General features: G+C 41.5%; 1 protein-coding gene across 1 annotated transcript; it reads right to left on the minus strand.

The window, feature by feature from the left end:
* Positions 1–485: 485 nt before the first annotated feature.
* Positions 486–25,945, minus strand: LOC133128750 (BMP/retinoic acid-inducible neural-specific protein 3-like). The gene is made up of 8 exons (XM_061242504.1): positions 25,438–25,945; positions 16,221–16,503; positions 13,746–13,936; positions 9,004–9,194; positions 5,672–5,777; positions 4,043–4,279; positions 2,689–2,911; positions 486–2,446 (listed from the first exon to the last, which is right to left on the minus strand). The coding sequence occupies exons 2-8, from the start codon at positions 16,454–16,456 to the stop codon at positions 1,333–1,335; spliced, it is 2,298 nt and encodes a 765-aa protein (XP_061098488.1). The 5' UTR covers positions 16,457–16,503; positions 25,438–25,945; the 3' UTR covers positions 486–1,332.
* Positions 25,946–72,089: the final 46,144 nt, after the last annotated feature.

The following is a 72,089-nucleotide window of genomic DNA, read 5'->3' on the forward strand; positions in this document are numbered from 1 at the left end:
TTGATTAGACTAAGCAGGAGACAATCCCCCTGGAGCAATGCAGGGTTAAGTGCCTTGATCAACAGCTGTGCAGATCTTATCGTGGCTACACTGGGGCTTGAACCATCTTCTGGGTCCCAGTCATGTACCTGAGCCACTAGGTTACAGGCTGCCCCTGTATATTCGCATTATATGTGTACGATGAATACTTCTTCACATATTTTATAGGTTTTGATACATTATATTGATCTTACCCATGTGTCCTTCAAATACTGCCATCAACGACTGTGCAACACATAGCGATTCTCTGTTGTGCCTTGCAAACCCCCACCCCCCAAAAAAACACAAAGGTACCTATCTAATTTATTAAAAACAAGGCATTGCAAGTGGTGCCACGATGAGATAAGTTGAATAGTTCACATGATGTCATCATGAAAAATCCACATACTGTGCTTGGTTTCATGTATGTCAGGTCTGCAGATGTGTGAAAAAGCAGAACAAACACATTTTGTAAGAATGTACTTTTATTGAATTAGTTCTCTCCATAAACAATATAAATCAAGTCAAAAGTCCCAGGGCTGATAAACTGCTCCTATTGAAAGGAAGCAACAGCGTTCACACAGAACAATTAGCATGACGGCTATTCAAAGCTGGAGCAACTCTGTCCTGGAACAGCATCTGATGAGCAGCAGATCATAACTCTTGCATCAACACAGACAACATGACTTCTAAAGGTTTTGCACATTTTATTTAGAATGCCTAACAAGCTTAAAATGAATGCATTAGCATAGCATTACTGTGTGTGGTACCTTTGTTTCTAATGGGTGATCTTGTAGAGAAAAAATCCAGACTGAGGCAATGCACTTTGAATGAAGACAACACAAAGAAATTGACAATTTTCCAAACTCAATGACTCTGCTGGAAAGCTGCCTTCAACATAAAACACCACTGTAATACCTTTAAAAGACTGTTAGGACATTAAACCCACTGAATGGTGTGCCAGATGACACTATTGCGTACGCATTGCAGTAGAAGTTCTTTATATTCTGTTTTTCTGAACCATACAGCACCTTCACTGTGCAATGGTCAAATCTGCCCAGTGTTAAATAGAATCGTTTTCATCGTACGACATCCATGAAGTCTTTTCCAAATATAACCAAAAGTAAGAGTGCCCACAGAAAACCCCCTACTTAACATGGAAATCAAAGGATGGTTTCCATATATTCCATAGAAGGTCAACTCTGAAAATGTTTTATTCCCGTTCACACTGTAACAGCCACTTGCAGGAGTCCTCCAGCCCCCCCGGTCTGCATCCCTGCGGGCAGTCTGCCGCGCGGCTCGGCGGTCTCACAGCTAGCTGCACAGCTTGGCGGTCTCGTAGTCCACGCCGTGGGGTAGCTGCTTGGCGTAGCTGCGCAGGGCGTCGCGGATGCGCGTCACTTCGCTGGCGGACAGCTTTAGCCGGTGGCGGAGCAGACACGAGAAGAGGTCGAGGCGCAGCGGGCCGGGGGGCGACAGCATGTTGACACGGTCGCGCATGTCCAGCAGCTGCAGCAGGGCAGAGTGCTGGGAGCCCTGGGTGTACGGGTAGTCCAGCTGCAGGATGAGCTCGTGGATGGCCTCGGGGTCGAAGGGCATGCTGTAGCCTAGCGACTGCACTCCGCTGATTCTCATGTAGCCCAGGTTGCGCGACGGGTCCGTGAACTCCAGCGGCTCGTAGTACACCGTCTCGTTGCCCAGGGCGTTGGTGGACTTGATGCGACTGCGCAGGTAGATGTGCACCGTCTCAAAGAAGCTTTTCCACTGGTTGCCCAGGGTCAGGGTCCAGTTGGTGCACTGGGGGGCCCCCTCCAGGTTAGTCCTCTCCCAGTCCGGAAAAGAGCCCTGGCCCACAGGGACCAGCCAGCTCTCCGAGTGGCTTCCCCCGAACGGGTTGATGTAGATGGACAACAGGGGCTCCAGGGTGCTGTTTCGGGTCAGGCACACCTGCACGGTCAGGCCCAGCAGCATGTGCACCAGGCTGGTACGGTACTTATTGCTCTTCAGCGTCAGGAGCATGCGCTTCCTCCAGGACGGGTCGAACCAGCTGCCCAGGCGCATGTCGTTGCTGATGAATATGGCCCGAACCTCCAGCCGGCTGTCGTGCTTCTGCAGCAGGTACCTGAGCTCCAGGTCCTGGAAGTCCGTCTCCAGGCCCAGGTAGAGCTCCGGGGACTGGGACACCTGGGGCCGGCAGGCCCCGGAGACCAGCACGTAGCCGGGGTTGCAGCTGCTGCAGGTGGCCGGACTGTCCAGGGTGCACGCCGCGCAGCTGGGGCCCTCGCCCACCTGACAGGGCAGCAGTCCCTGGCACTCCTGCTCCAACGGGCAGGCACACGTCTGCAGCTCCTCGTTAAACGTGCCCAACAGGCCGTTCTTATTACAATACAGCAGGGACTGAACCAGCTTCAGCCAGTGAGCCAGAGGCCTGTGAAAACCAGAGACCAGCTGAGTGTATACATATGCTACAACTGCTACTACTAATACTACTGCCACTACCTCAGCTACTGTTGCTACTGTTAAAATTATTACTGGTGCTACTGCTATGAATATTACACACACACACACGACAGATATGTCTCATAGGGTACTACAGCCATGTCACATAGATTGGGTAACAGGCAGTAGTGTTCACTGCAGCAGTACTGAGAAGCTGTTGGTTTCACCCACCTTTCTCTGGGTAGCCGGTACTGGGGCTGCTTGTCACAGCGTTTGCTCATGCTGAAGAGTTTCTGGATCATGCTCTGAGTCTTGCTGTAGACCTGCTGCAGGTTGCCCTCTAGCTGTTTGTGGAGACGTTGCAGATGGATGTCTTTGTTCCACGACTGGAAGATGGCAGACATGTTGAGCAGGTGGTCCTGGGGCAGCCTCTTCACAAAGGACCGGAACTCATCTGGGGAAGAAATAACAGGCATGGTACCCAAGAACAAGTAATTTTTTTCCGCAAATAAGTTGGTCTCATTGTTGTAACCTCTTCAGTCTATATATAGGGCATAGAGAAACACATGCTGTCCTTCAAAACATGCTGCTTTGGAGGATGCTTCTTTTCACAATAACTGCTTTGGTTGAATGTTCTGCTTGTCTCTGTCAAAATCCAGGTTCAGAAAGTAAAAGTCCTCCCCAGTGATTTTGTTCCAATCGCCTGGAGTTGCTAATTAGCACAATTCTTCAGCCAGGAGATTAAAAAGTAAACTAATTAGTAAGTTAATGGGTGGAAGAAACACATGGCTGGATTTTTACTTTCTGACCCCATAACTTTTGAGCTTTGCTGCTTATGCAGGCATGTTGTGCACACCCGAAGAACCACAAGGGGTCCCTAGTGTGCAAGGAGACACAGTTTATTCATGGACTGAATCCCGTGCTCCCAGGTCAATTATAATAGCAATAATTGTTTGGCACATTATGCCATATAGTCAGGATTGGTTCCCTAACTGGGGGCACGGTCATGTCCTAGAACAGCGCTGGCTGGCTGAGACACAGAGATAAAATATTATATCATCAAACAAAAGAATGAGAATAGAAACCTTCTCAACAATCTCTTTTCCCCATAGACAGCCGTATACTGTTGGCAGTTAATCTTACCTCTGCAATTAGGTTTATAACATGATATATTGAAATGTAATTTTAATAAGTAAAGGGAATGTGCAGACAATAAAATGTCTTTATGTGATTAAGTTTAAATGTGCAATTCTTTAAAATGTCAGGCAATATTGATAGGCTTAATACTGCAAATCTTGGATGTTAAAGACTCCGGTACATCATTATACAGATGCCAAACAATCTCTGAGATTCAGGTGAGGGATCTGTTGTAGGCTGTCATTCACAAAAGAGATAAACATTGGCCTGATCTGTATCCATTTACAAACAGTGGGTATAGGAGAGAAATGTATATACACAGTATATACACATGGGTTAGGGGAGTCAGACAAGTTACACGAATTAGGCAGTTTTAATGTCGTAAGATAACATGTGCCTTAAGTCATATAAACCTAAAAAAAAGGTCTGAGCACAGCTACAACCTCACCTGAGCCCTCAAACTCTGTGTTGTGACTTTCCCACATCTCTCTCAGCTGGGACAGCTTATACTCTATGGTCTGGATGTCGGTGTAAGGACAGTTGCATTCTGGGAAGTTGGGGGAGCAGTGGCACCAGCAGTCATTGTCCTTGCACACAAAGTCCCCAGCAGAGTTGCAGGTGATGTAGCTGAGAGCGGCTTTGATGAAGCTGTCCCGCAGGTAAAGGGGGAGAATCAGCTGCAGACCTACACAAACAAAAGCAAACATTACATAAAATGGCACTACGATACAATTCAGAAGCCTAAACTACCTGGTTACTTTATGTTTACTTTTTAGTTGAAAAAAGCTAAAACAGAACTTAGGGAAGCACTAGCTTCTGTGATATGACGTATAGACAAGTGAACAGATCTTTCGCGAGTATTTTTGAAGGGTGGGGAATCTATTTGACTGACATCAAATGAGGAGGGGGATGTCAAATTAGGACACACAGCACTGTGTGAAAAGGATATTGATTGGACGGGAGCAGAAAATTGGCAGACATTTATCTGGCGGTGTGAAATCTCATAAAATCTTGTTTTCCAGGAAGTGGATGGAAGAAAACTTCTGTGTGAAAATATACGAGCATTACATTATGGAAAGTCTGGAAACCCATTACATCCCACGCACGCTGCTTTTAAAGGTGGTAATATGTTGCATGTACTGAGCAGCGTGACAGGACCGTACGATTAACACTGGCCATAGTGCGATGTGTGATGGCTTCTAGCGATAATGGAATCCAATGTCAGGAAGATGCCATTGCGAGATTTAATGCCTGCTTGTGAACCTCTCCAGTGAATCTAATGAATGAGGATAAATTTACAGCCACAGTCCTCCCACACAATATGCCCACCCCTGTGATAAAAATACAGCCCAGAGATTTACAACTGCCATTCTGTTAACAAATTAGCCCACATTTTATTCCGGAATGGCTACCATGATGTTGGCCGTGATGCAGATTGTGTCATGTTTCTAGATTAACTGACACCCAATTCCCAAATAGACACAGAACAACATGAGCATGAATACTACGCACACTACACTGAGGATGCATTAGTGATCGTTAATCACTCCAACTCAAAGCCTGCTTCCCTCCTGTCACTGTTACAAGCAAGTGTGCATGTGTGTGTGCTCATGTGTATGTGTGTCTGTGTGAGAGAGAGAGAGCTGTGCACATGAAGATGAGATGTGTATTTAGATTTTCTATGGTTTTTCAGTTGCTTTATTAACAAGCTGAGAAATGCCTTACTGTTGCTTATTAGTGAGAGAATTATGACATTTGAAAAACATTCAAGTGTCAATCGGAATTTTATTGTGATATTTTATGAACATACAAAAACACCAAAAAAGCTGTCAAATCATATTCTCTGGTAAACATCCTGTTATTGCCACATTATCGTGCATACTGCAGTAACAGTAAACATGAGTGTTTAATTCTTAAGTTATTCAGTGGGAATGATCCAGGTAAGGATCAAGTGGTGACTTTTGTGATCCCACAGAGGGTGGTTTGAGGAGGAGGCTGTTGTGCTGTCTTGCACCTTGATGAATTGCAGGCCATAAAACCCAGCCGCAGAAAACACAGCAGCTTAAACTACACATACCTTGTAAATGGACTTTGTTTTCAGGACTCTGTACAAGGACGGAACTGACAGAGTCAAGGTTGTCGTAGTTACTGCATCCAAGAGGCCCAGTCCTTGTTTCTGTTACCTGGCCAACAAGAACATCAAATCAATTAGAGGTATCGAAACACATATTTACATTCTGCTTGGGGCAGTTTTATTTTATCTAGAAAATATTTATATTTATGGGTGTATTTCTGTGGCGATTAACGTTTAAACACCAAGCCTTTTCTCAAAGCATAAGTGAAATGCACACTCAATGACCACTGTATACCGACTTGTTAATGCAAATTTTTATTGAGCTAATCATGTGGTAGCAAGTAAATAAAAGCATGCAGACATGATCAAGAGGTTTGCTTGTTGTTCAGACCAAATTTCAGAATGGGAAAGAATTCCTGAGATTTCTAAGTGACTTCGTTGGTCCCAGATGGGGTGGTTTGAGTATCTCAGAAACTACTGATCTCCTGGATTTTCATGCACTACAGACTCTAAAGTTCACTCAGAATGGTAAACATCCAGTGAGCGGCTGTTCTGTGTGCGAAAATGCCTTGATAGAGGTCAGAGGAGAAGGGCCAGACCGGTTCAAAGTGACAGGAAGCTGACTCACATAACCACACATTACAACAGTGGTATGCAGAAGAGCATCTTTGAACACACAAGACACCAAACCTTCCACTGGATGGGCTACAGCAGCAGACCAATACCTCTAAAAAAGAAGTATACCTAATAAAGCGGAGTGTATGGTGGCAGTAATACGTCTTGAAAGAAATGGGAACCCTGTGTTGAGCTGATGGGTGGCGGCGATGAGACCCCTGTGTTGAGCTGATTGATCTCAGTTATAGGAACCCTGTGCTGTGCTGATGAATGGCAGGTACTGTATGGGAACCCTGTGCTGAGCTTATGAATGGCAGGTACTGTATGGGAACCCTGTGTTGAGCTTATGAATGGCAGGTACTGTATGGGAACCCTGTGTTGAGCTTATGAATGGCAGGTACTGTATGGGAACCCTGTGCTGAGCTTATGAATGGCAGGTACTGTATGGGAACCCTGTGTTGAGCTTATGAATGGCAGGTACTGTATGGGAACCCTGTGCTGAGCTGATGGATGGTGGTTATAGGAACCCTGTGTTGAGTTATTTGATGGCGGTTATGGGAATCTCATGTTGAACTGAAGAATGGCGATCATAGGGGCACTGTGTTGAGCTATGGTGGTGCAGACCTTTTTATCAGACGTAATTCTAATCACATTACTGCACTGAGGTCACAGCCTTTTTAAACTCAATCTCACCACCCGCTAAAATTAATCAGGGAGCTGGGATCATTTCACTGATGGCACGGGGCACAAAAGCCTCCCATATAAAATGCTATTTAACCTCCTGCTTTAAACCTGCACGTAGTGTTTGCCTGGAGTTCTGACCTTTGCCCAAAATCCATTTTCATTCAGCCCGTGATCAACGGTCTGTAACCGGCAGCCTCGGGCTGGTCGCCGGGACCCTGCTCCAACCCCTGCTCTCTCTGCTATCATGAACCCTTCATCTTCAAGGACCCTGTGTTCCTATCTTAAGCCATAACAGCAGTCAGAGGCAGACAACACCAGCAGGGCTGAGTGCGTTCGGCCATTCTGGGGGAAATCATCCTTTTACAGAACTGGTAATACGCTTGTAGAAGATGGATATAAAATGAGACTGCCACCCGGGCATAAGTGATAGGTATCAGAACAAGAGCAGCATGCGTCCCCCGGATTAGCATCAGTATAAGTGATGTGCTCATGATGGATCTCCAAGCCACAGGCTTGCACCGTGAGCGGTATCAATCATAGCGGGACAGCCAATACAGTACAGACATGGTATTCTTTTATTCTTCTGCTTTTAGCCAAGTTCTTTTTACTGGACATTTTCCAAATGTACAAATTGGATATTTTTGAAAGCGAAGAGATTTGATCCAGGACCTTTCTCCATTGCTGTCCTTTTAGATCACCCAGCAATCACTCAGATATAACTCTGTCTCTGACATGCACACACAACCACACACATATACATTCAATGATCACTTCATTAGGCAGACCTGTACACCAGCTTGTTAATGCAAATATTTAATCAGCCAATCATGTGGCAGCAACTAAATGCATAAAAGCATGCAGATGTGGTCAAGAGGTTCAGCTGTTTGTGATTTATGTGACTTTGACCGTGGAATGATTGTTGGTGCCAGACAGGATAGATTGAGTATCTCAGAAATGAATTATCTCCTAGGATTTTCACACACAACAGTCTCTAGAGTTTGCAGAGAATGATGCAAAAAACAAAAAACATCCAATGAGCAGCAGTTCTGCGGGCAGATACGCCTTGTTAATGAGAGAGGTCCAAGGAGAATGGCCAGAATGGTTGAGCTGACAGGAAGGTGACACTAACATAAAAAACCACACAGTGGTAAGCAGAAGAACATCTGAACACACAACGTGTCAAACCTCTAAGTGGATACGCTACAGCAGAAGACTTAATGAGTCTAAAAAAGAAGCATAATAAATACATAATAAAGTGCTCACTGAGTGTATATATATCTGTCTCTCTCTCACACACAAACGCACACAAACGCTCTGACACACACCTTTTCTCTCTTTTTCTTTCTCTCCCTGCTCCTCAAAAACACAAACGCACAGAAACACACTCACACGCATGCACACACACACACAGACAGGCACACACACGTAGTTGCTATAGAGACAGAAGATAGAAAAGTGTTGATGCAGTAAATGTGCAGGGGCCAGACCCTGACAAATGGATGCGTGTAAGCTGGAGTTTGGCGGGGGTGGGTGGCTGGGTGCTGAGGGGGAGGGGTAGTGAACAGGAAGCAGGAGTACACCTCAGCACTTCTTCCAGTGCACCCTTCATTCATGGAGATGAATTTTTTTAGACAAGCTGCTTATCAGACATGACTGGTCTCACAATCCCCCTGACAGGACACTTCGTCTCTGTGCGTATGAGTGAAAAATGCTGCATGTTCTTGATTGGGAGGGCCTGCTTTATCTGCTTTGGCATTCACAAGGGAGAAATGATGGTCTTAGACACAAAACTGCATGGAGGCATGTTATAATTTACCAAAAACATTTATTCCTGACAGCAAGCACTGGCCTGAATATGAGACACAGGGACGGCACACAAATTATCACCCGTGCACAGCAGTTGGATGGCGAAAGCTCAACCTTTGTGTAGTGAGTAACAAGAAGAATGCAGCAGTGTGAAATGGAACAGGACTGGATGAGGAGGGGGCAGTGTGAAATGGAACAGAACTGACTGAGGAGAGGGGCAGGCTGTTTACCTTGATAGCAGAGGTGGTTATCTGCAGGTGGTGCAGTTTTCTGAGGGTGGTCTCCCGGTCTATGAAGTAGGAAGCGGCGAGCTGGTGGAGGGTCTCCAGTGTGGTCACAGTGCGGTTGCCATCCCCTTCTGTCACCACCCCGTCCCGGCTCAGCTTCCTCTTATTCACAAAGATGGTGAGAGACTCCTCCCCTGGTGGAGGAAGTGACAGCAGGTGTCAGTTTTTGTTCTGACACATAGCTGGGTGTAATGTTTGTTCTGATACACAGATGGCTGTAGTGTTTGTTATGACATATGGGTTTACTGTTTGTCTGGTGCATAGCTGGGTGTAGTGTCTGTTCTGATGCATAGCTGGTTGTAGTGTGTCTTCTGATGCATAGTTGGCCACAATAATTGCAGTGACTCACAGTAAGCCTTCATGTTGCCAGTGGCAGTTTAAAGCCTCATCACTGCAGTCCACAGTCTGTCTAAGCTACAGTATGGCTAGTTGGCTATATTTGTTTCACAGGATGTGTGTGCTAGTAAGCACCCTCCCAAACTGACAGGACACAAGCATTCACAGCAAAGATTTACAACTACAAATGAACATTGTGACTAGGGGAGAAAAATATTGAATGCAGAAATGCATTAATAAGCACATTTGTATAAATATAGAATACAGAGTTCTGGAAAATCTAGGGGAAATATTTGATGAACAATTTTGAATTCCATGGCAGTAAAATCTTACCCAACAAAGTTTTAGCAAAATGCATTATTTACAGCAAATTTTGGAAATATGAATAAAATGAATATATGAATTATATGATTAATAATTGCCACTGGCCTAAAAGGTCTCTGTTGTGAACTACCATTCCCATGACCCCACAAGCAGGGTTTCAGTGTCCTTGGCTATCAGAACGGAGGCCGTGGCTGTGATGTGCACATTGTTTTACACGGAGCAGAGGAGAAGCAGATGGATAGGATTGATGTGCGGCGACACGCCAGGCACGGGCAGCCTGGATTGATGGCTGCGAAGCGATAGCTGGAGGATAGGCGTTTTTTTAATTTCAGAAAAATAGAATGAAATGATTGATTACCTCAGCAAGTTTACACGCAGCGGTATACTGGCAGAGATGAATGCAGCAAACTGTGTATCCGGCCATATGCTGCTCATTTTAAAGTTTGTTAATACATGTAACAGCATTTCAAGAACAACAACTGCGATTACATTCCGGATGTAACATGTGATTTGATAAATCTGCAGCTGGCAAGTACTTGAGTCCATTGGAATTGGGTTAAGGTAAGAGGAAGAGGAAGTTATTGTTGAGACTAACGCACCAGATAAATGAAGGTTAAAAATAAACGTGATAAAATAAAGTCTTGTTTACTTTCCTAATATAGAAATTATAAGACAACGCAAGCATATTTATTGAAGGTATATTTATGCAAGAATATTCATGTAAATATTTATCAATATGAATAATAACATATGTTCATGATTTATGTGTATACATAAATAGACTGTGTATAAACATTTTCTACATCATCTATTAAAGTTGGATCAAAACCCTATTAATATATAACCAGTGTTCCTGTGCAAAGGTACCTTTAAATTATTTTAAAAAGCGAATGAATTGTGTGTAAACCGCAGTTAATAAATTGTTTGCATTAATTAATAAGAATATTTACATTAATTAGGCAATGTATTATTGACGTAATAATTCTAATAAAGGATCAAAAGGATGAATTTACCCACAATAGGTGCAGCCTGTGTATATTAGTCAATTACCTAATTATAAACTGTTTGTCATTTTTGAATCCTTACTGTTGATATTGGGAAAACATTCCAAGATAAAGACACAGTTTAAAGACACCCTTGTAAAGGGAGTAACTAGCATTTGTAATATAATAATGGTGTTTTGATCCGACTTTAACACATGTGTAAACAGTTTACTAGGAGGATCTGTCATTACATACATCAGGCCTCAGAAGGTATTTACACTTACAAAAACAAAAGATATATACTGATTTTATGAAGAAGTTACTAATGATTAAACAAATTTAAAAAGGCTATTATGATGATATCAGTTTATTTTACAGCCTTCTACCTGATATGAGTCAGTTATGAGCCAAATATCAGTCAGTGTGAGGTGGTCTCCCAGAAAATGTCCAGATATATGTATATTAGAGTTCCAGATAAAGCATATTAGTAAGTGTAAGAGGTATCATTAAACATGATATAGCCAAACAGGAACAATACAATTATACAGTGTGGTTAGATCATTCCAACATTATCGTGGCATGTGCATTCATGTAAAATGTAATAAGGAAACACCCGTGACCACTTGCTCCATTCGTCTCTGCCACCATAATATTGCCAGAGCTTACTGTGGTAATAAATCATTTCATTCTATTTTTCTGGAATTAAAAAATGGCCTATCCTCCAGCTATTGCTTCAAAACCATCAATCCAAGCTGTCCAGCCTGGCATACAGCTGCACATCAATCTTATCTATCTGTTTCTCCTTCACTCCGTGTAAAATAATGTGCACATCACAGTAATGGCCCCTTTTCTGATAGCTATGCCGTGTTGCACCAGGCTGAAAGTTTAAAACTCATTCAAGCTTGAAGTTTTATTTTTTAAATTATGCATATTAATTTCTTCCACAACCTTGAGATGAGAGATGGTCAGTAAACAGGTGGATGTACTGTAGGAGATGCACAGAAAACAAAGAGCACTAACCGTCTTGAGCCTGTTTTGATTCATACAGGTGAAACCGAGCGGTCACCCTCTGCCTACCACTAAATTACACCTAGCCCACGCCTGCCACTGACACATACCTGTCAGCATATTTCTCCCAGAGCGCTTTGCTCCTGGTTCCTGGGGGGCCTGCATGGACTGACTGGATTCCCCATTAATCCTGAACTTCCTGAAGCTCCAACTATACCCACAACTCACCCTTACTCATCTACCTCAATCATCCAGTTCCACTTGAACCTGACAGCTGAACTATGACCTGTGTAGCGCTATTATACCAATAGCCAGCAGCTAGGTTACAATCAGGACGTAGATCAACCTATAGGCCAGTGGAGGATGGGCACTACCCCCCCCCCCCCCATAGCCAGGTTCCTCTTGAGTTTTTCTCTTCACTAGAGAGTTTTATTACCTCTTGCTGTCTGGGGGCTTAGGGCTGATAATTCCCTTCTGTTACTCTAGAAAGCATTTTTGTGACAGTACTCTGTAAAAAGCATTATACAAATAAAATTGAAAAATGTACACTCAGTGAGCACTTTATTAGGTATTTATTATACTTATTTTTTTAGACTTCTACTGCTGTAGCCTATCCACTTAAGAGTTATGATGCGTTGTGTGTTCAGAGATACTCTTCTGCATACCAGTGTTGTAATGTGTGGTTATTTGCCGTACTGTCACCTTCCTGTCAGCTTTGATCAGTCAGGCCATTCTCCTCTGACGCCACTCATTAACAAGGTGTTTCTATCTGCATAACTGCTGCACACTGGATTTTTTGTTGGTTTTTTTGCACAATTCTTTGCAAACTCTAGAGACTAGTGTTCATGAAAATCCCTGGAGATCAGCAGTTTCTGAGATACTCAAACCACCCTGTCTGCCGTCTGCCACCAACAATCATTACACGGTCAATGTCAATTAGATCACATTTTCCCCATCCTGATGGTTGATGTGAACATTAACTGAAGCTCCTGACCCGTATCTACATAATTGAATGCATTGCACTGCTGCCACACAATTGGCTGATTAGATAATCGCATAAATAAGTAGGTGTAATAAAGTAAAAATGTTCCTAATAAAGTGCTCGGTGAATGTATATCAGTTAAATGCACGGAAGTCATTTTGCAAAATTACTCAATGTTATCTTTATTTCAGTTCCATTTAATATAAACAATATATATGGTATTCTTACAATTTACCCGTGCTCGATCACATTTAACATTTCTCATTATATTTACAGAATTATATAGATAAAATAAAATATAGTTAAAGCAAATACAGATGAACAACAAATAAAAATACAAAACAAAATTACACGGGTTTTGCCACTGGTTATGAAAAAAATCTCTCAAAAGCCTCATTACTCATTTCTCAAAGTTTAAAATGGGGTCAATGTCACCAAAACTGAACACAGGGGTTAAAAGAATAAAAGCTAAGTGTCATCATTATGAAGAATTGCTGTGATAAACATACTGTCACACACAAGTGCCACTGAATAGGGAAGAGCTAAAAGAAGCCAGCAGTTAAAGTGCTATTACAGCAATCAAAAAGTGCATCAGTAAGCAGCAGCGGCTGCAGTTTATTAGTTAGTGCTACAGGGATGAGCACGGTCGGGGCACAGGGACCAAGACACAGTCTGAAACATTGGGTATTTGAGCGGCTCAGCTGGTCCAAAATTCGCCAGGAACTTGTTCCACCAGCAGGGGGGATTCAAAGGCGTGGCTCCTGAATCTTCAAATTTGCCCTCAATCAATCCTAATGAATGCTGTCTTGGTCCTGGAGAGCTAGTGGGTCCGCTGGTTTTCGTTGTTACTCTGCACTAAATCAATTTGAGCAGTTGATTACACAGTTAACTCACCTCACCCGGTTACCTGGCTCTCAACAGGGTGCTGCTTTTAGGGTGAAAACCAGCAGACCCAGTAGCTTTACAGAACTTTGGTATTATGTGTTTACTGTTCCATAAGTATATCGCAGTAGTGATCTCAACACATTGTGAAAGTGTGAGAAAGCCCTTACCCCCCAGGGTGGCCGACAGCAGGAAGTGCGTCCCAAACTTCTTGATGATGTTCTCGGTGATCTGCTGCATGGTGGGCCGACGGCCCAGGAGACGCACGCTGCTCACGAACTCCGGGGCGAGAGGGAGGGGCGCGTCCAGGAAGTCCTGCCTCTCCACCGCCAAACTGTTCACCTTCCATCGCCCAAACTCCCTGCAAAACACACACAGGCACACACACAAGTTCATCGCACACCGTTGACCTGCCAAGACAAAGGGAAGCTGTGCTTTTGACCGACCGGCTTTTGTTTAACACATATGATGCATAGAACACTACTTATTGAAAGCATGTCATAGAACAGGCTATATAGAACATAATTCAAATAACACATTTCATTACTTTTAGCTCCTATCTTCTTTGAGAATCAGTCTAACCACACTGCTTCAGCCATAATTTTCAAGATATTTTTATGAATCATTTTAAACACATGCATCAGCAAATTACTGCAAAGTGAATTAAAGTGATAACAGTACAGATCAGATTGCCAGAGAACCAAACACTGACATACTGTAACTCTTCCTATATCATACGTACTGGCTCCTGCAGCAGGCTGCATCCAGTGAGATATACTACAAATAAAAAGCTCCAAGTACTTGACACATACACAACTCATCTATCTATCTTTGCTTTGAGCATCTGCAACCTTCACAACAAAGGGATAATTGATCAACACTCCACCTTTCAGAGTGCAATCTAATTGGATAAACATCTTAATGGTTCTGCCAAGATTCAATCTCGACCTGATGCACGCTTATGGCATCAGTCTAGAGTGGCAAGTGTAAAGAAGAGATAAGTGAACCTTTTAAGCCGCGCATGGAGTAGAAGCCAAATCTATCTAACCTTCTGCAGCACTGACACACTGTGGCTGAGTGGCCCAAAAATCTATTTTGAACAATTTTATTAAACTGCCCCAAGGCAAATGCGATTTTTTCCACACAAGGATAAAATGGGATTATTTCAGATCATACAACTGTACCGAAATACATAAGATACAGAACATATAGATCATGTAGTGTAGTTGACATAGGCAGTGAGTACCCACCTGTAGATCTTTGTAGCATGTAGTTGACATAGGTGGTGAGTAGCCACCCATAGATTTTGTAGCGTGTATTTGATATGGGCAGGCAGTACCTAACTGTAGATCATGTCGGTTTTGTAGACGACACTCACTCTTAAAAAAAGAGTCCTTTGGCTTGATTACATAGAGGCACCCTTTTTAGTTCTTTACGGAAGCCTCTATCAAATGTGTGAGGTGAGAAAGCTCCCAGGCAAAGAACAATTTTGCCAGACAAAGAACCCTTTAACTAGATAGGGTTCCATTATGGAATTAGCCTTGTGCACCCAACTACCTGTCGCCAGTTTGTGGTTTGTCCCTCCTCTGACCACTGTTGGTAGGTACTCACCACTGCTGACTGGGAGCACCCTACAAGCCTTGATGTTCTGGCTGAGCCGTCTGGCTATAATGATTAGGTCTTTACACCTGCCCATTTCTCCTGCATCCAACACATCGACTACGAGAGCCAACTGTTCGCTTACCGTCTAATATATCCCAGACCTTCACATTGTTGTGAGATAATCAACATAATACGCTTCATCTGTTAGTAGTCATAATGTTTTTGCTCATCAGTGTAGTTGATGCTGAATGAGTAGGCAGTACCCACCTGTAGATCTAGTGGCGTGTAGTTGATACTGTTTGAGTAGGCAGTACCCACCTGTAGATCTTGTAGCGTGTAGTTGATACTGTTTGAGTAGGCAGTACCCACCTGTAGATCTTGTAGCGTGTAATTGATACTGTTTGAGTAGGCAGTACCCACCTGTAGATCTTGTACCGTGTAGTTGATACTGTTTGAGTAGGCAGTACCCACCTGTAGATCTTGTAGCGTGTAGTTGATACTGTTTGAGTAGGCAGTACCCACCTGTAGATCTTGTAGCGTGTAGTTGATACTGTTTGAGTAGGCAGTACCCACCTGTAGATCTTGTAGCGTGTAGTTGATACTGTTTGAGTAGGCAGTACCCACCTGCAGATCTTGTAGCGTGTAGTTGGTACTGTTTGAGTAGGCAGTACCCACCTCACCTGTAGATCTTGTAGCGTGTAGTTGATACTGTTTGAGTAGGCAGTACCCACCTGTAGATCTTGTAGCGTGTGGTGAAGCCCTGTTTGAGTAGGCAGTACCCACCTGTAGATCTTGTAGCGTGTGGTGAAGCCCTGTTTGAGTAGGCAGTACCCACCTGTAGATCTTGTAGCGTGTGGTGAAGCCCTGTTTGAGTAGGCAGTACCCACCTGTAGATCTTGTAGTGTGTGGTTAAGCCCTGTTTGAGTAGGCAGTACCCACCTGTAGATCTTGTAGCGTGTGGTGAAGCCCTGTTTGAGTAGGCAGTACCCACCTGTAGATCTTGTAGTGTGTGGTTAAGCCCTGTTTGAGTAAGCAGTACTCACCTGTAGATCTTGTAGCGTGTAGTGAAGCCCTGTTGGTGGCGCTGGACGAACTCGGTGTACTCCTGGGACTGATGGAAGGGGCCTCTCTCGGACAGGAGCCAGTCCAGGGGCTCATGCGGGCCTGCCGAGCCGTGGACGGCCAGGACCCAGCAGTGCAGGCTCAGGGTGGCCCATTCGGACAGCACCATGAGGGCCAGCCATCTAGGAGCAGGAGGGCCTCTCCGCAACCAGGACATGCTTCAGCTCAGGCCCCAACACCTTCATTCTCCTGACAATCCTGCACCTAAGGAGGGGGAGAAACATCTTCAATCACACTGCAGGGCACTACCGGCAATGAAGGGGGAAATCCGTTCATAGCAAGGGCACTGCCAAGAATGAAGGGAACTATCCTTCATAACCCTGCAGGGCACTACCAGTGATCCCGCGAAAATGACATTTTCCGAAATAAATGTGTGTTTGTTCACAAATCTGTTTTGCACAGATGCATATGCTATGACTGATCGAGTTTATCTGTCCGCATACAGTACCAGTGAAAGGTTTGGACGCACTTTGCCTATTTCTAGCTTTTTTGATTAATGTTTTATTTCCACCGTTTTTATTAAACCACCTTTTTTATACATTTTGGTTTCACCATGTAGTAAATACAGCATTTTATATACTTAAAATCCCCCCCCCCCCCTTTAAATGTTCGAGGCAAATTAACATAATGCCAAATAAAATAGTCATGTTTTGTATTTGGTCGCATATCCATTGCATACCATGACTTCCTGATGTCTGTGACCTATCAACATCACCAGAGTCTGGATATCATATTTTCAGGTTGTCCTACAAGCGATACTAAAACTCTTTGCATTTAATTGGATCTCAATGGGAATTGGGGGATGAGACTAGCTTCAGCTGTAAATTATGCTGATACAATATGGAACACATTTCTTGACTAAATGGCTTTAAATCATTAAGGGTCCGAGGTATCAAACCATCCTCAAACAACTGTGCTGGTACTAGATATACAGTAGATACTTAAAGGGTTGTTTCTCCTGAATAATTCTTCCAATGAGTTCAACAGGAAAATTAGTGAGGAAAAATGTCCCTTTTAGTATCCGGCAGCAGCACGATGGTTTGAGACTCTTGGACCTTGGACCCTAGATGATAAAGCCAATTTATTCTGTACTGTTTTGGCATAATTTACAGCTGAATCTACTGCCCCCTAATATGATATCCAGACCCTGGTGATGTTGATAGGTCACAGACTTCAGGAAGTCTTGGCATGCAAACAATATGCTATTTTATAGTTCTGTATTATAAACTATAGACTATTTTACTTGACATTATATTAATCTGTCTTAAACACTGAAATGTGGGGCTATGTATAAAAAGTATTGTAATTAATACATGGTGAAACCAATATGTACAATACCCTTTAATAAAAGCTGAGAATCTGGCTTTTTCATACTTTCATAGCACGTATGATTTGTTTGATTACAAACAGAGATATAAAAATATTCATAGGAAAAGGGCAAAAAAGGCAAGGTGTGTCCAAACCTTTGACTGGTACTGCAGGTAAATGCCGGGTCTAGATGGGTAGAATGGCCGACTGGCCAGTTTATTAAGTATTCTGACAATCTTTCGTTAGAATGTTTGAATACACAAAAAAACATTCTGTGGTGCTTCCAAAAGCACATCGTACCAGGATGGTGGTTAGACAGCAAATGTTCAGGATTAAATATATCTGATAGAAAAAATTTAATTCTCTCAGAGTACATTTGGTCCCTGTTGGATCACATGATATGAACTCTTTGAGCTGATGCAGAATTGAGAATGTGGCTGTGTAAGATCCATCCAGCAGTAGGCGTATTCACATGAATGAGTCCTCAAACATGAATTCACATGAATGCATAAACATGTGGACACATGAGGATGAGCAGAACACGTCATTCAGGTGTACCTCCCAGGTGGAAGCTCACAGTGAGAAAAATTGGCTTCTGCCGATTCTGGAGGACTGAACCCAGGAAAGTCTGACAAGCCCAAACTCTATAGCAGCCATCATCAAATCTGAACCTGATTTTCTTTTTTCTCCAAGGTAATTAACTGAACAATTAGTGCTACTGATTGGCCAGACTGTCTTCAGACCTGACTCCCAGATAAAGGGAGGATGAAAAACTAGCAGTTCCCGGACCTTGAGGACCATGATTTGATTATCCCTGCTCTGTAGCCTTGTGCTACCGCACCATCAGCCTCTTGAAAACAGAAATATCAAGGACATAAGAAAAGCACTTTTTAAATGAATGGCTGCACAGCCCTTTGGTATGGATTTTGTGGAAGTAAAGTCGCCAAATAAAAGGTCTCTTACAAAATCTATGTGGCACCTCATAAAAGGAGCACTTGGGGACATCTTCAGATAGCAACTGGAAAAGTACAGCAAATATTACATAAATGATATAGATACACATAGTAAGAGGGCATTCCCAGAACACATGCATACAGAGAATGATTATGATTCAAAATGAGAAATGTTCATTTTGGAGCATGGGTAATTTAATTTCCTAATATGCTATGAATAGGAATGATATCCAGTCAATTGAGCAATTTCCATTGCTGAAGGAGTCCGTACCAGCCCTATGCCCTAACCATCATCTCCACCTGACTCCTAATCCAAGGCTTTGTGCTCTGCCTCCTGGACTACTGCAGCTCACTGGAGGGTCTCGGAGCATGAACCAGGAAACTTCCTGCTCGTCCAGAATGAGGCAGCTCCTCTGCTTCTCAGTCTCTCGGGACTGCCTGACGGTCTGCCGGTGTGGGCTAAAGCACACCTCCGCAGACGGTTCCTAACCTCTGTTATTCACGGCAGCCCTGGAAATCAAGTCTCCAACTACAGCTACAATTGTATCACTTTATCTATCCGACTTAAGCTCCTTCCGTTTTTATGGCAATATTGATTAGCACTAAGAGCATCGTGACACATACTTCTGCTTAATATCTCATTTCATTCCCCTAAAGTAGGGGTTGGGGATAATCTGCTTTGCACTAAATGCCTATTGTGTTACTGCCCACTCTGTTCCGGTGCCTGTGTTTACCCACGTTGTTTGCACTTGCCCTTTGCTATATTTCCTCCTCAAGCACTTTGGACAAAATGGTCTGCCAAATACAAAAATGTAAGTATGTGCCTTTAATAGGCTTCTTTCAGCACAATGATTACTCAAATTCAAATGTTAGGATTCTGATATTTTTGCATGATAACATATAATCCTTAAAATATCTCTTGAAAACACAGCAAAAGACAACACAACAAAACAATGATAGAAACGTAAATTTCTTGATATGAACACTGATATCATTCTAATGTTTTGACTGCAACATTATTGAATGTGATAACTGTGTAATTGCCCAGCTAAATACTTAATCCAGTACTTTGGAGTGTGCCTGAAATGTTAGACGTTGGAAATTAGCTACGTTTCTGAAGAGCTACTTTGCTTGTCCCATCTGAATTTCAGTTGCATACACCCACGTTGTAACCTCAGTCTCTTCGAGCTCTCTAGTAAAATAAATACTGATAATGTGGCTGCATTTTAACGTTCTTCAAAAAACATTCTACAAAACCAAACACTGACTCATCAGATCTTCTCAAATATTCAAGCAGAACAAAGTTTCCAAGCAACCAGATAGAAGGCATCTGTGTGGCATGACTTCTGATTATGACTATAGGCGCAGAGATATCAGAAACCAGGCTAGTTTGGTGGTAACCTCTCTAATTGGGTGGGGTTCCGACAATTAATATGAAGGTCCTTGCCTGCCCCCCAGGCTACCCAATGTCATACTTCACTTCTGTCGTTGTTCAGCTGCTGTTAGAAGACTGCAGATTCAAAGCCATTTTTGCCTTTTGAATGAAGAAATGCAGGGAGTGACTCCCACTTTTATAGGTGACCTAGCCTGTTGCATCATTGAAATGCCTCCTCAAAAATCCAAAAGATGAATAAAGCCTATGGCAGCATTCAAAGTGTCCAACTCAAAGGAGCATTTGGCTTAACATATCCTGCCTGTACTGAAAATATACACACTCACTGAGCATTTTATTAGGAACTTGTACACCTACTTATTCATGTGATTATCTAATCAGCCAATTGTGTGGCAGCAGTGCAATACATAAAATCATGCAGATACGGGTCAGCTTCAGCTGATGATCACATCAACTATCAGAATGGGGAAAAAATTTGATTTAAGTGACTTTGACCATCAAATGATTTTTGGTGTCAGGGTGGTTTGAGTAGAATGGTGCGAAAAACAAAAAACATCCAGTGAGCAGCAGTTCTGTGGGCAGAAACACCTTGTTAATGTGAGTGGTCAAAGTAGAAGGACCAGACTGGTCAAAGCTGACAGGAAGGTGACAGTAACACAAATAACCACACATTACAACAGTGGTAGGTAGAAGAGCATCTCTGAACACACAACGCATCATAAATCTAAGGGGATAGGCTACAGCAGCACTACACTAAGTCAGAAAAATAAGTCTAATAAATATCTAATGAAGTGATCACTGAGTGTATATCCTGTAATTTTCTTTCTTAAGTACTTAAAACAATGAAGTGAAGGTTCTTCTTAACCTTGTTAAGCCCTTTCAGGAGTGGGAAATGTTACAGAGGGTAAAAAAAAGGAAAGGAAAATACAGTTTGAACGAAACACACAATAAGACAGATGCAGATTTTGTCAAATTAAAAAAAAACAGTCGGAACACCACAAAAAAAAACTGTCATGACATACAAGCCACTGAGAACTGAAGAACTAAAGCTGTTTCACTTCCAGTTAATGCATGTTAATGTTAATTCATATGACCCTGGGTCTCATCCTCTGGTTTCACTTCAGTTATCTCTGCCCTGCATCCGCCATTAGGTCATATTACATGATAATCACTTGTTTGCTGTTAAGCACACCATGTACACCTGCAAACTGTCTGCTACACCTGAGTCATTATAGGTTATGATAGCCAGGACCAATCATAACCAGTACAACAAGTAATCTACACCAGATACCAGCACATCGAGAAATATGCCTCAAACACATAGCACATAGAGAAACCTACTCTGGTTATCAACATAGAGACAAATCTATGCCAGCCATTATCAACACAGAGAAATCTATGCCAGCCATTATAGGCACAGAGAAATATATGCCAGCCATTATCAACAGCGAGAAATTTAGGCCAGCCATTATGAGCACAGCGAAAGCTAAGCCAGCAGCCATTTTGAGCACAGGGAAATCTAAGACAACAAGCATCATTTGCACAATGCACATATAATGAGCCCAAACAATGACCAAAACCAACAGAAATCACCAGAAAATTCAGTAAAGATAATTTACAATGCAATTTATTCTGTGTATACATGCATACAGACATACTGTATTGACCAGTTAACTCACAAAATCATTTGGTCCTATAAATGCAAAGTTCACAAGCAATATTTTTTTTAAACAGCTTACAGATGAGCTTGAATTAGTTAGGCTACTCAACAGTGCCCATCCTAAACTATTTTAATAAAAAGTATCTAAATGTCATCATAATACAATCTCTCTTTTCATGTGAGCATCCCCAACCCCCTACCAACCTTCCTACTGACTTCCCAGCCAAGCTCGTCACTACAGGCTCTTTAGAGTCGGCATGCACACTCTAATACAAAAACTTAATTAAAAATCATGTACAAGAAAACCAGCGAAGGGCAACCCTGGTTCTGAAGAGACAGGCATGTTCCTGGTGTTCATTCCATCCAAGCGTGACTGTACAGTTTTATCTATTATTCCAAGTTTTTTTCCCATAATGTTTTTTATTCAACAGAACATTCAACTGTCTTCTCCCCCCTTAAAGCAGTCTATTATTCTAAGTTTAAAACAGACTGTTCACACTAGTTTGAATGTGCTGAGTACCTATAACACATGCTCACCTCTGTTCATTAAAGCCCATAAGTAATGATGTTTTGGAGTTAGAGAGTTCTGACGGAACAAAAGGCAGAACCAGCTCTGCAACTTCAGGACAGGGTTGACTATATAATTTCTATAATGCACAGATTGCTCTTCCTATAAAGCATTTCACACAGTACATCAAAAATGATCCTCCCATAAGGCCATATGCAAGTGAAGCCATAAATCATCCAGGCATTAGGCTTTTAATGCCTTATAATCACCATTAAACATATTAGCTGAAGACATTGCAAATCAAGCACTTTTCAAGATATGTTTCTTAACCCAGAAAGTGCTCATTAATTTCTGACAAATCCATGATACAAGGACATTTGCTTAAATAAATAAAAAATTAACTAGACTCCACAAGGTCTTAAACACCGATACCTAGCTCCTACAATGTGTCCAACAAAACCATTCAACATTTCCTTAAATCTTGTAAAATGTGTGTAAGTGTAAAATGTAGTATTCATTTAGAGTATGAAATTCAGTCACATAATACTGGTAAATCCTTGAGATATTGCAACTACAGCTGCACACTGTAGTGGACTATTCATCCTCACAATACTGCCTTGAACAGCCTCGATCTTTGTGTCCATTGTTATTTATTTTGACAGGACCATCTACAATACCAATGTCAAACAAAATAACAAGGAAAATCCCATTTGTACCAATGTTAAAAAAAATATTCACTGATCCTTAACAGATGATGGAGTTGAACTCCTGATAAATAACAGAACACAAAGATTGAAAAGAAGAATAGAATGTTAATAAACACAACACATAAAAGAATACATGAGGCCCATACACGTGAATAAAAATACGTACAAGGGGGTGTTTCACAGAGCAGCATTACTGGATTAGCTGAATAACTGCTCTGAGTAAAACCTGGAACATCTTTTTTTTACTTCAGTCTATGTTCCAGATTTGGGGGGGGGTTCCGGGTTTTACCCAGTTCATTTATCCAACAAACTCAGTAATCCTGCTTTATGAAACAGGATTCAGGCCACTCAGCCCAGGTAAATTTGCCAGTGCCAGTCAGTTTATAGGGTATCCCTCATTGTGTAAAGCCTGGACTTGTACATGCCAAGGCTCTCTGTCTCTATTAAATCACCTAGCAAGCTGTTGTACATATTGACAATGATCTGTGTCAATAAATGCTTCCTGATACTGCATCTGAGTGGAATTAACTAATAAGGGTCTTTGGTCTTAATCCTTTTAGGTCTTAAACCTTTCATGCCAGGACTCAATTTAGTTGCCCTTCTTTGTACTTTCAGCACGGGGCCCAGAATAACCCTAATCTAAATGAGGTCCTACAAAGGTACAGTATCATGTAATATCAATATTTCATTGATTTATGTGCAACTCTGTTCTATGTCATGTTACATCATCCTTTTCACCTGTTTTTACTGCCACAGCACATTGTCTGGATCCTGAGAAACTACTACTACATATAACCATATTTTTCAACATTGAACAAATTCTAATTTCTTTCCAAAATAATCCTGTCTTAATATTTATCTCCCAAATGCAGAACTTCTTTTTTACATTTATCTTCGAAATGTTATTGGCCTGGTTTCCACCCTCTTCTGAATGTAATTTGGTAGCTTTCTGCTAACTTCTGGATTTTGATTGAACAAATTTAAGTTTAAGTAATGATTTTTAGATATGATTCCAATTGAGGCTATGAAAATGCAGCCTACTTAGAAAAAATCACATGAAAATATACGGACTATAAAAGTATGGTGTACATTTAATTGCAATACTTAGCCAAACTGAATTCACTGTTTGAATGGTATGCCGTGGCTTTGCATGTAATGTACATAAAATGTGCTGTAACAATAGAAAGTTGTTCCTGCTTAATGTTATTTTTCTTATTTTTCCCGTTGGAATTATATATTCTTATATGCTTCTGTTTTAGCTTTTCTTTTCAGTGAACATTCAGTCATTCTTTTTATGTGGCAATTGTGTTTTTAATAATTACTACATTTATCTGCCTGATGACATGTTTAATTTAGTTATTGTGATTTTTCACATTTATATTTATAATTCTGTATATGATTGCACATTTTGTATTCCAGGTCAAAGCTTGTATACATGCATATAGATACATTAATCATGTTTAGAAATGGCACTTTCCTGGAATAACATTTAACAGATTTATTTTGACAAATGAAAGAGATGCGAGAAATCTGACTGAAACAGTCACCTCATACATTGAAGTACATTTTCATATTCGCACATTAATATGATAATTGTATTAATATGCATGTATTTCAACATGTATTAGATACAATATGTCTTATGTTGCAGTCATATACAAGAGAAATATGGTAATTATGGCTACCCACAGCATGAGAAAATGGTGAATTTACAGTTAACAATCAACATTACTGGAAATAACACTGATAATTAGTGTCGGATATCATTCCCAAAGAGAGCATCGGACAGATAGCTACATATTTGGGTGTAGTTTGCGTTTCACTCTCAATTTCAGGTTGGTCATCTCAGACAAGACATGCACTTTTCCAGTTCGCAATTCAGACGGCTACTTGTCCTTATTTTGACTTCAGAATCAGAGTTGAAAATGAAATGAATCTCTGTTTTTTTTCCCAGGTCACCCGACCTAACAGACGTCTCGCATCATTTCACTCACGTGGAAGCCTCCTGAACAGAAAGTCGTCATCACCTGATACATTCTAACGGCACAATTCATTACAGGAGCACTTTCAATCGTGTATCATCTGCAAACATTCGCCACTTTTACCGCAATGAAATAATGCGTGCAAGTAAAAACCCGTTTTGCATTAATATACTAAAATGCTGCTTTTCAATTAAAATAACATTAAACCCAATAATCACATGCATCACATAATCTAGTAAATAAAAGTATTGTGAATTGCGTGAACTTCAAAGAAGGACAGAATTATTGGCTATGGGCAGTTATCAGATAAACTACATAAAGGTAACGGGTACAGAAAAATAATACACTTGAAAATTGTTTAAGTGAAGTCAGAAATGTTCCATGTGAAGTCAGCCCCGTCCCGATTCATACACTAGCCTATGGAATGGACATTTCAAGAGCAAATCCTTTTTACTGCGCTATGGACCAATGTGCATTTCACCGATTTAAATGTAGCCTACAAAGCGACAAGAAGAAGTCCTGAAAAACTGAGCACCTACATTAAAACAGAGAAACGTTGAAATTATTTAACTCATTTCACCTGTGTTGAACAAATAATTTACAAGAGATGGTAATTAGCGATATTACCTGAGTGTTGGCAGAATGCGTCGATGCCTACAAGTTCATTTAAATGTAGAGGATCAAACAATCTCCTTTCGACGAGACTTATTTCTCAGCGCAACGTCAATCGACTCTTCGGGGGCGAATGCGGACTGTTGAGGGGCGAGCCCCGAATCCCACCGCACAAATTCTGAAGTAGGCTACTTGCAATGTTTCACTTGGGAAATATATCGCCCATAACGCCGTGGAAGGGATCATAGCGACAGCAGAATCATAGCGCAGGTTGCTCCCGTGTATCAAACATTTCGTTTGAATTGAAAGAAATGCTGCTCTTCATTGGCAAGTTTTCAGATGTGAAACTTTGCACCGCGACAATGCATTTCGCTAAACCGATGCAGGCAACATCTCGAGGAAAGGCGCAAAAACGCGCCCCCACCTTCCTTCCCCGCCTGTCACCGATGCTGCTCTTGGCGAAATATTTGGATGCAAGCCTCGCGCAGCAAAGACCCCACTTTCGGAGCTAACAGAGCGTGACAGTCACGATGGTCCTTTAAAGCAGCACTTCTACTCAAACTACACTTTTAACCCGCTCTATCCACAACAAATCATTTAAATTTAATCCTGAGTCTCAGCCTTTTCTTGTTCAGTAAACTAGACAGGGGGTGTAGTTTACTGTGAACAGCAAGCTGTCCTTAGGCTATGTTCTTACACTGTCAATTATGCTATTGTGCAAAGCAATACAATATTAATAACGCAATGTTCTTTAGATTTCTATTCGTCTGATTAAACAAATAAACAGGAAAGCACGTACTCCTGTTTCATTGTGCTTTTCGCATGGCTCCCCGCGAAACGCACTGTCTTATCAACCGCCTCTGACAAGCTCAGAGAGCAGCGGTGGCTCGTGTGCTGGCTCACCTCCAGACTTAAGAATTTACCTAGCTTTGCTAGTGATAATAACGCGGAGACGGAGCTCAATTCTGGACGGGCTTAAATTATAGATGGTAACAGGAATACAACAGCATGATGCACATACTATAAGCATATAACAATGCAATGAAAAGATCTCAAAGTAGCCTCATTTTGAAGCTGTTATCAAATGTGTCAAAATATAATCGTGAGGAAAAAGTGTAACGGTTAGTGGTCAGGTTCATTTACGAGCCATATTTAAATGGCAAACGCGTTGTAAATTTGAGTTGTAATTCGATATATTACTGGATTTAAAGAAAGATTGGTTTCGCATGATGGAGACCATAAAAATTGACAAAGCCAGTGAGAGTTGAGATGTTCCGGTCTACGACACCCTGTGTGGCATTTGACCACCCAGATTATAGAAAATTAAAATTCAGATCAAGCCAAAGGACCTCCTTCAACAGCTCACTTCTTATTAAGGAGTATGTGTAGAAAAAAAACATGACACTTCATGCCTCTTAATTATAGCTGTGTTTTACAGGCTCAGTAGCCTGATATAACCCCACTCCCCTCTACCATGCTTCGTCAAGGCATTGCTTAAATTTCCCTTAAAAGTGCATGGGAGGGAGTCTCATTATCTCTGGTAAGAGGACGGCCTGTGGCCCTGTTTTTAAAAGAGTGAAAATATGTATTAGTGCCATATACTGCTAGACCCGAGAAGCATGATAAACAGCCTTCTTTGCTGTTTGGCCATTTGGCGCAGTGGCCTGCTGTTTGACCAATCAGCTTTCCTGGAATAAAGTAAATGCAAAAAAGGCATGAAATTAAATTCATTTGCAGGGTAGGGTCTGGCTCAATATTTAAGGGAAAATAGACCTCATAACTTTTTGTAATGACCAGAAAACACTTTGAAAATAGTACAAATTAAATAACATTTCATTCAGACACCAGTCAAGAATCATTTTTAAAATGCCTGGGGTTTCGAAGAAAACTGTTCCTAACCCAAGCCAAAACTATCTCTCTATCTCTAGTCAAGGCTATCCTCGATTCATGCTTGTGAGAATTAATGTCATAGGTGTTTTGAATTGTTAAAGCCTGTCACTGTCAATATATAAATATTTTCTCAGATGGGCATACAGTATACAGCATACTGCATTATAAAGATGATTAATTGACTGGCCTCCAATTTGGAAGGTTATCTTTTAGCACCTGATTGATACGTACAGTTTTAAGGGACATGCATCTTTATTAGAGTCTTACAAATTCAAAGTTTTGTCTCTTGGCAGCTGTGACTGTCTGGTCGTTGTTACCTGGTAGGTAGTAATTAATTTCTCCTTGCTTCATTAAGCTGGCTAGTGGGCGTTTAGTACTTTCAAACCAGTGAGCTACCTTTAAACTATAGCAATTGGACATTTTTTCAATCTGTACTACAAGCTGCAATGCAGTGGCTATTCAGCACACTCTTATGGGGAAGCATGTCTAAATTGTGATGTCATTATATCATGAATTTATACAAGACTATCACACTCCATGCTCCCCAGTCCTTTGCCCTAGTGTGTCCTGTAAGGGAGTGGGGTCGGAGGACCAAACATGACTAGTTGGGTTCTAAAAGTTACCCACAAGACGTGACATAACCACAAATATTTTCTGGGGGCATCCCTAGAGACAAGCGATACACCCTAGTGGAGGAAGGGGTAAACAATAAAGGGAATAAGTAACTCCCAATAACTACCAATAAAACAAACCAATGAATCTGAATCGAGCGAGAAAATAACAAACGACAGGGAAACTCAACCTCACATCCTACTGATTACGGTGGTCGTAAAACGAGGCGAGTAGGAAGTAGGTATGCCCATAGTGCAAGGGAGACAACTACCCAGGCTCCCAACTGCATTATAGCCTACCTAGGACCAGGACAGCAAAGTGATAACGAAAGATACACAAGGCATCCCGTCTCTAAATCCACCGAGGAAGCAGTATTACTGACCCTAACACTAGAATACACAAAAAAAAAAAAGAACAATCTAATTCAACTGACGAAGCAGGATTACATTAAAAAGAGAAAGGAATAAATGAAACACATTAACCCTCTAATTCAACTGATGCAGCAGGAATACTACAGAGGTAGGAAGGGTACACAAACAGCGATGGGGGTCTCAGTCACTGAACCCCAAGCTTATCGGTGAGTTCGCAAGGCTCTCAGCTGAGCGGGGCGATACTCCAACAACCATGTACACCACTTGACTTTAAGGAAAAGTCAACCACAGATATTCACCAGACGCACATCAAGGCTCAACTGACCGTGCAGGAGACCTACAAGAAAGCGAGCTAAAAACACAAGCATCACCAAGGGTCTCCCGCCGGAGCCCTGGGCTATCTGAGGTTTGCACAGCTCTCTGCCAAGAGGGGCGACAACTCCAAAACATGTGTAGTTAACCTTAGGGTAATACATAAAACAGATCTGCACTAAGAAGGAAACGAAAAGCATAAGCCTCTTGAAAAATAAATGAGGTGGACGAACAGGATATAAAAGTGAACGTACAGCAAAGGGTGCAATAAACTCAAAGCCTTGACCTAGACTGAAGGAAGCTGCTAACAGGGTCCCAATTCCCATAGGAATCCCATCTTCCAACCATAGTGTGTCTGACATTTGTACACAAAATAAAATGTGCAGGTGAAAGTGTGACAGACTGTCCTCACTATCCTAAGGTCAAGAAGAGTCGCTGCATGTTCAGCTCCCACACCCTATCAACATGATTCTCCAGTGTTGTGAGAGATTAATTTCTCTACAGGGTACCAGACAACATAAATGTTCTGTATTTAATATTTCTTAATCCATTGTATTTAATATGTCAAATACATTTTGCTGTATGTATTGGACAAGAGTGACGAGAACGGTGGAACAGTGAAGGACAAAGAAGGTGACGTTCTCCTTTTGATACCCAGAGAGGACAGGGGGCTGTTCATTGTGAGTCCTACAGTTTCGAACATTCACCAAGTTTTACTGCAACTTTTAAATATCAAAAGCAGACATTTATTGCACAACAACACATTTATTGGACAACAAACTTTTCTCAATAATGGTTCGTTGAGCAAAAACATTGTCTTATTTCCCTGTCCATCACACAGCAGCAAAAACAAGTACATTTATTATGGAACCTGTCAAATGGATACACGGTTTTCCGTCCAGGCTAACATCTGTTCTTCCTCATAGTGCAGCCTAAAATCTGCGTCCTCAGTAAGAGTGGGAAACATTTGCCGTGATCCAGTGCGTCTTCCAGAGACTTTGATTACTTTGTACTTTATTTCCATGTTGTGGAAAGTTTCAGTTGAATGGCTGAATGCAGTAATGGATAAATTGCCCCTTTTTCTAGCTGAGGTGAATTTGATGCTGATTGATGACAGAGCCTCCCTTGTTAGTGAGGGAGAAAATTAGCAAAGTCAGGTTAGATGTTCGGCGGCGTATAAGCCTGCTCTTATTTACATTCATAGGTGTCCCCAGGGTCCTTCAGTTAAGACTTTACATTATTTTGATAAAAGCTCCTTCAATCTTCATATGGACTGACACAACATTGATTATTCTCCTCCTCCCCCACCCTGTGTAGCCCTCTTTATCTCTAAAGGCTTTCATTTCACAAATGTGAGTGTGCGTGCCTGAATGTGTGTGTGTGTCCGGGTGGGCGCAAGCATGTTCTTGTGCAGGTATAGTGCACGTGTGTGTTTTCATACGCACATACACGTAGGTGCAAGTATGTGTTGCACATTTGCACATGCGTACATTATACGATAGGGTCATTTTACATATGCTGACTTCATATGTGGGCCATAGAAAACCTATAGGAATCAAAATTTAGTTGTAGCTGACAAAATCTGGATATTTCTTTTGCCAACTGAGTTCAGTATTTTCGGATCCCAACACAGTATTTCTAACACAGACAGCACTCATACTTTTGACTGATAATTCATATACTCTCCATACATCTCGAAAAAAACACAACTAAAATATTTTTGCAGAATAGTTTTGAAATTAAACATTCACCACAGAAAATAACCAAGCACTATTCTGAAAGAATGACACAAACATTTTCCCATATTTGGCCATTTGTTTCTTCATCTTTCCATTTATACATAAGGAATGTCTTTTGTTTGCTTCTCAGGTGTTTAAATGTCCTATCCTTACATGGGCAGGAAAGATCGTAGAGATGATGGTGTTTATTGCCGTCTTTACAGGATCATCACAGGCTTGTTTCAGTGACTGGGAATTGCACTCTAACTGAAACAGCCAGCTTAGCAGCACCATTAACACCTTTGTAAAATAAAGAAATGAAATGCTTTTAGCAGTATTTCTGAATTCTTATATTTGTGTATTTATGCTTGTCTACTTTCTGAGCAGCCAGTACATTTAGTTATGGACCCTCTCCAATCATTTTCTGCTCCAGGGCTTATTTGTAGAAAAAAGTTTAAGGAGAAATATTAAGAAGCACTGTGAATGATGGGAAAGCATGAAGGTTGTAATGAAGGAACAAGCAGTTTAAGGTTTTAGAGATTTTCTCTTTTTTAAGAACTAAGCAAACTTTTTGTGCTATCTTGACATTTCGAAAGTTTAGAATAGTTCAATTAAATACCATTTACTCATTATTTATAGCCATTTTAATGAATAAGTAATCTTGTTTAATATTTAAACATGTCAATGGGCATCCTGATTCAGGAATTCTGTTCTCTTAATACTGCAATAAAAAGTCTAAATAATCATGAATTAAGTATGACATTATTAGGGGTCTATTCTGATTACATTAACATAAATGATATTATTATGCATTATTGTTTTTCTTGAGTGCCTTAAATACCGTTCAAGAGATATGAGTGTACTTTAAGCTGCCACCACAGATATTTTATCAGATGTTTTTGCCAAAAAAGCTCAGTGCACTTTATAACCATAGTTAGTCCAGTTCATTTAGTTCAGTTTTAGTGAAATATTAAGTAGTAAATATTACATTCAAGGAAACATTCCATAACATCCTTATTCTATAACATTGCTTGGCTAGTGCTTTAGAATGTTTGTGATTCTTCTTACACACACCTGCAAGCTTTCTCTTGCATTTATGTTTCTTATCACTTCTGGATTCTTATCAGTCTGGTTTACCTGACCAGAGTTGTTTTTATTGCCACATCCCAACTAATTTGCGCCCACCCAAAAGAGCTAAGTGTCTACTTCAGTTTAGTACCAACGCTTCCAAGTTGGTTTCCACTCTGTCACTATTATTTTGCTGACTACAGAATTAACAAGGCATGTATTTTTAATAGGGATATACTGTTTTGCAATTGGGTGTGGGTGGGGTTTATTGTTTAATGGTGCCGCAGCATTTAATGTGCAGGCTGTTATATAGGAAGCTTTTTAAATATGTATGCTGCCCTTGTGAGTCATAGTTCATGCTGAAAATTTCAAACTCTTTATATGTGTTGTCCTATTTTCAGTGATAATTGACAGATAATTATTATTTTTTGTCTCTCAATGTAGCTTTCCCTTGCTCTAAAATCAATGCAATCTTCACAAAGAGAACACTTTTAATCTGAATCTGTCACACAATTAGTCTGAATATGCACATCCTGAAAAGAAGCACTTAAGTAATTCTACATCTGATGTCAAGCCTGTACATCAAGTCAGACCACTAATGGAATAAGTGGGTACACGTAGATTCAGACATTGCAATGGGAATACCGTCAGTGATTACTAAGTAGTTAGCCTGACAATCAACGTAGCGCTAATTGTTGACATACGGAAAAGTACCATTATAAAGCTCAATGTGGTCTGCCATCTTAAACACTGTTGGGTCATATTACATAATCTAAAAGAAGACCAATATTGTCTGAGGAAATTGACTGATCGGTTGGCAAATACAGGGTTCCAACGCTGCCAGGCAAATGAGAACTATTATCACCCGACATCAGTTAACCACAATGGGAGGGGAGGGGGTTGACAGCGCCATGATGTTTTTTTGCGACCACTTAAATGACTTGAGACTGTGATGCTTATGACTGACTGGATGACTGACTGACTGCTGAGAGAGATATTGTTCAGGAGCTGGAGAGAGCAGTAGGAGGCTTATGAAGAAACATTAGACTCATAGAGAGCAAGACACTATTGATATATTTGGATTTTTAAAAACAAATCCCCACTTTTTCTCGATTTTAGTTTGGAAGCGCCAAGTTGGCCTTTCTAGCGACTGCTGTGGCACCCACCCCCGCACAGGCAGTGCTGCCTTTGAAGTGCACACTCTCAACTGAAAACTTGAGCGAGTCAGTATATATGTCTCCCGTACAGTTTCATTTGATGACAATCATCAAAGAAGATTTGCATTTTACTGAAGCATTTACCTGTCTGGTTGCTGTTGGGAAACCTCGAAATATTTAAACCAGTAATATTTATATATATCGTACGTGCTTGTATTATTTATACATAAAAAGTATCATTTCTTATTTCAGCCGGTATAAATCGCTAAGTAGCTGATAAATGCACTGCAGCATGGTTAGGTCTCTCCCCTTCAGGAAGCAGAGGGCCAAAATTAATTTAACGAGTGAAAGGTTTCATACAAGCCCAGTGCTTTATTCAGATTTCACCAGCTGAACTGCAGATCCGTTTCAATAGCCATCTAATGAAAATCTACAATACTTCCCCTATTCTCACTTTTCCTAGCAGAATGATGAAAGTAATTAAAGTTGTGAACCAGAATCAACCTGGGAAGACATGACTAACTTTTATGTGCTGTTTTTAGACTACCGATCGTTACAGAGTATTAGAGATGCGCCAGGATTTTTCAGTGCGCTGTGAAAATCAAGGGAGTCGTCCAACATTGCCGAATATATCCATCCATGAACCAGCTTGCCAAATCTGAACTTTTTCAGTGAACAGATCATTGAACAGATCAGTTAAATCTGTATGAGTACCATAAAAAATAGTTTTGTTTTCAGAATCTTTCTATGGAGAGGCTCAATCTTACACAAGAATCCAGATAAATAGGCTGAATTATTTCCTCAAATGCCTAATTTGAGTTAATTTCATTTATGAAGAAGCACAAGGAACACACAAGACAAAATATTGTACAAAAAAACTAAAGTGGGTGGTACGGTTGGTGCAGTGGGTAGCACTGCCGCCTCACAGCAAGGAGGTCCTGGGCTTGAATCCCGGTCGGCCGGGGCCTCTCTGTGTGGAGTTTGCACGTTCTCCCCGTGTTTGTGTGGGTTTTTACTCTGGTTTCCTCCCACAGTCCAAAGACATGCAGGTTAGGCTGATTGGAAAGTCTAAATTGCCCGTAGGTATAAGTGTGTGAGTGAATGGTGTGTGTGCCCTGCGATGGACTGGCGACCCGTCCAGGGTGTATTCCTGCCTTTCGCCCAATGTATGCTGAGATAGGCTCCAGCCCACCTGCGACCCTGTTCAGGATAAGCAGGTTAGGATAATGAATGAATGAATTAATGAATGAAAAAAACAAAAGCTCAAGAGGACTGATAGCTGATTGAATGTCAAAGAATATCACTTTTCTGTACATGTTAAATATGTTTTATGTTTTTAAAGAGATTCAATCAGTCATCTGTTAATTTCAGTTAAAACTATGGAAAATAACAACTCAAACATATAATTTAAATCTCTTGTCAGCTGTAAAAAATGCTGAAATTGAATAGCATTTTTCAAAGTACCAGATAAATGTACTGTATATGTAAATAATAATTTCCTCTAGCATTTCTTCTTGTGGTCACATAAATCAACCTTGACTGTTTTTTACCCACAGACAAAATAATCAACATTTCTGGGAGACTTTATTTTTCATTTTTCTTGATTTCCCTTACTGGCCATGTGGGTGTGTTTTAGTTAACTGAACTTATGAAACTGTAACAAGAGTAATACAGATTCATTTTCCCCTTTAGTTTGGAGGGAAGCCGTGGCATTTGTCCAAATCTTCACTCTGTTTATGCCATTTCTCAGTATGAGCTTCTATACAGCTGCAGGCTTGATTTAAGGGCTATAGCTGTTGATTTTTTACTTCTCTCATGCACATTAAAATACATCATTTTTGTGGCTCACCTGGTATTAAGTTAGTGGTGTTGGTTTTCAGTTTGTTGTGCGTATTTTATACATATTTTTGTCATGTATTTTGGTCTTTAATATTATCTTGTCTGTCTATTTTGTTATTTTATTTCCCCTTGTTTAAATTCATTTCACCATTTTACATATTCTATTGTGAATGTATTTGAAGGCTATATATAAATCACATTAGTGGTTTGCTGCAATGGTTTTGGGAGAGTTTTCACACAGAAACAAAAATCGGGCTTGTACACGCACGCACGCACGGCCATATTGCCTCACCTGGGAATGAATGTGACCATACAAATCACCACCTGCATCCCTCCGCTTGCCTTATCGCACAAAGACACAGCACTGAATCCCCATCGTTATTCAAACTCATTTCGCCCTAAATGATCAGTCCGCTCACAATCCACCTGTCCTCACTCTCCTGGGAATGGCAGTGGGAGAATGGGCAGGTGCACGCTTTTTCATCCTTTACTTCGGGATGGAGGAACACTGTTATAATGGTGCTGTGGAGAGCCTTTTGGTATGAGAAAATAATGCCTATAGCTTCCATTACTCTGTGTGTGTGTGTGTGCGTGTGTGTGTCAGTGGTAGTGTGCAACAGTGGACCACATCCTGTCCACTGTTAGGTGCTCTCTTGAACCTGAGCTATTTAATCCAGAAGTGTTTTTTTAGTCCAAAATAAAACTACTTTGTGTATAAACAATTCTGAAAATGATATAAAATGTTTCAACAATAATCTTTGTTAATTAAGTCCCAAGAATCACTAAAGTTGGAAGATTACAATAATACATAGTAATTCCAAAATAATTATCCCAAAAATAGTAGTACCAGTTAAACTTGTACATTCTGCGGCCATATGGAGGTCCTTTCTGTAAGTCTGGGGACCTCAGTAAAACTCTTTAACTGTACCATAAAGGCAGAACACCCTTCAGTACAAAATGCAAACAAGTGTAGATCCAGAGACATGTAATGTTAGCTAGCTGGACTTAATGTTCGACATCATCAAAGTATGCAGGTAGCTACTGTGTTATTCCTTTTGTATAACGTACCTATCTAGTTTAATTTATCACCACATTTCGGCCACTAAATATCCAAAGATTTCAGAAGTTTTAATTTGTGATTGGCAAAGACAGCAGCACAGATTTTGCGCGCTTACCAAGGCGGCTTTAGAAAAGCCACGGCTGGTCATTCAGCGAAGCAGGCCAGGCCGACCCCCAGTGTTTCGCTAACTTGGCAGCACTGGCGACAGGCCTACACTCGCCTCATCTCTGTCGGATGCCTCCTCCTCCGCACCGCCAGTGCCAACACACTCTTCAACAGCAGGGTTATTAATTAAAGAAAGACCATATCTTCCCCTGTGCTAATGCACCTCATTTTACGGAGGGCATCTTTCATTTTGAGCAGTTTGACTATCACGCTCCCGTGAGCCCTACGACAGTGGCTTGTTTGAAAATGGAAAACAAACCGACAAGGCTAGACATCCGATTCAGCTCCCGCTCTGCAGTAATAATGCTAATGAAGCTACTCACTGAGTGCCTTGCCAACACACTCTTATTATGGCTTTTAGTAAAAACAAAGCATGTTAAAGTATGTTATTTTCATTTGTAATTATGGCTATACATACCTAGTTTACTCGGACAAATGTTTCATTGTTTTGAATTTCCAAAATTTCTGGCCCTATCTAGCTCCATAGACAACAACTTTTTCACACAAAGACAGCTCATGCATGCTGTATGCTATTGTACATATGCGGACATACAGTAGCATCCAAAGCTGCGTATCTTCTCACATGCAGAAAGAGTAGGATTTCAGGTGATTTTGATTTTGAGGTGAGAAAATTGTGAGTGATGTTTAATAGCCTACATACATTTATTTTGTGCATCTGTGTAAGATAATTGTTGCAAAATAGCATGTTCTGGGTTTACAACAAATCAGGATAGATTTTTAGTGTATTAAATGTCATCCAAAAAGATTTGTTGTGTGCCATTTTAGTGATCATCTCTTTGTATTAAGGTAAGGAAACAGTTTTCCTTGCCCTGATGAAGGAGAAAAGCATCTTGTCTCTCCTTGCTGGAAAGATTTTTTTGTCTGCACAGAAATAGGAGGAAACCAGCAGAACGGCGAGAAGCTGAAAGTAGCCTGAAGGCCAGGCTCGGATAGGCATGAAAACTGTTTCCTATGGCTGAAGGGAGTCCATCTTTCCCTGTCCAGGATTGTAGAAATATGTGAAGATATACTTTGTGGTTTCTAACCATTTATCTGGTATACTCTTATACACTTCTTCAAAGGGATAACACCATATCCCTTTGCCAACTATGATCATCCATACACTTACAGTACATTAGTGTGTATGTGTGTGTGTGTGTGCGAATTTATGCAGCTACGTATGTATGCATGTATGAATGTACAGTATGTGTGTACATTATGCATATAAAGATATAGTAGCCACAAATTACATAAATTACAGTCGATCCTTTCTGAAGGACTGCTGAATGAGGAATAAAGGCAGAAAGCTGGGAGCTGGAAGCTGCCCCTTCCCACCCTGCTATATGTGGAAAATCACCTTTGAGCCGAAGGCTGCATTACAGCAGTAGAGCCCCTGTAGCAGAATTCCTTTATGACTTCCATCAGTTCCATCTTCCCCCTCTGACGCGGTGCTTGAGTGCACACCGAGCCGAATGGATCTGATTCATATTCACACTCCTGACAGCGGGGCTGAGAGACAGAGGGCCGGGGCGCGTGTCAGGAAAGGTAGTTTATCGAAATGAGAATTGGAACTACTCAGCGGGAGTCCTGACCCACTTCATTTTATCAGCTTTAATATCAGCTCCAGGCTCCGCCGGCTCCGAGTCATTATCTGTGAAAAAGTCGGCTGATTAAATACGCGGAGTCCGCTGTCACGGGGTAGGTGTGCGTGCCGGCCACGGCCGCTGATAGCGAACAACAGGCGGATCAATAAAATCAGACGGATTTAGGGAGCTCTTCTTGCCCAGGAAAAGTGCCACGCGTTTAAGTGAATTTGAGACGTACTCTCAGTGAGCAATTTATTAGGTATTTATTACTTGTTTTTTACACTTCTGCTGCTGTAGCCTATCCACTTAACCCTTGTGTAGTTTTAACATTCTGTATACTCCCCTTGTCCTAAGTCTTCACTAAACCCCTAAAATAAAGCAGATTAATTGAATTTTAAACCCCAAATCTATTTTGCATGAAGAAACACCCTGTCACTCATCACAAACTTTGTCATGAAATTTCAAGTGGAAAAAAGATCATTCAGGGGGTTTTCTCTGCTGTTAAACATAGTAGCGTGTCATTTTTGACCCTTAAGACAAGGGTTAAGAGGTTTGATGTGTTGTGTGTTCAGACATGCTCTTCTGCATACCACTGTTGTCATGTGTGGTTATTTGTGTTATTGTCACCTTCCTGTCAGCTTTGCCCACTCTGGCCCTTCTCCTCTGACCTCTCTCATTAACAAGGCGTTTTTGCCCGCAGAACTGCTACTCACTGTATGTTTTTTGTTTTTCGCACCATTGTCTGCAAACTCTAGAAACTGTAGTGAAAATCCCAGGAAATGAGCAGTTTCTGAGATGCTCAAACCACCCTGTCTGGCACCAACAATCATTCCACAGTCAAAGTCACTTACATAACATTTCATTCCCATTCTGACATTTGGTCTGAAAGGCAGCTGGATCTCTTGACCACGTCTGCGTGCATTTATGCCTTTAGTTGCTGCCACATGATTGGCTGATTAAATATTTGCATTAACAAGCTGGTGTACAGGTCTACCTAATAAAGTGCTCAGTGAGTATATATTCTGGCCAGCGAGAAGCACTTGTGTAACTGGTGTAACAGGAAGTATGTGGTTGTGTGCACTGAATGATAGTGACTCCTCTGTCTAAGGACATGCTCCCAGATGCCTGGTACATTTTAAAACACAGTTCCAGCTCAGCTGTTCTTTTCCACATCGTTGCCATTTATAGGGCACTTCATGTACATTTTGGTTGTGTGAGAATGATGTATGGTGCAGTTTGTTCATTATTGTCTTGAAATAAAGTGTCGCTCTTGAAGGTGATTCAACCGAAGATATGTATGCGTGCAACTGAAGTCAGGGCAAGTTTATCAAGCGAGGTTGTTCAGATTTGGGGGTTGAAGTGAGAGGAGTGCGTTAAAGTGATGGCGCATGTAAGGGGACAGTGTTCAGGTGAGGGTGCACGTGAGGCAGTGTGCTCAGGTGAGGGTGCAGGTTAGGGAAGTGTGTTCAGGTGAGGGTGTAAGTTAGGGGAATGTGTTCAGGTAACGGTGCAATTTAGGGAAGTGTGTTCAGGTGAATCTGCAGGTTAGGGAGCTGTGTTCAGGTGAGGGTGCACGTCAGGATAATTTGTTCAGGTGAGGGTGCAGGTTAGGGGACTGCGTTCAGGTGAATCTGCAGATTAGGGCAGTGTGTTCAGGTGAGGGTGCAGGTTTGGGGACTGTGTTCAGGTGAATCTGCAGGTTAGGGGACTGTGTTCAGGTAAGGGTGCAGGTTAGGGCAGTGTGTTCAGGTGAGGGTGCGGATTAGTCGGGGGGGGGTCAGGTGAGGGTTCAGGTTAGGGCAGTGTGTTTAGGTGAGGGTGCATGTAGCGTGAGCATGTTCAAGTGAAGGTGCAGGTTGGAGCAGTGTGCTCAGGTGAGGGTGCAGGTTAGGGGGGTGTGTTCAGGTCAATATGCAGGTTAGGGCAGTGTGTTCAGGTCAATATGCAGGTTAGGGCAGTGTGTTCAGGTGAATATGCAGGTTAGGGCAGTGTGTTCAGGTGAATATGCAGGTTAGGGCAGTGGATTCAGGTGAATATGCAGGTTAGGGCAGTGTGTTCAGGTGAAAATGCAGGTTAGGGCAGTGTGTTCAGGTGAATATGCAGGTTAGGGCAGTGTGTTCAGGTGAATATGTAGGTTAGGGCAGTGTGTTCAGGTGAATATGCAGGTTAGGGCAGTGGATTCAGGTGAATATGCAGGTTGGAGTAGTGTGCTCAGGTGAGGGTGCAGGTTAGGGGGGTGTGTTCAGGTGAGTGTGCAGATTAGGGCAGTGTGTACAGGTGAGGGTGCAGGTTAGGGGACTGTGTTCAGGTGAGGGTGTATGTAGGGTGAGCATGTTCAGGAGAGGGTGCAGGTTAGGGGGGGTGTGTTCAGGTGAGGGTGCAGGTTAGGGGACTGTGTTTAGGTGAGGGTGTATGTAGGGTGAGCATGTTCAGGAGAGGGTGTTAAGGTGAGTGAAGTGTGTACAGTTGAGGGCAGCAGGTAAGGGCAGCTTTCACACAGGGTGGGATTCACAGTCGGCCATCTCTTTCCCGCCACACATCACATATGGACCATCGCCACACTGCACTGTAGACCGGAATATATAAGACTTTGCTGAAAGAATTAAGCATGCACTACACAGTGCCTCCATTCATTTATTCAATCAGTCAGAGGGTACTACCTGCAATTACAGTGCAGCCTTATAAAGACATTTCCAAAAACAACACCATTAAATGCATAATTCAGAGGAATTTTTAAAAAAATGATTGATTTTTTTTTTTATCTCTGCACGATTCCACCTTTCAATGTAAAATACTTTCTGTCATCACTATCTCATCATGAGTCCATTTAGAATGAAGCAACAAGTAGCAAGCACTTATTTTGTACATTTTTTATGTATTCATAATTCTATAATTGCCTTTGACAGTTTGTCCATAACTGACTCCATGAATTATGTATGTGTCATGATTACCAGAAAGCACTCACAAGGGCCAATAACGGAAGCTATCAACGTGGACCATGTTGCCATTCTAACACACGGCTGTAGAACAGGGCCCATAAGGACGTCCTGCAAGCGAAGCCATCGACGAGCATCCCTTATCCAAAAGATCTTAAAGCAAAAGAGCCTCAAACACAAGGCATGTACATGTAAGCACAGCTAGACTCATGAGATACAGGTTGTCCAAAGTAAAATGGAAGCACTAATGTGATTACATTACATTATTGCCATTTGGCAGACACTCTTATCCAGAGCGACATACAGTTGATTAGACTAAGCAGGAGACAATCCTCCCCTGGAGCAATACAGGGTTAAGGGCCTTGCTCAAGGGCCCAAAGGCAGTGCGGATCTTATTGTGGCTACACTGGGATTAGAACCACCGACCTTGCGTGTCCCAGTCATTTACCTTAACCACTACGCAACAGGCCGCCGGGAATGCTGCACCTCCATATAGCGTAGCCTAGTGCCAGTGGAAAATCTGGAGATGGGGCCTATTACGCTAACGTGACTATGCAACAGGCTAACATGGCTTGTAGTATGAGCAGCTATGCTATCAAGTTTGCTCAACTTGGCTGTGGCAATGAGCAGGTATTTGATTTTCCATACAACCAGCGGTTTTATTTCTTTAATTTACATATTTATTTATTTTGAAATAATGGCATAGGCTCTGATTACCAGGCTATTGTCGTTAACCTCCTACAAATCATTCAGCAGCAAGAAAGCTGGAGGTTTGAGGAACCGAGCCAAATAGATACCGCCTTCAGGATTAAAAAATAATTAGGCCTATTAGCTAACTAAACAAGGCGATGAAGGCAATGCTTTGGGAAATCTTCTGCTCGCAGTTGAATCCAAATGCATTTTTGCATTTTAACAAGATGTTATTAGACATAAATAACGGGGTGGGGGGGAGGTCTCAGAGTGCACAAACCCAGCCCAAAAACATCCACACATCATCCCGACCATGGGGCTTGCATGTGGCCAGGGTCATTCTCTTGCTCCCTGCATTTTTCATAATTTGTTTACTTTTTCCAAAACCTTTTTCAACCCAATCAAATGTGAAACTATTGCGAATGTTATTGACTCGTTCATGATGCAATAAAAAATCTATTCACAGACAGTTAACTGTGGACACAATTTATTTTTCCTCTTTGCGTCTAATGGAGAGAATATTATTTCATATCACGTTAGAACACATTGAACAGAACAGATGTGATCAATATTTAGCTATTTGAGTCACTGGTTCAGCTGTTGATATTCAACTGAAACAAAGTGCACCTCTAATGTTTCTGGGCAAAGCAACTGGATATACAGCCAATGCAGGCAGCAAGCACTCTGCTTTCATCATGCTGTTTAAACCACAACAAATGCTGCTACCTCTATGGCTAAGACATCTATCATCACATTACATGATTGTATGATCTGTCCTTACATATCTGTGAGTTCCTTCCATCATGCTATCTGTCACTCTGTCTGTGGTTGTAAGCAGCACAGTTGCTTCTGATTTGCATCGATTTTCCATTGAAGACAAAAACGCAATGTCATCACTTAATGATTTTCTGAGTTGAGAATATCATTCTCAGGGTAATAAGTACCTGTCTAAATAAATATCTGCACTACGCCCACCGAAATGACCCGTCTAATTTTGCATCAGTTGTGTCAATGAAAAAGATTATCCTTTAAAACTGTAAATATTTGAGCGAGACGTCTTGCTTAAAGGCCGTACAGTTCCGTAAAAAAAAAGAAGCAGGGCTATCATCATTCACACGTCCTGCGCTGCGATAAAACCCCTATTTCGGCCGAAAAAGAATATAAAATATTCTTGATTTCCTGAGAGGGAACGCGCATGACCATCTTTTAAAGAGGCTCTCTTATTCACACCGGCGTCATCTTTCAAACTGTATGCGTGACCCAGCTGTGCCTGGGGAACGGGGGCATATCTGTCTTTTAAGGGAAGGCTTTATGCGCGGAGGCGACTGGAACCCTCTGTAGCTGCAGCTGCTCGGGGTCGTGGGCTTCGCGGAGAGGCAGGTGCAGTCCCTCCCAGCTGGCCCGGCTGTGTGGAGCCATTCAATCTGCTCCGCCCTTCCACCGGCGCACCTTCCTGCGCCGTGATTCATGCAAATGTATGGACGCTTAATCTGCGGGATAAAGGAGGCCTTCAGGGCCGGACAGGGGTGCTAATGTCTGATTTTACAATCAGCGCAGTGACTCCAGCGGGATCCGTCGTGCAGAAATCACATTCCGCCCGTGAGTTTTCTGTATGCGGCACTCTGCGTCGGAAAAACTATTTTCCAGGGATTACTGCCGCTTCTCTCAGAAACCCCACCTATTACCCATAAGGTTATTGCGCTCTTATTATGTATTCTATATTCTCCTCCGCTTGCAGAAAGGAGAGGCTAGCGCAGGCCCTCCTCTGCTGACAGAAAGACTAGCAAGTTCTGTCCTCCACTTACAGAAAGGAAAGACAAGCACCGACTCTCTTCCACTTACAGAAATGACACAAGCACACTCTGTCCTCCTCTGACAGAAAGGAAAGACTAGCATAAACTCTGCGTCAAGAAAGACTAGCACGCGTTCTCCTCTGCTTACAGAAAGAAAAGACAAGTGTGTGCTGTCTTCCATTTACAGAAAAGAAAGTCTTGCACATGCTAACAGAAAGACTATCATGCATTCTCCTCTGCTTACAGAAAGAAAAGACTATTACACACTGTCCTCTGCTTACAGAAAGGAAAGACTATTACACACTGTCCTCTGCTTACAGAAAGGAATGACTATTACACACTGTCCTCTGCTTACAGAAAGAAAAGACTATTACACACTGTCCTCTGCTTACAGAAAGGAAAGACTATTACACACTGTCCCCTGCTTACAGGAAGGAAAGACTATTACACACTGTCCTCTGCTTACAGAAAGAAAAGACTATTACACACTGTCCCCTGCTTACAGAAAGGAAAGACTTTTACACACTGTCCTCTACTTACAGAAAGGAAAGACTATTACACACTGTCCTCTGCTAACAGAAAGGAAAGTCTATTACACACTGTCCTCTGCTAACAGAAAGGAAAGACTATTACACACTGTCCTCTGCTTACAGGAAGGAAAGACAATTGAACACTGTCCTCTGATTGCATGCAGCAGACCTGTATGTGCTCCCTGTACTGTTCTTAGGATTTGACTGCACTGCAGGTAACATTACTGCACAAAGAACAGGCTGCTCAGCTGGAGGTATCAATCACTTAACATATACTGTAATTACAGCTGGTTCCAATATGTCGTCTAAACTAAAGACAACTGCCATGGTTTCTGGATATCTTTGATGACCAGAATTATTGAAAAATGTTGGTATCTAAATGGAATTGGATTGAATACCTTTGTTGTATTATATATGTACATACATGTATAAGTAATCAGGAATGTTGTTTTACATTTTCATTAACAACAGGTAAAATATGACACGTTATACTTGACATTGGGCTGTTACTGGCCATAGAGCTCAACCTTTAAGTGCACCTTCATCCCCCAACTGACCCATTATTAATGTCACACAGTCCTTTATACCCAGCCTGGAATCTGGCAACCCTGCTCCAGTGGCTCCTCATTAATATTACTGAATGAACTGGTCTGAGCCAGCAATCTGGCCAATTTGGGGAGGAACTTGGATGTGTTTCTCTGTGGGGAGGGGGGATGGAGTTTGGGTATCTAAATGCCAACCTGGCTCAGGTTCCCTTGAAGAGCAGTCACTAATTACCCCAACATCTGTCTCCCCTCACCTTCTCAACAAACACCTACTCATGGCCCCAGAGACATAAAAACACACAATTATCCGCATCTCGCTGGTGGTGCAGTATATGGAGAGATGCATAGACACAGACAGTCACTATGAACAGCAGTGCTGATACATGCTGAGTTTCTCAGGCCTGGGCCAAGCCCTGCACTTCTGCCAGCTTTCCTCTCATTACTTATGCTAATTCCAACTGACGGATAAATGTGAGGTCAAAACCAAGGCAAAGAATGCATTACTAAACTAATTTAATCTTTCATGTTACAAATTTAGGTACATAAGAAACATCTTCTTGCCTGTGAGACATCAAACAGGATAACCCAATAAAGAGGTCATCTTTTATCCCACCCAATACATGCAGTACTGTGTAGTCTTCTAGCAACACAAATCTAACAAAGGCATATCTTACAAGCCATTTGTATAATATTTCTGGCAGTATTCATACTGGAGTGCTCTGAATATTTTAAAGTGAATTCCTATTTAATGTGGAAGAATTTGCAATAATAAGATCCAAGAACGCCACCAAACAAATACATGTCGAGAAATTCTATTTTTACCTCGCCGATAAAAGAAAGATGTGACACGTGAAAGATGTTTATCTTGTGCCAACAGCGCTTGGGGTGAAAGTTCCAGTTCTGTGAATCCTCCTGCAGGATTAAGTTGTGTTAAAACTTGCTTTTCCAGTGGGAGTTACCGCAAGCTTTACTGTAATGCAGTGCCATAGATCTTATGAGCACAGAATATCTCATGAGGCACAAGGAAATCACCCAGGGACTGACAGGAATACCGAAACACCAGACTCAGCAATGCTTTCCTCCCCTCACTGTGGAGCCATTACAGCTTAACTGAGTTTTATGCGCCATTGGGAAAACACAGGAACAGTGACTGCTCGCACGGCTGAGGAGCAGAATGCTGTGGCTAATTATGCAGAAGGACCCAGATCAATCGGCGGAAAAACAAATGCGTACAGTGAAAATGCAACCTTTTCAAATGACAGTCCCCTTTCAAGGACGTGTCGGCATTTCTTCGAAAAGCATATTTCGATCACGTCATTTCATTTATATTCCTCGCATGATCACCGTAAGTGCAATTGGAATCAGAAAATTGTACAGTGTTTGGTACATTACATTTTCGTTGAGGTTTAAGGACTTAAGAAAGTACGGGGGCCTCAGTTATCATCAGTATGTATAATGGAAAACACATCCTAAACAAGATTATTTTTATGCAGCAAATCTTCTGAGATAATTAAACACCGGACATGGAGGTAATTCAGAACAGAGCAGTCAATGGTGCAAAATGTGCCAGGGATGCACCCTAGTTAATGTATTCTAGCTAGAATCTTAGCTCAAAATGTAACTAGACATTTCCACACCCTTTCCAATTTGCAAAGATGTACTTTTAAAGACGTTGTGTATTCTAAGACAAACACACACTATAACTAAATCGATGAAATCGCAAAATAGAAAATGAATGCCAGTTCACCAATCAACTAATTTGCTGCTGCACACACATAACTGGTAATGCTAGAACAATACACAGAGGTCATTGAACAGTTTGTATAACCTTGCCAGCCTGCATCATAGCCAACCAGGACTCTATGAACACAGCAGGTTGGAGACCAAATTAGCATCTCAATGGTTTCCTATTGTGCCATATTTGTTTCCTCTGAGACAAGACCTTGTAGCCAGAGGTTTCAGAAACAATTTACAGACTCAATTTACAAGTTTTTCTATTAGATTCCTTGCCCTATTTTACAAGAAAAACAAGGAAAATTTTTCCATAATGCACTGATAATGCCATGAGAAATAGACTCCACGGGAGTGCTAAAGAGCAGGCTTGGGAAAAGCAAATTAAAAAAATTACACTCACCCCTAAAGCAAGGGTGCTGAAACACTGACATTAAATGTGGTGATTTAAATATCAATGTAATGTTGCCCCATCATTGCAGAATTCATAAACATATCATGATCTACATAAAGTTTTTATTTGCGATTAGTGCTTAGTAGAGACAGGAAAACATTTGGCGGCAGACAAAACTTGTTATACCTCTAGTCATCAAAGAACGACATAATGGTAATGTGGGACAGCTAGAATCTGCTGCAGCCCCTTCATATCATATGGCATAAAAGCCAAACTCATTTTGCATTTGATACTTCTAATTATGACTGAAAACAAAAAGCAAAATAGCAACAAATTCCTATTTACCTAACACATGAACTAAATTACAGATTCAAGATTCGTTATCGCCTTCATATTTTTTAAATGTCCACTGTTCGAATCAATGCCAATGTCTGTGGGTGTGCGCTTGGATACGTGTGTGTGTGTGTGTATGTGTGTGTGTGTGTGTGTGTGTGTGTGTGTGTGTACGCATGCAGTGGGTGGAGGGGGTTATTCGTCCATTTCTGGCAGACTGTATTTCAGAGCCATATGCTGAGCCCAGATGAGCCTGCACTCACTGGAGTCACTGGAAGAGTTCATATTCATTCTGTGGTAAAAAGGTTATCCAGCAGTAATTTAGACTGGCTTATGCTCTCACTAAGTTTCCATTTTGTTGGGGAAGTGAACTGTTGTACACTGGAGCAGATGGGTAGAGCAGAGCCCAGGCTCTGGCAGAATTAATCAGCAGACAGAGCATCCAAATATACCCCATGACACCGAATCCAAACACACCCACATGCCACTCCATCCATAGACACATTAGTGTGTTTCAAACCTTCACACATACTGGACCTTAATCTAATATTTCAAATATTGAATAAATATTCACATTCTAAAGGGAGTATGACACATTTAGCTAAATATATGAGACATTTCATAATATATGGGTTGTGGTTGAAAAAATATTCACTCCCCTGCCTCACTAGGACTGCTGGTAATTCAACATTTCCATAGAACAGCAACGCATACTCCACCAACAACCAAAGCATATGTATTGTTTCCTTAGATTTGACGTGCTTCTTTGGCTCAGTCCTTCCTGTTATTAAACTATAATAATTGTGTGGAATGCTTTCACAAAAAGACAGCACTGAATGGAAAAGAGGTCAATACTCTGACCTTCAGTCCAGCAACTCAACTTACCACGTGAGTCACAGTGAGCGCTCCAATAATCAATACAGTGTGAAGTGTATTACGTCCTGTATTATCAGCTAATGCTTTTTGAGTTTATTCCAGGGAACAATATTTTATCACAAATAGTAATACTGCACATTGCTCATCCGGATCCATAATTGCATTTTTTCCTTCATTGCCAAACTAGGCTCATCATATTTTCTTAAGCTACTATCTGTAACTGCTCCCATTTTTGTTTTTCAATCTCTTCACATTGATTGTGTGATTTCTGCAGAGGCTAAACTAAGTGTTGGGATAATTTTACTGTTGTGGTTTTACATGCAATTGAAGTGAAGTTTCTTTCTGTCTTGCATGCTGGTAGCTATCCTCAGCATCTGTACACAAACTACAGAGTAGAAATGCAGTCAGCCCATCTCCACAATGTATGAAACATTTATATTTTTCAATAATTTTACTAGAGGCTTCACATATTTAATGTATGTGTGCAAATTTGAAATGTGTATTAAATGCAAGAAAATGTAATTATTGAAAACATTTACTAGATACTGAAAAATCTAGATAATAAAACACTTAGTTATACAAAGAAATGTATTTTATTCAAATCATCTTAAATAAAAGATAGGTATTTGGGGCTAAATGTAGGACAATACTTCGGTTAAATATGGAGGGGGGAAAGCATGGTAAAATAGATGTATTTTCTATCACACTCAGCACCTCTTAAAAGCACTGTACAGTTAAAGGATGATTTAAGTAAAATGTGAAGCCAATTCTTTGAAATGACTCCATTGATTTTTACTCAGATCAACCCTGTATTTTCATTTATAATCTCTTATCTTATATACTGTAGCTTGAAGAAAGAGACCTCTGCATCATGAGACACAGTTAAGAGATATTGTTGTGATTACCTGCCAGTGCATTATTCAAATACTGAAAACAGACCAATGATCAGTTATCTGTAAGATGTCTGCCTCCTCTTTCTCTAGCTAACTGGAAAAGTACCACAACATTAGGAACAGGAACAAACTGGCAAGCTCCATTAGTGACCTAATTTTTAAATATTCTGGAGCAGTCTAAGTCATAAGAGCCTGACCATTATCTGTAACCATATTGTTATAAATTATGTAATAGTAAAAGACATAAATGTGAGTTCAGGCTAATGTTTTTATATTCTTCATTTTAACAGTTTTTAGCAGAAACTGAGAATTTCTTTCTCTCATACGCCAATGGTGATGCAGATTGAGTGCGTTTGAACATGTAATGTATGCAGGATTTTGTCATTATATCACACCCATGGTGTTAAAACATAGATCATTTTTTAATGTATATCTCTAGTCGTTCAGTCCAAACATCAGTTTTTGTTAATGTATACATGGGACACAACTCATCTGCCTGCAGTTTTAATAACTACTTATTGTCCAAATGGAACTGGCTCAAATTGTTTATCTGGTCATTGCATCGCATTGCATAGAAAGCAAGCGCCTCATTCTGTGTGCAGGGCTAGTCCTGTAACCGACAGGGGCGTGGCTCCTGATCCAAATGCATCAAACCTTCAGCAGATATTTAAGATTCCTGTGCCATCTCTCTGTGCCTAGCTGCTTAAGACCTGAAGTTTGCTCACACTGGGACACATAAATGAGTTTACCTGCACAGTGGGGCTCCCGGCTGCTTCCAGCTGGACCCCTATCTCTCAGAGCTGCATTTAATGAAGGCACATCTTTTGATAATCTCACACACTGATCAGCTTGAATAGGTTTATTTTATGAGTTTATGATGCATGTCAATTTGCACAAAATATCGCACTGTATAAACAGTTCACGTGAAAACAAGCGATGCAATTTGCCCCAGATCAGTAAGCTAAGCAAACGAACGCGGTAACAATGATGCAGTGCTGGGGAGTTTACATACTGTCTTTCTTTGGCGGTTTATTGCTAGCGAGCTGGCTGGAATCTCCAGGCAAATATAAACTGTGGGCTGTTTTGTTTCTGTGTTGCACAAAACCCATGGGTGTCAGAATGCAGGCCTGGAAGGCCACAGTGTCTGCTGGTTTTTGAAGTGTTTCAGCTCAGGGATTCATTTCAGTTGTTGATTGGCTAATCCCTATACCTTGTTCTCAAGGCCTTAGTTGACTGCTGATTGAAAGGAAATCATAAAAACCTGCAGGCACCGTGACCCTCTAGGACTTCAGTTTGACACCACTGCCATAGGACTGGTTTTTCGACAATACTGACTTTGTGTTTTTGTGTTTTGTTTTGGGGCCATTCCACGCCAACTCCAGGAGGTTGCACCGCAGTTTTTTTTTTGTGTGTGTAGGTAGAAAAGTACGAGATATAAAATTCCTGAAAATTTCTTTTTCCCGGTAGAGCCATTTAAAGTTTGCCAGGTGTCACAATGTGAAATGCCTCGTGGCACAAAATTTAGAGGTCCATAACTGTACAATCCACATCTCACCTCAGAAATGTCATGCATCTATTTTTTTTTTTGGAGATACAGTATTTGGCCCTAAACATGCAGTTTTTTTCACCTGGGACCAATTTTTGGGGGCCGTATCTCCAGAAGTATACATACTGTTAGTGTCATTGTAAATGAGAGTCACCTGAGAGAGTGTAAAGATAAACACATTACTATTAACATTAGCTGAGCCCGAAGGTTTTCTTTGTGGTGGAAACTGATTAGGAAACTGAGCAAGGTATTACCCTTGAAGGTACTTCACCTGAATTGTTTCAGCAAATATCCAACCGCATAAATGGATTGTGATTAAAATGCAATCTTTGTAAATTACTCTGGATAAGAGCATCTGCTACATGCTGAAATGTGATGTAATCATAGGGTTACAGCATAAACACATCTTGCACATGCTCAAATTAAATGTGGTTATTATGGGTAAAGAGATAGCAAAGGTTTGGCACAATTGTAAAAGGGGTCTAACAGATGATGTCACCTGTAAGTGTGGCAAAGGCGTGACTGATTCAGTACCACTGAAATCATCTATATTTTCCCCTTTTAAAAATCCTAAGTGCGTGCCATGGTAATTTGGAGTGGATGCAGTAGGAAAGGTGACATTTTAATAAAACACCTTCTATTTAATACAGTATTCAGTGTGGGCAATTTTCTTACGTGTAAAAGCATTCATAATTCATAGCACCTTGACTCTGCATGATGTGCTACAGTCTAATGAGCGGGCTGTTGGTTTTGAGCAGAGTTTCGATGCTTTCATCATGATGTAATGGGTGCATAAGCTTTGATATGCTTCAGTTCGCATTTTTAGAGCAATTATTTCAGTTGTTTCAAAGGTTCAAACAATTTTCTAAATTTCTGCCCTTGAACTCAGATAGGGGTTGGAAATGTTGGTTTTAACTAAGTGGAAAAAAATGTGTACTTTTATGAACATTCTTTCACGAAATGTTGGTTGTTTGGTTGTACCAAATATGGCTATGAAAGACCTTGATGTTAGTATTGACCGAGATCTAACTTTTGACACACACACACACACACAAAAAAAAAGATCAGTTACAGAACATGTGGTATTTCCTATCAGTAGGGGATGCAGAAAGACTTGTGTTATGTCAAGGGTAGATTACTGTAACACCCTGCTGTCTGGCAGCCCTAACACCTCACTAAAGAATCTCCAGCTTGTTCAGAATGCAGCTGCTCGCATCTCGACCAGAACTAGGAAGTATGAGCACATTACCCCGGTGCTATCTTCGCTTCACTGGCTACCAATTAAGTACAGGACCGATTTTAAGGTTTTGCTCCTCACTTTCAAAGTTCTGCATGGACTTGAACCAGTGTACATAACTAACCTGTCTTTACCCTCTGAGGCCCGCAAGGTCACTCCATTCTCGAGGTGCACTCTACTTGATAGTCCGAAAAAATATCTAAAAACCTGACAGGTGGAAGAACTTTCTCCTATACAGCCCCACTACTGTGGAACACCCTTCCAAAATGAATAAAGGAGTCAGACACAGTCTCAATATTTAAATGTAGATTTGAAATGCACCTTTATGATCAGACTTATAATCAGTTATAGTCTAGAGACAGGGCAGAATTGTGGGGTGTCGTCCTTTCCTTACTGTCACCTGTCAACCGGCTGTGACCCCACTGTCCCTGACCGGGTTTGGTGGTCTCTCTCTCACGTCTGCTTGGGTTCCCAGTCCCTGTCCTAGTAGCTATGCAGCCATAGATTACTTCCGGCCCGGGCCACTCTTGTCATTCCTAATTGTGTCCCAATGACCTTATTGCACTCCCTATTGCTCAAATGCACTTCCCTAAGAGGCTTTCAGAATTTTCCCTTTCCAAACTGACTTGGGGCTCATTCCTTTTTTTATTTTACTTGCTCCCGATCCGGAAATCAATCGAGGTCCACCATCTTTAAGGACATTCCAACCCGTTAAATGCTACTTCTAGAAGTAGAAGAAGTAGAAGAAGTAGAAGTTAGGAACTTTCAATCTTACCTTTGAGCAAGAAAACATCAGGTAGTGCGGAAGTCGGAAAGACTATCGTATAAATGATCGACCTGTGGATCCACCTCTCCCATCTGCCACAGGCATCTGCACCCAACTGACCAAGCATTTGCCTAATTAGCATTTTCTCGATTTCAGTGACGTGGTGGCCCAGTGTGGTTCTGCTCTGGGCCACTGGAAGGCTACCATGTAGTGCTTTCTCTGAATTACCCCTGATGACTTTCCGCTGTGTGAGCTCTATATTAAGGTCCCTGTTTCCTAGGCTCACCGCAGACTCATTGCCAATTGCTGCAGAGCACTATCCTGTAGTGTGTCCTTCTAGAGTGTAGGGGTGCGCAGATCTGTAGAGGTTACTGTGTCGATCCTATCTGCAAGATTTGGGCAATGTTTAGTGGGTTCTTTCTGCGGGCCTGTTTTTAGCTTGGAGGTAGGCAGTTTGCCCTCATCTCTTGTTTATATTTCAGCAGACCGTTTCTGCGTTTGTCATTTTCTTTAGCTCCCCGCTTGGTTTCCCTTTTTGGCTTTCTGTTTTGCCCTCCTATTAGATACGCTGCGGTGGCATTTGATTAGTTATTTTTATAGACCACTGACAGTGCTAATTTAATTAATGTCAGCATTGACTGATCGACTGTGTTGACACCCTGAACCGCCCAGAGGAGGATGGGCTTCCCCTTGAGTCTGGTTTCCTCCCAATGTTTCTTCCTATCTGTCACCAGGGAGTGTTTCCTTGCCAGGGACTTTCAGGGACTTTTTGGCTAATTTTTTTCTGTGAAGCGTGTTGTGGCAATTGTTCGTGAAATTCGCTATACAAATACATTTTCATTAGATTTGATTCGATCTGAACTGATTGGATTTGAACATAAAAAGGGTAAGATTTCACGAGCGGCAGGCTGAGAAAGATCCAGAGAAGTCAACAAGACACACTTGGGGTTGATTAGCAATGAGGCTCAGCTGTGCAAGCCCGCTGGCATGGCTGGTGCTGGTACTGCCCTTGATTATGAAGGCCTCCAAGTTTTGTGAGGATGCTGATAGCAGCCAAACAGGAGCAGCAGCCCAATCTGATATTACAGGCCCTTAAGGACATAACACTGCAGACAGTGTTACAGGCAAGAGATTATTTTTGCTTTTTACAACTTGGCTTGAGGTCAAGCACAAAATGCTGCAATTCCATGCTTTTTTTAAAGCAATATTTCACCTCCGTTTTATATCTTCTACCATTTCGGAACGCCAACTTGTATTTGTAAGCCCGTCACATCGATGCAGCGTCCTCTGTCAGTTCGGGAGAATGCATAAAAGCATGCGCTGTCCTCTGAAGCGCATTCTGCCAACCGCTGCTGTCTTTCCCCGCCACGATCCACCAGCAGAGCTGTGCAGTCATTGTGTAGGAAGGTCTAAATTAATTTTTGTGCCAACCGTTGCATTGTCAGCCACAGACTTGATTTATATGATTTATGAATTGTATAGTCTTCTGCCTCCATTATCCATGGTTCAACGTGAACAAATCTGTATGCTAATTTGCTGTCACTGGCAAGCTTCTCTCCCCTGTTCACTGTCTGTCTCCATATACTGCTGGGCGGAAGAATGATGCCTGCCAACACATCGGCTGGAAAACTTCAATTATACACTTTTCTGATGACTGGACCAATGCAGGGCCACTGACAGTGCAGAGTTATGTCACGAATGTGAAAATCAGCTTTATATGGATTTCATTTTGAAAGATTAGAAAAATGGTTGGTGTAATCATTGAAATATGGCTAAAGTTCTTTCAGTGTGAAAAAACCCAAACCCTTCACGATTGCTGGTGCAGCCTGTGTGCTTTGAGATATCCCATTGAGAATGAATGTGTGAAAAGCATCCTTTTCCAGACTGAATTTAATCAGCTCTCCCATGCATATACAGCACAATATGCTGCGCTGCAGAACATTACCAGGCCACCTGCTATTCCACAGATGTTAATGGTCCCTTTTATCCATACTAATACTGTGCCAATATCCAATAATGGGATTCACTTTTTTCTGCAGACAGCTGACACAGAGCGGGATTACTGCATTCTCACACAAAGGCAGATGGTTCTCATCCTGCCGTTAAAATGAACAAACTTTCACATGTCCTCATCAGAGAATTCAAAGGGTTGTGAGAAAAGACATCACTGTATAACCTATACGGTGGCAGTAAGGTGGGCATCAACTGTGCAGACCAGACCAGTAATGTGGTTACCACCTGAAGAGACAGAGTCAGTAAAGTGAATATCCCCTGTGTAGACAGGGTCAGTAAAGTGAATATCCCCTGTGTAGACGGGGTCAGTAAAGTGAATATCCCCTGTGCAGACAGGGTCAGTAAGGTGGCTACCCCCTGTGTAGACAGGGTCAGTAAGGTGGATATGACTTACACTGACTGGACCAATGGGTTAGGCATCAACTGTACGGACAATTCCGGAAGGTGGGAATCACATATACAGATGGATTCAGTAAGGTGATTATCTCTTGTACAGACAGATTCAGTAAGGTGATTATCTCTTGCACAAACAGATTCAGTAAGGTGATTATCTCTTGTACAAGAACAAAACTTTTTATGTCTGAAGCATTTCACACCCTGCTAGGCGACACAGTCTCTGGATGAATAAACTTCATTAGACTGAACTAATGATGTTTGGGTTAAAGGATTCTTTCTGCACAAAAGTGTTGCTTACCCAATTTTCCAATTTATAAATATGGCCAGAATGTGATTTGCCTGCAAGGGAACAGAGCCTGCATGCTAAAGTAAATTCATTTCAGTGTTATTTACACCATAATTCTGGGGAAGAGATGTAAATTTTCAGACTTGCTGCTGCTATTTCTTAAAAGGTAAAGATTAGTTTCAATGAAGTGAAATGTCAATTATTTTGATACTGATGGGTACATGTTCAAGCACTCATTTGAGAAAGAGTAAAGTTATTCTCACACTTTTGTATCCTTCACCAAGGTATCATACCTCGTGGACTCCTCACAATTACTGCTTCCCATTCCTTCATCCCGTCACACTAAAGAAAAGGTTTCAGTTTGATTAATTCCTTTGCCCTTTAAGAGAAACTGCTTGAATCTCCCAATGGAACATACATATTTCTCTGATCAGTAGACCTGCACCATGTTCTACTTCCTGCTTGCTTAGAGCTGCTTCCTATCTCCTTTGTGCTGCTTCCTGCTCCAACTTAATGCTATTTCCTGCATGTTTAGTGCTGCTTCCTGCCTGCTTAGCACTGCTTCCTGTCTGCTTAGGCTGCATCTCAAACCAAAGGCAGTTGCCTTGATGCCTCATTGCCTTGCAGCCAGGTTAGTTTACCTCCTTCAAAGGCATCTTCGGAAGTGCTTTGCAGTACATAATGCGACACACTTTGAGCTGTTTTTTTTTCAGCGGGGGGTTACTAGCAATTTAGCTCCCTAGTACATGTAAACCACTTAAAAACATTAAATATGTTATTTCAGTGTGTTAATTGATTAGAATGTAGTTAAAAAATATATAACTAAAAGATATTGAGCTTGTTGTATACTTTCACTTGTGGACGTGTTCTTTTGCAGTTCTGTGAAAACTCTGTTGCTGATTTCAGCCACCATTAATTTAATGGAAGTAAGAGAAGAGAAGAAGGTTAATGACTTATGGGATATCCTACCCTGCGAAAGATACATGCATGCTGCCTTCAAAATCATCCAAATGAAGGCACCTTAGAAAACTATTTTTTGGCAGAATTTAAAATGGAACAGCACTCGATGCCTTCCTATGTTAGAAGACTGTCTAAAAAGGCAGGATTTTTTGGCTTTGAAATGCAGTCTAGTGCATATAGGAACTGGAGAGGGTAGGAGGGGCTCAGCGGTGAAGCCAAGGAAGTAACAGGAAACTAGCCTGGACTGCACGTGCTTGAGAGAAAATGAGTTTCCCAAAAACCAAGGTGACTGAACAACCAAAGAAAACCTATTTTTGTGATCATAAATTAGCAGTTTGTGAAACAATGGTTGTTTTGGTCCAGAGTCTTTGGAAATCTATTTGGAAATGTACATGTTTTATTATATGTATGTGGCAAGGGCACGGTTTGCAGGAAGGAAGCAGGGCAATCCGAGGACCACGCTTACTGGTTAAGTAGGCACACACCTGGACTACGTTGTGAATTAGCCCAGGCTTTTAAAATGTGTGCTCTTTCTGCAGTAGGTGGCTGAGACCGAGAAACCGCAGGAGAGCAGAGAGCCGATGCGAGAGGAGACGCCAAATAACAGAAAAGCCAGCCAGCTGAAAAAGCTGCACGCGAGCCGGGTTATTTCCTTTGCTTTTATTATTTTTTTTAGGCTGAAGAGATTTTGTTTATTTTTCCTGTCCGTTGGTGAACTCTCTCTCTTTCCCGTAACCTTCCCCAGTGAATTTCCACATCTCCCTGTGTCCAGCTTGTCTATCCTCTCAGGGGGGTGTCATGGCGTGTGACATTTTGGTGCCAAAACCCGGGATAGACGAGTCTTTGAAGATGGAAACTTCTCCACTATGGTCCAGATGGTGAAGCAGCTAGCCCAGATACAGGAAAATCAACAACAGGTGATGCTCGACAACGCTGGCTGCAGACCGAACAGCCCTGAAGGAGCTGCAGGGTGGGGCTCACTGCAAACCCTGGCAAGTGTGCAATTGGACAGAGGGAAGTACGTTATCTGGGGTTCCTCTTGGGGCGGGAACGGGTCAGTTCTCTGGTTGATAAAACCGTGGCCATTTCGGCGTGTCCCCGACCCAAGTCCAAAAACCAAGTGAGGTCATTCCTGGGGCTAGCAAATTACTATCGCCGGCTAGTCCCTTGACAGACTTCACTCGAAAGGGAGCCTCAGATCCAGTCCAGTGGATGGAACAGTGCCAGGTGGCGTTTCAGAGGATTAAAGCGTGATTATGTGGTGGCCGTCTCTTGATTAGCCCTGACTTCTCTAAACTTTTTCTCCTGCAGATAGAAGACGGGGGGCAGAGTTGTCCCAGGAGGTGGAGGGGGAGGAGTAACTGGTCCTCTACATCAGCTGCAAGCTCAGCCCCAAGGAGACTCTCCGTTACTACCTCCCAGGAAAACAGTTTCTGTCCTCTATTCAGACCATGGCCCGCTCCAGTGGCTCCACCTGACGAAGGACACCAACGGCAGGATTACCCCGTGGGCTGCACGTGAATCTGGTTATTTCCTTTGCCTTTATTATTTCCGTTTATTATTTTTAGGGAGGGCTGAAGACCTTTTGTTTATTTTTTTGTGTTCTCTCCCATAACCTTCCTCAGTGATTAAATAAAACGTCCGTGCAATCCCTAATTCCATATCTCCCTGTTTCCAGCTCGTCTATCCTCTCAGGGGTGGGTCACGGCGTGTGACAACATATATTACATATTTTCACAATCTGCTTTTGATGTGAAACTATTGCTAAATGAGTTTCAAAATACCATCCGGGAAGTTTCCCATACCCTATTCAATTCAATGGGAACCCCAGTGTTTCACACTCAACAGGCTTACTTCCGGGGATTCACAAGCTTAGGTTAGTTTGGAGCGCTTGCCTGTCTATTAAATATGCATGTCTATGGCTGCCATAGATATTACAGCACATGAAAATTCATGAAGAGGTGCGACCAAGTACAATCCAGTTTCAATGGATGCTTGGAAGCAAAGGAGACTTTACTAACCAGAGTTCCTGTAGAAAAATGTTGATGAAACACAGTGGACCATCTGGTTCTTCAATAACAATATTTGTGGGGCTGCTGACTGTCATTTACGATTCAGACATTTCCATGATGGTGGAGCGAGTGAATGCCCTGACATATATTGAGAAATAGACACAGTACCTTGCTAGCCAGCACTAACTATACAGCCAATAACAGGGACGTTAGCCTAGCCAGCTTGTTAGCCAATCTACTAAAGTTAGAATCAGAATTTTTCATAGAGGTGCTACCACCTCTGCAGTCCTCAGGGAGCAGCTTCCCAGCTAAATGAGTTAAAGTCTCACTGTCCGCCACAGGCTTCCTCTCCTTTTCTACATTCTCACCTTTGTGCTGTTAAGGGTTCTGCCAGCTGCATTTTTATTTTTGTCTCTAAATGCTTTTTTGTGTGTGTCTTGCTCCTGTTTCATAATAAATAAAGGCCCAGGGCTTATTGCATTTAATTTTCCCTCAATGTCTGCTTTCTGCTGATCCCTGTAACCTCAAATCTCCCGCCCACAGTATTCCTCAGTAATTACACTCATTTTTAAAAATCAAATATTCATAACCTCTGTGGCATTTTTGAGCAGGAGAAACTATTCAATTAAAAAAAAAAAAGGTGACTGTCATTCCTGATTAATTTTTGTTAGTTATGTACTGACCGGTGGTGAGTAAACATAAGGTCCAGGTCAGAGGGTATCGTAGCGTGGTGTACAGTAACAAGCATCAAAAAGAGTGTGTTGAAGTATGTCGGATATTTAGCCTGCCCCAGGTAACAGTAGTAGTGTGGTGATACTCCCTACAACAGTCAACTAATTCTCTCGCTGGTGGCCAGGATGAATCTGTTGACTATATAATTTGCTTTGTAATGGGGAAATGTTATATTGACCATATACTTTAACGGACATCAATTCTGGTTGAAAACAAAAATTCACAAGATTTAATTAAAACTTCTAGTTTATGAAAAAATGGTATTAGATCTGCAAATATATTGATCTACATTTTCAGAATAGATGACTGAGAAGATTGCTCATCTTCTATATTGTTTTTTTATGATTTTACATTTGAATTATTTATATTAAAATCACTGACTGTGTAGCATCTCAATTTTTCAAAAGGTTTTTGTGGCATGGCATCTCCTGTTTAAGTTGGTATATACATGTCATGCAAACTTTTTCTATATTAAAGCTGTTTTTAATTTGAAGCGTATTTCATCCTTTTGTACATTCAAAAAGTGGAGGGAGATAAACATCGTTTCTGCGGTGTCTTGCGACTTCATTATGCAAATTCAGAATAGACAAAACAAAATAACTTTGTTCTAGACTAAACATTTATGCAACCAGCACTGGTTGACTCTGTTCTATTAGTGCCATTTTTATTGCGATGTTCTAAACTTGCCAATTTAACTGTAGAAGATACACATCTTGTCCCTCCTGAATTCTATAATGCCTCAGTTTCTCAAAGCCGGAACATCGAGCTCTCCAGAAATTTGTGGGGCTAATTTTAGCATCACACATTGTGATGCTGTCACCTTGACTGCCTCTGTGTGAAGAAGGGAGGCCATGTCCTGAACCGGGAGCACTGCTTCCAGAAAGCTTACAGAAAATACTCTTCAAGGGCAATGCTTCAAGCTGTAATATCCCCATTATTATGAGTCATGCAGAGCAATATTCAATATGAGTTCACAGGAAAGTGAAGGTTTTTTTATAATAAAGTTTTTATAATAATTGCTCCGTTCCCTGAAAGCAGAATTAATGTAAGGGAGCATTATCAAATCTAAAAATGGGAAAAAAAACTATGCAGCCTTTGTTTAACATCACACATCAGTTTGGGGTACAAATATTGATCTTTACATTTAGATGGTCTTGTGTAAACCTGGGACTGCAATATATTGCAGTTGGTAGCAATTAAGTCATTGGTAACATGAGGAACCCTTGCCAACTTACAGTAAACCAAGCCTAAACTGGTGAGGTGAGGCCATTCTGTCCCACCAATCGAAACTCCTGGGCGAATTGCGAGGCATAACCAATGTTAGGACCCAATCTTTTCTTGTGAGGAACCCCTTTACCAACTGAGCTACTGAACCAAGATGCACTGATCACAACATAGTGTGTCTTCGCTATTGATATGCACACTCAGGAAAAATGGTTCCAATCGGAACCCTGAGATTCCATAAAATAAACCTGTTTGTTCATGTTCAGTTGTTCAAGGGATCTTGGTTGGGATTTTTGTGTCTGGCTTTATACCTTTGATAGGGGGTTCCATAAAGAACTAAAAAAGGTTCAAGGGTTCTATGAAATCAAGCCAAATAATCCTTTCACAACCATTATGTCTAAGATTGTACCTCATTTTGTGCACTTTATGTATTTTTGTCATTCCTGTGTTCCTGTATTTTCTTGGAAGCACCAGCTAGTACAAAGAGAAGGGAAAAATGAGAGAACAGGAGGGGAGACTCGTTATTTTCAGTGAACCCCCTGCCCCCCACTTCCAGAAATCTACCTCTTCCCCATGTTCAGTGTTTCAGGCTACAAAAGGTTGATTTAGTTTCCCATTACAGCCAAATGCTTGAATGTCCTTCCAGAATTTTCTGTCAAATGGAGGGTGATCATCAGTTGTGGGCGTTCACAATTTCCTCAAGTGCAGAGTGGAAGCAGTTAATTTCCTTGCGTTTCACATTTTATCAAAAACCATCCACCATATTTATGGCCAGCTGCCACCTTTGATTCCTTCGGTGAACACTTAAGCTTTTGCCTCTCCAGACAGGCAAGAACAACCACAAAAGGGGAGAAAACTAATCCAGCCAGTGAACTACATGAAAGCACAATTCCAAACATTGGCAGGTGAGAGAAAATTTTACACCCCCTGAAAACCAGCAAAAGAACCCTGTACACTATATACACTCCTCTGTTCAACATACAGATCCACCCACATAATGTACTCACTCCTGTTCAATTTATTGATCCACACACAGCATTTATGTGGTCCTTATCAACTACTGTCCAAGACCTCTGAGTTTCCATTGTAAGCAATTTGTTAATCAATGGTTCACCTGAAATCCTTTCAACTTTCTCAAAGAACTGTACAGGGGCTTGGCAGGAAATTCATTATTTGAATGGAAGCCAAGATAATTCATAATCAAGTGCTTATTGTAAATTTTGGTTGAAGTGCATGCATATATACAATAATATCTTCACACAGGGTAGCTTATTTTAAACAGCCATATTGGAGTAGTAGGTAATTATGAATTTGTTTAATTTAAGGAATCGCAAATACTCTGAAATCTACAAGATGCCATGTGGTACATTACTGTGATTTCAAATACAATACAAACAAGACAATACAGTAGTGTTATTTTCTCTTTTTTGTGACTTTAGTAAGTCTAAACACAATGAAAAAAAGTTATGATGGCAAAAGAGTTAAATTCCTGTATACCAACTGATTTTCAATAATGTCAAATTAAATTAGCTGAAATTCTGAATATTCATTATTACAGCGTAAAACCAACTCACAGATTACTCACATCACTCAACAGCCTACTCTCACATCACTCACAGATTACTCTCACATCACTCACAGTTTACCCACACATCACTCACGAATTACTCTCACATCACTCAGTTTGCCCACACATCACTCACGAATTACTCTCACATCACTCACAGTTTACCCACACATCACTCACAAATTACTCACACATCACTCACAGATTATTCACACATCACTCACAGATAATTCACACATCACTCACAGATTACTCTCACATCACTCACAGTTTACCCACACATCACTTACAAATTACTCTCACATCACTCACAGTTTACCCACACATCACTCACAAATTACTCACACATCACTCAAAAGCCTACTCACACATCACTCACAGATTACTCACACATCACTCAGATTATTCACACATCACTCACAGATTACTCACAGTTTGCTCAATCTACATCAGAGTGCTCACATCCTACTCTTTTATTCTGTGCAGCAGGGTTTGCAGGGCTCCTGCCACAGTGGCAGGTCATATGGCAACAACTTGGCTTCCAGTTCCTCATTACAGCCCCCTGACTGCTCCTGCCTGGCATCGCAGTGCTCCGATGCCCTCTCTAGCATTCTCTCCCTTCATGTCATAGGGAAAAGCAGCCAAACTCATTTAGCATTTAATACTTCTAATTATGACTGAAACCAAATAACAAAATAGAAATGAAATCCTATTTACTTTACACATATAAACTAAATTACAGACTCGAGATTCATTATCGCCTTCATTATCTTTTTAATGTTCACGGCTGGAATCGATGCCTGTTTATTACTAGTGTGTGTGCGTGTGCGCATGGCGTGTGTGTATGTGTGCCTGACTAACTGATTTAGTGAGTAAGTGAGTTTGATAAGAACATGCAAATATATAATGATGAAAATATCATGATGTTCAAGTCATTCAGTCTGCACGTGGCCATAAACTGATTGCAGATATTGTGGCTTGCCATGCCACTGCATTTGGCCACCATCCACCACGAACCACATGAAACCTTATATAGAGTACATGCATGAAACACTAAAATTATATAAAAATGCTGCCATTCCCTTCCGGACTAGGCACAATGTCTGACTGATATCACCCTCGACTGTGAAGGACAGCAAACGACAGGTGTGATTATGAAGAGTATGTAAATCTGCTGTCACAGAGTGCGTACAGGATACAAAACTCCTTCAGATTATATCCTTGTAGTATTTTACTTTGAGGTCACTTTGAGATTATCACCTCTTTTTAGGTGAGACCTAACCAAGACACAGCAAAGGAAACATGGAAGCAGACCTACTTTTTAAAAGCACAGATATACAGTATGGCACATGCAGTACAAAAACATTATAAAATATACACTCAATGAGAACTCTTTATTAGGTATTTACTGTCCACTTAGAGGTTTGATGCATTGTGTGTTCAGAGATGCTCTTCTGCATACAACTGTTGTAATGTGTGGTTATTTGTGTTACAGTCACCCTTCCTGTTAGCCTTGACCAGTCTGGCCATTCTCCTCTGATCTCTCTCATTAGCAAGATGTTTCTGCCCGTTTTGTTTAGTTTTTCACACCATTCTCTGCAAACTCTAGAGACTGATCCCAGGAGACCAGTTTTTGAGATACTCAAACCACCCTGTCTGGCACCAACAATCGTTCCACGGTCAAAGTCACTTTTCTTTTTCACATTTCTTCCCCATTCTGACGTTTGGTCTGGAAAACAGCTGAGCCTCTTGATCACATCTGCTTTTAAGCATTTAGTTGCTGCCACACAATTGGCTGACTAAATATCCGCATTAACAAGCTGGTGTACAGGCCTACCTAATAAAGTGGTCACTGTAAAGTATATGCTGCTTTCAGCAAGAGGTTTTTTTTTCTACTTTCAACTACTTTAGGACTCAGGTCTTTGGGTTTAGTCTGAGGGACACGTGTGCATGCGTCTCACATTTGAGAAGAATACCGGGAGTAGACGTTTGCTGCTGAGACAGTGAGACTCCGACTCTCCTTCAGAGAGCTAATGCTAACTTCATTTAAAAACCAAAGGAGCAGAGAGACATGCTGCGTGTGGACGGCACAAAGAATATGAGCAAAATAATCACCATTTTAAAGTTACACGAAACATTTCACGCTGAGAACATAATTGCCTAATTATCACCCCCTCAGAAGCGTTTCACATTTCAGCCAGCTGTGCAGGGGAACAGTGTGAAGCGGAGAACGGGTCAATCACACATTTAATGCAGCAAAAGTCGTTAGCAAAGCGTTTGCTGAACATGAAACGAAAATCTTTACCAGGAAAATGTGATCTATTTATGAGTAAGTGCCAGCATGGGCTATGATATATTGCTGTGGAACACATTCTTATACTCTATGTAACAGTGGAGGCACCTGTTAAATTCTCTATGATTTACTCAAATATCTCAATCGCCTTCTGTTTTGACCTGCATAAGGTGGGGCATTTTCCTTCATTGCATTTATGATGTACAACACTGAAGCTGAAGATAGGGTACCAAAAGACCCCCCCCCCCCATTTTTGACTGGGACACGCAAGGTCGGTGGTTCTAATCCCGGTGTAGCCACAATAAGATCCGCACAGCCATTGGGCCCTTGGGAAAGGCCCTTAACCCTGCATTGCTCCAGGGGAGGATTGTCTCCTGCGTAGTCTAATCAACTGTACGTTGCTCTGGATAAGAGCGTCTGCCAAATGCCAATAATGTAACATCGACGCACCAGGCATGTACACACACACATGTGCTGTCGTCAGCACAGAAAGAAAGTTGTAGCATCACTAACTGTCCTCCTATTCCATAGTACCAAGTACAGATCTACTGTATAACTCCACTTACAACACACCAACACATTCCATCGGATCAGGCTTAAAGCTGGAGCATCTCGGGGAACAGTACATCTCATTTGTCTGAGCAGTCAAGATAAGGTATCCTGGCTGAAAGCGTTCATTATTACCTCACGTAGTGTCAGTCTATACAGGTCTTTCTTCTGCAGTGTTTATCTGTGTCTGATAATCACTCAGCAGACACTCTTATCTTATCTAAGTAATAAACTTGTCAGACGTGCCGTGCAATCTAATGAAGTGCAAACGAGGCATCAATCTTTTCTATTTAAGCGACATTATTCATCAGAAGTTATCAGCTATTGCCAACGCACAATGCTACTGTATGTGTATCTAATGCTGCTTGATATTGGAAGCCATTTACAAGCAGTGCCTATGAAATCCAGGTATGTTTTTAAAGTATTAATCACACCTTAAGGTACAATAGGTAATTTTGGACTAATAACGGTCAAGAGAGGAATTGCAGAAACAACAAACTCACACACTTGGCTATGGCAATTAGAACCAATTTTCAACCAAAGAGCTTGAATTATTGTACAGTTATACAATGTTTTGGTACAGAGTGCCAGCCCATCAACTGCATATTTTAAAACCTGAATTTAAGGACTATAAACACAGGCAGAGGGTGAGTCAACATGTCAATGAGCCTTTTTCAATGATAGGAATGGTCTTGTAACAATGTTTTAACAGAAAAATCTTACCTATTGTACCTTTAAAGTAGAATACCTTTTGTCAGTGGCAACCATAACACGGAGGGGAAAATTCAGCAGGGATGGATTAGCGGGAAGTGCAAACTGGGTAAACACACAGGCCAGTGAGTGAGCAACATCTTTATTTTATGTGTTAATTTGCTCTTTAATCAGACATTGTTTCCCAGTGTTGCCATGTTGCTTTTTGTCCTCGTACATCTTTTCATTTCAGCTGAATCTTCCTGATCTTTAACCATCTGCAAAACATTATTTTAAAACAATATTTCATTTTATTCTTTAAAGTAAATTCTTATCAGAAGTGAATGAGAAAACACAACATATGTGCACGATGCCAGTGGTGAGCCAATTAATAATGACCTCCTGACACTGACATTTGACAGAAATCTGGCTAATGAGAGAATTGTGAACTCATTAGAATAAAATGGCTAAATTGATAGATGCCAGACTATTAGTCAACCAGAGGAAGAGCAGCCACCAAGTAAAGCTCAAAGTCATACCACAGCTACACACACAGGCACAAGTTTCACTGAGCTCGGGCGGAAAGATCGAGAGGTCCATAAAGTCACATCAGGACACAATGTGGAAACTCTTAAAAGAAATGTAATTCTGTAAATGCACATCAGAAACCACAGCTTCACTTGTAATGTCCACTGCCCTCACCTGTGCACTTCCATTTTCAAACATTTTCTCGGTTCTCAGATCCTTTTCTATCTTTTAAATGTGCAAATATTCGAAATTGGAAATTGCATGCCAGGGGTCAGTTAAAGTTCCCATTGTCGCAGATTATAATTAACTCTCAAATTGTTTGTTCCGAGTTAATACATGGGCACGAAAGGTCAAATTAAATTTGCGATATGCAGCTGGATTCTTTTAAGGGGGAAATTGCAGGTATTGCGGAAATTACTCTTTGGAAGGTCTCTGAGGGTTTCCATGGAAACATAAAATAACCATAACCAGTCGCTGATGTCGCATAACTGTCATTTAACACCTCTTCTGGATAACGGTGGTCTGTTAAACACCCTGCAAGATGTATCACTTGCCTTGGGAAAGCGTGCAGTAGAACAGTGTCTGCCATTCTAATGCTGCCTCTGTCTAAAGTATGGGGCAAGGTCAGGATTTGCCAATCAATCTCCCAAAATCACAGCCCATGAGGAGAAAGGACCTGCTGCACTAGTACACAAATTGGTTGTTTTATTTAGTTTGAACAAAGAGAGGTATCGACTCTCCTCCCTTCTCAGCGCGCTATAAATCACGCCGCCTCGCACTGCAGAGAATAACCACCATAAACAGATCCATAAGTGCATCACGTGTGTCCCTTTGAAAGTCGGTCGTCAAGGTCTATCGTTTGTAACAAGCCCCATTGGAATAATTTACTCCATCCTGTATCAATTATTATTCGGAGGACGATCGATTTAGAGGCGCTGTTTAAGAAAAAAAAAGTTATCCAGAGATAAGTACCACCTGGCTATTGTACATTTGTTTGATTTGTCTGCACTGTGTTTGCATTCTGTAATTGCGTTGTGTTATTCTGGGCTGTGCTTCTTTGTTTGGCACTATTGCATATTTAGACATATTTTACATAAATTGTTACAATTACCACTTTCAGCAAATACAGAGCGGCAAAAATAATCCGCCCATTATTATCCAAGGTTTCTCAGCGTATTTGGCAAAAAAACGTAATCATTGTCATACTCCATATAATTCCTGGTATCTTTGCAGCATAAAAAAAGATGTGTCCTTTGACCTTGGAAAGATTTCCAGAAAGGGTAACAATTATTTTTGAAAGGTCACAAATAACCTCTTTGGGTTCAGGCCTTTAATGGACATGTAGCAGAGTGATAAAAGATGTCACACTTGCAATCAGTTACTCTACAGGCCACTGGGTTTAATAACAGCACATTTAATCTTACAGTGGAGAGCCATTTCCTAAAAGGTAGCCTGCTTTCCTTCAGCTTGCTTTGATGGAGTGTTGTGCGGCAATGACAATGCGATACCCCTCAAGGTCGCTGCTGAAAAATGTCGAGCTTTGTGGACAATCTGCCATCCCATGCAAATGAAGCCCAATTCTTCCTTTGGAGCCCATTTTCAGGTGTTTCACATTACCCTTTCCCTACCTAAGAGAATACAGGCACGGGCTCCTGTGTTCTGAACCGACTCTCATTTTGTACACACAGACTCAGTGCTGCATCATGGTGATTAATAGACAGATTAGAAATTCGGGGGGAAATGCGGTTTAGTTTAGCATTTCCTCGCTGCCCTGTCGAACATCGCAGCCAAACAAGTTCTTGTTATTCTTTAGGTTTATTTGAATGTGTACTCTGGCTTGGTCCAACTCTATATTTGGAGCACACAAGGACAGCAGGCTGCCCTTTTTAAAATGTCAAACTCGATCACTATGAAGGAATAGATGCTCGTTCCTTTGTGACTTTTGCTAAATATGTGCATTTCACAGCCTCGGGACACTCAGAGAAGCTGTGGGCTGGAAACTCCCGATTAGCGCACTCAGCTAGCGTACTCAAGTCCTCTGCAGTACTTAAACAGCACCATTTTCAGTCATGCTTGGCAGCATTGTAACGCTGGGCCAGATTCTAAGTGGACCTTTTATGCCTTTTTCTGTAAACAACCCTGAGTTTAATGTCACCATGGTGACCACGCCGTTCAGTTATTAAATGTCGCGCCTGTTGGGAAGCTACGGTTCCCAAACGCAGAAAGCCTTTCTGGAGTTGATGAGCCAACAGATGGTTGTGCTGGTGACGGTGGTCTGGCTGGTGATGTCGCTTGTCGCCATTGTGCTGATTATGCATCAGCATGACAAAGCTGACATAATCCATGAAAAAGACAGATGCTTCCCTCCAGCCGGCGAACTCACAGGGGAACAGCTGGAGGCTTCCGGCGTTTTCTCAGACTTGATATAAACTAATAATTTTTGCAAATCACCCCGGCGAAGAAATGAGCACTGCTGACAAAATGTATCAGAGCATTGAGAAGATTCTGCTCATTAATTGAAGGATTTATCTGCCAGAGGAAAGGTGTCCTGTGGGATTGGAGTTACACAAGCAGGACATGATCGATATCTGTTCGCTTCTGTGCAAAGACGTCTGGGATCAAACCGGACAATTTCAGATTTTCTGTGAAGGACACCTTTATGTTTCTGGAACTAGCATGTCGTGAAGAGTCAACACAGAGCAGGCAGAGAGATGAAAGCTGTCACCGCTGTGAAAGCAAACTACCACCAGCAAGGTGAAAGGGTTCACCAGGGCAATGACTCACCATGGGAATGGTGCTGACAAGCTCCACCATGACAAAGACTAAGAAGGGATTTGCTGGAGAAAAAACAGGAAGACACACAGGAAGTTTGAGAGCTCAAACAGCTAAAAGGCTTCTGAGGCAGGCCCATCTTGAGGTGATAAACAACAATGAGACTTGCACTTTCCAATTTAGCAGCGCATCATCATAAGCCTAGAAGACTAAAGGCACTGTAACTGAGAAGCAGGAACAGCCTGTGGGAAAGAGAACTTAACAGCACTGAGCAGATGCGCGAAAGACATGGTAGACACCACTTTGGCAAACGAGCACGACGCAGATTCTCGAAAAGAAATTACTTTCACAATCAGAATAGCCCACATCTGTGGCCTATGGGTGGTGTATACAAATGAGGCGCTTGCTCATAGTGCAAAGATGCTGGTCTATGGGGAGAGAAGTGCAACAGCTGGCTGTAAACATTAGCAGAGGATATTGTAATGATGAGACCATCCCACACTTAAAACTTGGCATTCCAAACTGGAGGAGAAAATAAAACCGGGAATAAAAAAAGGTCCATAAACCACAGTTTCCATTTCTCCGTATAAAAAAAAAAAGACTTGCAACTGCCAGCGAGAGGCAGCCTGTACGTGGAAGCAGTATAGTTAAATGTCGCTGTTACAAAGTAACGGGCGGAGAACTGGGCAGAACCAAAACAGATGAAGATGTGACTGGCTATCTCAATAAAACCATGGCAGACACCATATAACGTTGTGTGCGGGTGATAAACTCGCGGCTGACTCCACCTGCATAACCTTGCAACGCTCGTGGATAAGCCAGTGACTGACAACCCGCGTAACCTTGCCGGCATTGGATAAGCCCACAAATGACACTGCCTAATAACCTTACCTTGCAGTTCACAGAAAAACAGAACAGCAATTTGACTACTGCCTATGGGGAACAGGCAGAGAGATTCAATAATAGAAAAAGAAATTCAAAGCTAAAGTAATGAGGTCTTGTCATGTGCTGGGAACTCCAAAGCAATCTGTGTTCAAGCGAGTGCCCCAGAAAAGGAGTGAAAATGCAGTGGATGCACACTGTAGGCCTGTTCGTGCTGCACCATTATATCCTACAATCGGAAATATCATCAGCGCTCCAATGAAGAGCCGGGCACATTTATGACATTAGCACTGTAAACCAACCATTTGTCTGCTACTTGGTTCTCCAAGCAGTCTCCTGATTAGATAGATGTGCTTTATATTTCATTGTAATTAACTCAACTGAACCACAGTGGCAAAGCGAACTGACATTCTGCTAAAGATTTTCATTAAAATGAAGGCTGTTTCATTGTACACTCGATCTATGCAATGTACACTCAAAAATGGACAGGCCTGAATCGAAGGGTTAAGGTTAGCCTATCACACAACTTTCACAATTTGGATAAAACACAATGAGAGCACAGATACAGGCGTATGTCATGATTGAATGAGCTGTATTTTAACTGTTGGAGAATTGGGAAAGGTTCAGTGATTAGGTTAGATTTAAGTGTATATGTAGCGGGCACAATCTTGTTTGATCCTTCAGCCTGATTGCTGTGCTTTTTCCAGTAATGAACTCAGATGTTGCTGTTTGAAGCACTTGGCATCAGCCGCATCAATTGCAGCACCTAATTATACATGTAAACACCGTGTCAAAAAAAGAGGAATCACTGGATTTTTGAAAGGTAGTTCCAATTAGCAGTACAATGATGCATCCCGTCTTTGGAACAGTGCTGTCATTCCAACAGAGTGAACTCGAGTACGTGCAACAAACATCAAGTAAAAATCCTTGAGAGTCAAATTAAGGGAAAAGTAATTAAGGGTACAATAAAAGGTACAGAATTATGTTCCACAGAGGTACTATCAATATTCTTATTTCATATTATTATTATCTTATAGCCACAGGAGTACAATACATGCTCTCTAGACTGTCATCTGGCATCGGTCTTTACAGCACAGAATTAAAGAATTTCTGTTAAATTGCAGATAACTGTTTATTAAATACACGCAGGATTAAAGACCTAGTTGTTAAACATATGGACTATTCTCTATTCGGCCCTATCTGCATGAATTAGAAATATGGATGCAGGCAAATACGGATTTAGATATTTTCAGTTGGCTTACTTTTTATAACTTCTCCCTCATTTGGAACCTGTCAATCACGGGTTCCAAATCCGTTGTTTCCCCCCATGGGACAGCAAGTGTTCTTGAATGGTTTGTATTAAATGGACTGCACACTAGCCTTTGAGCTGACGGGATTCCCATGAAGAGCTAATTACAGCCCCGTGTTGTTGTTGAATTCCTCACTGATTCTGACTCCTCTGGGGTCTCATTTATTTTCTTTACAATTAATTCATAATCAGTATCATTTGAGGGCACGAAGCTTCACGCTCCATGAGTGAGAATTTAAACTTGAATGTTATTTCTGAAAATGTGTATTCATCCATATAAAGTTTATCTCACCAGTGAAAACATTACTTTTGTGCACAGAGCATTGCCACCTGATCATTGAGTTGGTTATGATATATTTTATAATGATGTTACAGTGTGTGAATGTGCCTATGTGCCACGGACAACTTGGTTTTGACCTTACTCAAGAGATACATTTTATTGGCAGGTTTACTTCTTCAAAGAAATCAATCTTGAAGGATTAGTGCTGCAGATATCGAGAGATCGAGAGAGAGAGAAGGAGGGAAAGAGAGAGGGAGAGAGAGAGAGAGATCGGCCACTACGGACAGCTGCTGCGGTTCTGTAAAATTCTTTATTGACTTTGTTCAAAGTACTTCAATTGGCCTCCCCTTTTTTATTTATTTCTTTTTATGTATTTACCACCTGTGGTTGTTCTTGTTGTTCTGTTCGTGCTTTTTCAATATAATGATAGAAACTAATAAAAATAGTGAATTAAATGAACCTACAAAACAAATTCGCTGTACTTTGAATAATACCCCTAACTCCTGACACATAATACAAACATGCTTCTAATTCAGCCAGGCGTCATTACCACTTCAGGATCCTGAATATTATCCCGTGGCTGTGCTTTGAGATAGGACACAACGCCTGCAGGGAGACTGCCTAGCCTAACCGAAGCACTGCGTAAGATTAATGAATTAGAGACATTAGCCAGATACTACTGAGCTCTATTCATACATCTTTTATTACCTGGAGAGCTGGCCAATTTCTGCTGGTCAAAACCACATTTGGAAGAACAGTGAAATGGTAATAGCGAGAGAGAGTGCATCTGGCTGTGTGTTGGCCGTTTCAGGGCAGAGCGGTCCGGAGGGGAATGTGCCGGAGCCTGAGGCATTACCCTTCAGCGCCACCGAACCGTTCGGACACTAATAGCCACCCCCACCACCCCCGCTGTGGCCACCAGTCACTAAAACCCTTTTCCCCAAAGAACTGTCCACACCTACTGCAGGCTTGCCAGCCTTCTGAACCTCTGTGCCCTTATAGCCCCCGCTCCTGAAACCCGGCCCATATATCGCACCTCTCCTCCGCTCTCCTTCCAAAGAACCAGAGGCTAAACTCACAGTGTACCCGGTTCTGCTCACTCCGAAGCCCGTCATGTGTCCTTCACAGCACTGTACACTGTATGCCCGTTTCTGCTTCCATATATAGCTCTGCTTTGGCTCGAGCTTACTGTCGTGATTTATGGCCGGCCTGGAATACATTGTCCTGCTCAATCTAATTATTCAAACCAAATAAAACAATCAACCTCCACCTCTGGACATCATGATGTGCCACACTTGTCATTTTTCAACACACTGATTGGCTGCCATATTTCAATCCTACATATTTCATATTTCCTTTCTAATCCACTCTAGGGCAGATTTAAGACTAGCACATAGAAGAGACAAACATAGTGGGTGGGATTTAAGCAAGTGCATGTGGTCTCTTTAAGAGCATATGCAATGCAATTAAATTAAAACAAACCTTACTGATTAATCCAGTGCCGTTTCTCAAAGCCTGTTTTGCTCGCAATGTTGTAGTTCATTATACTGCTGGGAGTAAAGAAGTTCTTGTAAATTAAAATACAATTTTGCAGAACGATTGACACCACAGGCTGCATCCGGTTGGTCAGGCTGTAGTAATCATAAGTGTGTCTGTTTGTCGGTTCCAGAATGTTTTACACCTCTACACTATAGCAAGAGAAAGGTAACGAGCTTCAAAATAACGAGTACATATACTGTCCTGGAAGTGTAATAAAAAGAGCTTAATTAATTATTTAAGGAACCAAAATATACTTAATGAATGCAACGCATGCTTCTCATTGTGTTGCTTAACACGTATTGCTGCGCAAAAAGAAACAAGCATAAAAGTAATTTCAAGTCAATTAAATCATTTGGTAACGACCTAAAACGTTGCCAGCACAAGGTCAACTGTGGGGTTTTTTTCATTTCAAGTATAGCCAAATGTTTAAATCTGCCACAACTTAAAGAAAGAAGGATTTTTAGCACGAGGCTAATTTGGATTTGGAGGTCCATGATTTTGCAGATATTATTCTTAATCTTGGAGTAGGTGGAGGTTTCTGAAAAAGAAAAACTGTGGTATTATTTCATTCATTCATTCATTATCCT

The sequence above is a fragment of the Conger conger genome, chromosome 5, assembly GCF_963514075.1.
Source record: "Conger conger chromosome 5, fConCon1.1, whole genome shotgun sequence".
In the NCBI taxonomy this organism is placed as follows: domain Eukaryota; kingdom Metazoa; phylum Chordata; class Actinopteri; order Anguilliformes; family Congridae; genus Conger; species Conger conger.

Coding starts and splice junctions, on each gene's coding strand:
- LOC133128750 (XM_061242504.1), bottom strand. CDS start 16,456: ATGTCCTGGTTGCGGAGAGGCCCTCCTGCTCCTAGATGGCTGGCCCTC. Junction 9,195..13,745: donor GCTGTCGGCCACCCTGGGGG/GTAAGGGCTTTC, acceptor TTCCTCCACCAG/GGGAGGAGTCTCTCACCATC. Junction 5,778..9,003: donor TAACCACCTCTGCTATCAAG/GTAAACAGCCTG, acceptor CTTGTTGGCCAG/GTAACAGAAACAAGGACTGG.